Source organism: Apium graveolens, chromosome 3, assembly GCF_009905375.1.
Source record: "Apium graveolens cultivar Ventura chromosome 3, ASM990537v1, whole genome shotgun sequence".
NCBI classification, from domain to species: domain Eukaryota; kingdom Viridiplantae; phylum Streptophyta; class Magnoliopsida; order Apiales; family Apiaceae; genus Apium; species Apium graveolens.
In genome coordinates, this window is record NC_133649.1 from 214,912,664 (window position 1) to 214,984,752 (window position 72,089).

The 72,089-nt window shown below is 37.2% G+C and overlaps 2 protein-coding genes and 1 pseudogene across 5 annotated transcripts; 2 read left to right on the forward strand and 1 right to left on the reverse strand.

Annotated features, from left to right (window-relative positions):
- Positions 1-12,902: 12,902 nt before the first annotated feature.
- Positions 12,903-17,917, forward strand: LOC141713085 (small polypeptide DEVIL 1-like). Of its 3 annotated transcripts, none has more exons than XM_074516319.1 (3): positions 12,903-14,914; positions 15,054-15,089; positions 16,209-17,917. In XM_074516319.1, exon 3 carries the CDS (start codon positions 17,486-17,488, stop codon positions 17,780-17,782), a length of 297 nt encoding a protein of 98 aa, XP_074372420.1. In that variant the 5' UTR covers positions 12,903-14,914; positions 15,054-15,089; positions 16,209-17,485; the 3' UTR covers positions 17,783-17,917. The 3 variants fall into 3 exon arrangements, with proteins under 3 accessions (XP_074372420.1, XP_074372422.1, XP_074372421.1); XM_074516321.1 differs by lacking the exon at positions 15,054-15,089 and having other exon boundaries at positions 16,209-16,298; positions 17,443-17,917; XM_074516320.1 differs by lacking the exon at positions 15,054-15,089 and having other exon boundaries at positions 16,209-16,298; positions 17,485-17,917.
- Positions 13,667-16,791, forward strand: LOC141714806 (tubulin-folding cofactor C-like; annotated as a pseudogene).
- A 1,507-nt stretch (positions 17,918-19,424) lies between the features above and the next one.
- Positions 19,425-25,561, reverse strand: LOC141713086 (protein MID1-COMPLEMENTING ACTIVITY 1-like). Of its 2 annotated transcripts, none has more exons than XM_074516322.1 (8): positions 25,319-25,561; positions 24,074-24,753; positions 22,991-23,406; positions 22,052-22,161; positions 21,586-21,657; positions 20,877-20,983; positions 20,188-20,281; positions 19,425-19,738 (listed from the first exon to the last, which is right to left on the reverse strand). In XM_074516322.1, exons 2-8 carry the CDS (start codon positions 24,482-24,484, stop codon positions 19,686-19,688), a joined length of 1,263 nt encoding a protein of 420 aa, XP_074372423.1. In that variant the 5' UTR covers positions 24,485-24,753; positions 25,319-25,561; the 3' UTR covers positions 19,425-19,685. The 2 variants fall into 2 exon arrangements, with proteins under 2 accessions (XP_074372423.1, XP_074372424.1); XM_074516323.1 differs by having other exon boundaries at positions 25,092-25,561.
- Between the last annotated feature and the right edge of the window lie 46,528 nt (positions 25,562-72,089).

Below are 72,089 nucleotides of genomic sequence, written 5' to 3' on the forward strand. Positions count from 1 at the left end.
TCACAATGAATTTCAAGGCGAATCATCAAGATCAAATCTTCCAAGACAGACTGTCTGGAATAAAGCTCACCCTTTTGAGTTGATTATTGGTGATCCAGATGTTGGAGTCAGAACTAGACGTGCTACTCAAAATGAGTGTCTGTTCTCAGGATTTCTTTCTGAGATGGAACCTAAGAAAATTGAAGAAGCACTGACTGATCCAGATTGGGTGATTGCTATGCAAGATGAACTCAATCAGTTTGAAAGTCAACAAGTCTGGAAACTGGTACCTAGGCCTGTACACAAGAAAGTTGTTGGTACTAGGTGGGTATTCAGGAATAAACTAGATGAAGATGGTGTGGTTACAAGAAACAAGGCAAGACTGGTAGCTAAAGGGTATTCTCAAGCTGAAGGCATTGATTATGATGAAACCTATGCTCCAGTGGCTAGACTTGAGGCCATCAGGATATTTCTGGCATTCGCAGCATTTTCAAACTTTAAAGTTTATCAAATGGATGTCAAGAGCGCCTTTCTGAATGGAAAGCTGGATGAAGAGGTATATGTAGAGCAACCTCCTGGTTTTGAAGATCCAGATCATTTGGATTTTGTCTTCTTTCTTTTCAAGGCTATCTATGGGCTAAAACAGTCTCCAAGAAAATGGTATGACACTCTCTCTGAATTTCTTATTGAAAATAGCTTTATTAGAGGTGTCATAGACAAAACTCTCTTTTCTAAAACACATAAGAAGGATACTATATTAGTCCAAGTCTATGTGGATGATATAATATTTGGGTCTACTAATGATAATCTCTGTAAGAGATTTGCTAAGTTAATGCACAGCAAGTTTGAAATGAGCATGATGGGAGAGCTGAAGTTCTTTCTTGGATTACAAGTAAATCAAAGATTAGATGGAACATTTATTTGTCAATCCAAGTATCTCAAGGAACTCCTCAAAAAGTACAATCTAGAGGATTCTGCATCAGCAAGGACTCCATCAACTACAGCTGTCAAGCTTGGACCATGTGAAAACTCCATTAAGGTAGATGTCACAAGCTACAGAGGTATGATTGGCTCGTTACTCTATCTTACTGCAAGTAGACCAGATATTATGTATGCTACATGTTTATGTGCAAGGTTCCAAGCGGATCCTAGAGATATTCATCTCGTTGCTGTTAAACGAATCTTAAGATATCTTAAGGGAACCCCAAATCTAGGTATTTGGTACCCTAAAGAATCTGGTTTTAACCTTGTCGGATATACAGATTCAGATTATGCAGGAAGTGTTGTTGATAGGAAAAGCACCTCAGGAAGTTGTCAATTCCTAGGAAGCAGGCTAGTCTCTTGGTACAGCAAGAAACAGCAAACAGTTTCCAACTCAACGGCCGAGGCTGAATATATTGTTGCTGGAAGCTGCTGTGCTCAGATCTTGTGGATTAGGAACCAACTACGAGACTATGGCTCTGTATTGAACAAGATTCCTATTTTATGTGACAACACAAGTGCAATAGCCATCACCAACAACCCTGTGCAGCACTCGAGGACAAAGCACATTGACATCAGGTATCATTTTATTAGAGAGCACGTCATGAATGGTACTGTTGAACTATTTTTTGTTCCAACAGAAGAACAAATAGCAGATATTTTCACTAAACCACTTGACGAATCCACATTTACCAGATTAGTTGGTAAATTGGGCATGTTGAATAGTTTTAGTGATTAATTTAGTTAATATCTGAGATCTGTTCTTGAATGAATTTACAAATGAATTTTTCATAAATGAAAAATTCATTTGCAAATTTATGTTATCATTTTATCATATTTCTTGCTTATTTCTATGTAATATATATTATCTTATCTATTTTTATTTTCCCTTCTTGTTAATTTAAAATATCTCAGAATATTTTATTTTCTCTAAAAATATTTTTCTATGAATTTTATTTGCTAAAATTCAACAGAAATCTATTTTTGGAATAAAAATAATAAATTCTGATATATTGTCTTTGGTTCTGTAAATATTATAGGTCTGTATTTCAGTTTTGCTATTTTGTTATATAATTTCTGTACATATTTGAGTGTCTTTCTACTGAAATGACAATCAGCAAGACAATTGAAATTGTCTTGCTGAAAATCATTTCAGTACTTATATATATATATATATACTTATTTTCATATTAATTCTGTGTGAAATCCTTTTATTTCCAGAATGACAATCGGCAAGACAATTGAAATTGTCTTGCTGAAAGTCATTTGCGAATATAATTATCATTTCAGTGTTTTTCAGTATAGTTTTATACTGGCAAGACAATCGGTATGACTATTGATTGTCTTGCCAGTTATAAACATTATATATATATATATATATATATATATATATTTTATTTTATTTTATACTGGTATGACAATCGGTATGACTATCAGATTGTCATACCAGTTATATATTATCACTTGTTTTATTCTTATTCTTTTCGGTTATTTTCTTTCTTTTGCCTGGTATGACAATCGGTATGACAATCCATGATTGTCATACCAGCTGTTATATAAAGGCGTTTGTTGTTTTTTTTAACCATCACAACAGTTTTCTTTTCTTTCAAAAATTCGAACAGTTTCCTCATTCTCTCTCTTCTCTCTCTTCGATCAAAAACATCTTCAAATCTGTTTTGATTCTCCTTTGCTCGAGTTTTTACTCAGCTTACTAATTCATCACTTTGTGGTATATACATACAAGTATATACATACAAAGGTGCTGTTGAATTTTTGTTAAATCTATATTTTATTTCGATTTGTGTTTGTTGATTTTGAGCTTTTTTATTTCTTATTTTAATTTCTGATTTGTGTCGTTTGGTCTTTCAAAACTGTGTTTGTGAGTTAGGAATTTTAACGAGATACATTTCTGTCTAAATTTTTCGATTATAATTAATTTAATTCGAATTATTAAATAAATTTAATTAATTCGAATTTCCTTAATATTATTCTTAAAATTCTGAAAGCGTGTGTCTTATTATTATTTTAAATGGCTCTCAATTTCCAAATTGTCGCGCATAATCAGGTTGGTTATTTTAATCCGGAAAAATGTGATGTTGAAAAATTTAAGCCATGGATTAGATTTTTAAATGACCATTCGATTGTTAGCTCTGCTATTAAATCAAATGTGATTTTAAACGTCGATCTACTTAGACTGATTTGCACAACCTCTACTGTGGGCGATGATTCAAAATCTTTTTCATTCACCGTCGCAAACACACAGTATGTAGTTGATGAAACAGTCGTCAATCGTGCGTTAAATTTTCCACTAGACAATTTCTGTAATTTACCCTCTGAAAATGATATCACAAATTTTTTCAATGCTATTCACTATCAGGGGGTGATCAATTTAACCAAACTTTCTAAATCAAATTTGGTGTCTGGATGGGATATTTTCTTCGATACACTTTCCAAAGTGTTTGCCAACTGCACAAAATCCAATTTTCATAACATCACTTCCACTCTGCAGTATATTGGTCTTGCGGTTGTTTTCAGTCAAAGGATCAATTTTGGCAAACTACTTTTTCCCATTCTCTTGAGACGTCTAACTTCTGCTTTACGTGATCATTCTACAAATCGTAGGGTATCATGTTACTATGCTCGTTTTCTCATGCTTATAGCAGATCATCTTCTCACACCTGATCACAAAGCCCTTTTTGCTAACTCTGCAGTAACCGAACCCCCTCCAGTTAGCAAAAAGATTTACACTCGCCAAGACACAACCTTCAAATTCATGCAAGTTCCAGTACTTGTATCTGCTTTCATGGCCACTTATATTCCTTTACCTATTTTCAATCTTCCCGGCCATGAACAGCAACATCAACCTCCAGTGGTTCAAGCCAACCAGGCTCCTCCAACATCAGATGCTCTTCCATTACAGGTAGTAATTCCTCACTCTCACTCCCTTCCTACTTCTGTTGAAAGACCCCCAGTGGTTGATAGGGCTGACCATGAAGTTGTAGAACCACAGCTTCAATCCCAGGTCATAGAGCCAAACACAGAGTCACATTCTATCTCAACCTCTCCCCCACTGTCTAAAATGTTACCCAGAAGATTACTAGGAAGTAGTACATTGTTAAATATGAGTGAACCCTCAGCTCTGCCTCCTCCTAAGAAAAGAAGAACATATTCTGAGGCATCTGAAAGCCCATCCTTGTCCTCCCAACAGGATATGGACTTTGAAATGGCCAATGAACAGTTACTAGAGGCATTCTCTCAACAGGATGCATCTATTGAAATTTGCCATAGGGCCATGGCATCTTGTACTGAGTCAGGCACAATTCCATTACTCACAATGGAACCATACACTTCCCCATATCATACTCAGGACACACAGCGAGGAGTGCACGTAGAGTCGGTTACAGTGCCTGCCATAGTTACGGCAGAAGAGCAGTCACATGCTTCAGAGGGAAAATCTGACTCTCCGCCATCCTTAATAGAGTCATTTTCTCCCCTCCCAGATCAAACACCTCTGGCTCCCTTATGGGATTCTCCACTCGCAGAATTATCTGGAGAAAGTGGAGGGCAACTCGGTCAATCTATCCCTGAAGCAATTCAGACATCTATTCCAAAAGATTTGATAGTATTGACTGAGGATCGGGACTCGCGAATTCCCATTGCACCACCACTGACCTCTCTTGTAGAGGCTAGGGTGATTTTTAATGCAGGTACAGAAGAACAGCAACAGGAAGACTCCTCACGAGCAATTATATTGAGAGAAACACATGCACGTGAGGTGAGTGAACCAAACACGAGTGAAATTCAGGTGAGAGCACACACAGACACTGATACTGTAAACCTGTTAGCTCAGATTGCTGCCCTAAAAGAAGAACTTGCTAAAAGCCAAGCTGAAGCTCAAGCATTCAAAGCACAAGTGGTTGAACGGTCTTCTTCTTCCACCTCTGTCAACAATCAACTTGCAATCATAAGGAATGACATCTCAGATCTAAAGACCACTGTAATACCAAAGCTCAATTCTATTCAGGACACTCCAACTTTATCAGCTGATGACATATCCAACTTCTGCTCTCTACATACAAGAATGACTTCTCTTGAAGACCTCGTTGAGATAAATCATTCACTGGACTCCTCAAGATTTCTAAAGATAGAGACGGGCATGGAACATCTCAATGAAGGGATGAAGCACCTATATTACATGATCAAGAATTCTCATTGCCCTAATGAAGAACAAAGAACTTATTTTTAAGGACCGTCTGGTGGAGGATCAGGCTCTGGAGGTGATGGAGGTTCCAAAGGAAGATCAGAAGAGGATCCCTCAACTAAGGGGGAGAAGAAAGGAAGTAGTGCCAAAGGGAAAGAAAAAAGATACCTCTGCTGGAAACAAAGGAAAGGCTGATGATGTCTACCACAGTGGAGAACAGGATGACTTTGATATTTTTGACATTCCCACTGAAACAGTTCAGGAAGATAAAGATGGGTTATTTGAAGCTGAAGAGGAAAGTGATTTTGAAGATTGGGAAGAGGAAGATACAGTGGATCCTATGTTTGAGAAAGAATTTCAGAAGGAGCAGTCAGAGATGAAAAGAAAAGAAGCTGAACTCAAGAAGGTCTCTCAGATCATTGACAGGAGGAAAGACATACAAAGAACAGAAACTCTTCAAAAGCAACGTCTTCATGACATTAAGGCTCAAGAAAGGAGAAGAGATGTCAGACTAAAGATTGGTGAAAAATGGGATGAAGCTAGGAGAGTACTCGATATGCCTCAGCTGAGCACTAACAATGATAGGCAGTTCTTACATCTTCTTGACAAGCTGGAAATCTCAAATCCTAACAATGACATGTACATGAATGCTATCAAGACTGAAGTCTCAAGGATCACAGCTGCTTTTGATAGATCCCTAAATGAGATGAGCATTTTTGTATATTGTCAGAGTGAAGGATCATTCAAGGTGTCACTTCATCTATTTGAGAATCGTTCTTTGTCAGAGATTTGGGTTCTTTTAAACAAAGTCAAAAGAAGCTCAGAATTGAATGAAGTTCTTCGAGAAAGGCTTAAAGAGTTTGCCAGCAGGGCTAGTCCTCAAGTGGTCAACAATCCTCATCAGGTGAGATTCTTTAAGTCTGATTGTCTTCAAATCTGTCAGCTATATGTACAATCTCTTAAAGACTACTCAGCTAAGCATATGGTCTGGATGGAACATCATTTGAGAACTGCTGGATATTCATCCATGTTGAAGACTCAAGCTGCTGACTTGATTCAAGCTTATTGTGAAAAGAATGTTAAAAGGTACACTCAACTCAAGAATAAGCTGAAGTCAGTTGGAGTTCAACCAGTCAGACCAGCAAGCTTCACTTCAGAAAATGATCGTATCTTTGACAAGGAATTGCTTCAAGATTTAGAAGAAGGTGAAGTCAGAAGAGAAGACAACTGAAGTCAATTAGCTCAAAACTCAATGTAATATGGTTAGAGCTTTATGAATCAAGATAGTCTAATGTAGTTATATGTTCAGGCTAGAGGAACATCTATCTTGTATTCACTTGTAAATTTCATTTGGAATCTGGAAAATGTTAAATATAATCCAGAACTTTTCTGCTATTTACTTTACATTACTGTTTATATCTTTTTCTTATTTGTTAGTTGAGTTATCCTCTAGGTATTTGTTGTTATTGTCTAACAAGCAAATAGGGGGAGATTGAAAGGCATATGTCATAGCCTACTCGTTTATTCGAGTATTTAACTCAACTCAAATAAGAATGTAATAAGTAAATAGTGGATTAATCATCAGAGAGATCTCACAATGTAACATCTGTCAAAGAATAAAGAAACATTGTTCATCTGCAGACTTGAAGATTCACTGGAAGAAGTTCAAGAATTTGATCATGCCTCAGTGATATAAATCAAGATCGTGGATTTAATCAAGTGACAGAGATCTCGTCAAGGTATCATTTATTACAAGGATTCAATCAGAATATCAAAGTCAAGACATGAAGAAACGTCACCAAAGTTAGTCACTCATGAACCAGACAGTACATCGAGTGTCAGCATTGAAGTGGCGGAATTGATTCATAAGTCTCAGTGACTTTCAGAAGATTGTCAGAAGAATGGATGCTGCTAAGGGTTAGTATTAATTCTCTATTAATTAATTAAGTCATATAATTTAATTAAGAAAATAAATTATATCTGCAAAGATTAATTTATTGATTAATTGAATTAAATTGATTAATTAATTTAGAATTAATATTAAGGATTTACAAGATTTTAATTGGTTTAAAATCTGCTTAAATTCAGCAAGACAATTCATTTGAACTAGTATGACAATCGGTATGACAATTGATAGTCATACCGAAAGTCATGCCAATACATATAATTGTCTTATTAGAATTTCTGTTTAGATTAAAATCAGTTATTAATTCAGCAAGACAATTTATTTGAACTAATATGACAATCGGTATGACAATCTATAGTCATACCGAAAGTCTTGCTAGCTCATTTTTAATTGTCTTGCTAGTTGTAAACATTGTCCTACCGAAAGTCTCACAAGCTTAAAGGATTGTCATTCCAATTCAATCTACTCGGCTGTGTTGTTTAAAAGAAGCAGAAGACCAGTTCATAAAAAACAGGCAATCAAACAGAATACATACTCAAGAACAAAAAGAAAAAGGAGCAGAAAAATATTACATCTCATCTGCAACTTCAAGATCAATTTCTAGATTGTAAAGTTAAATCCAATCAACTAGAAATACTTATCTTGTTCTTGTGTATCAATCTAGCGGATTAAAATCCCTAGAACTTAATCTCAAATCGCATTTAGCATTTGATCTTTTAATTACAAAAATAGAAAAAGTTCATGTCGAATTTATTCTAGATTTGTAATAATTGATTTGAGATTAATCCCTTGTAACCGATACCGTAGTTGTAACACCTTTCAAGTTTAATAAAAGTTTTATTTAACTTGAATTTTGTTTCACAATTTTATTCCGCATTTTATTCGATTAAACGGTATTGTTTGCATTCAACCCCCCCCCCTTCTACAAACAAATTGGGACCTAACATAAATCTTATTTTGATGCGGTGTCCATGTAAATTTATCATCCCCTTTTTGACTAATAATATAGAAGAAAAATGAAAATTTGTAAAGACAGTCATTATTATAAATTTTTAATAGGTGTTGTTTTTTAAGGAATTTATATAATTTATTTTCAATGTAACAATATAAGAAATTATATTATATGATTTGATAATCAATTATGTAAATTTCTTTTTGAGAAGATGATTTAAGTAAACTTTTTGATATCTATATAAAAATTTTATATAATAGCTCATATAGATATTTTTATTATAATAAAAATAAAAAATATTATTATTATTATTACTATTATTACTACTAATACTACGAGTAAAGTGACTACGAGAAATTTTTCGCTAATAACTTTTTTCAAATTATTTTTCATTATATGCTCATTAAATCATCAATTACATGATTCAGGTTAATTTAAATGAGTTTATGTAATTATTTGCATAAGTTCATTAACTTTTAATTTCATAAGTTATATATAATATCTTTTTCTTCATATTCCGCATCTTCACCAATTATTTTTATTATTGAAATTTTTTATTTATAATTTGTATTAGCATCTATATAATTTAGTGAAAGATAGCCTTTTCATAGTAATTTACCATATGCGATGATCAAGTAAAATATTATATTTTTAAAATAACGTCAAATTAAAATTAAAATGACCAAAAATAAATTGTAAAAACATCCTCAATTGTTCATTGTAATAAATAAAAAAATAACAAGAATTTTGGCTAGAGAACGTGTAGCGTAACATTTAGAGAAATACTATTTCATTTTTTGGTACAACCGGAAACCATGACTTTTACCGTCAAATTAAAATTTAAATTATCAAAATGAATAGAAAATATTTTTCTTATATATTTATCGTAAAAATATGAAAATTACAAATTTTTGGCTAGAAGGTCCCTAGTAACTCAGAGAATTGGCCAACTATGAAATATAAATTTTTAAATTTTAAATAATAAACCCTGGACAAAAACGTAAATTTAAAGTTTTTTCTTTATATTTTACCAGATTTTTTAGTAAACGTGGAAACAGATTCTCTGTTTGCTTTCTTCAAATTGTCTCTGTTTAACCGTTTCCTTTTTTCGAGTACTCTAAATGTCCTGTATATAGAAGAATCCCAATCTCATTATATGCACAAATCTCATTGCTCAGCACATACTTTAACATTTTTGCATTGCCAAAATATGCTTGAAGATAACAGGAAACTAAGCTATCTAGATGAGAAGACGGCGTGGCCTAGAAGACGATGGCCGAATATTTCCACAGGCTCAGAGGCAGAGCCATAAATCTATTATCATAACTATTTTACAAGGCATGTAAAATTATGTTTGCTCGTTTCACATACACTCATTTCCTGTTATAATTTTTTAAGGTTTATATGGGATATGACTTTTAAGGATTCCTTAAAAAATTGATTACATGGACAGATTACAACACATAAATCTTGTGCCAAACTGTTCTGCAAATTGTTCTTTGAACCTCTTGGGAAATTGTAACATGACATAGGCATTGCATCGTGATTGCTTCGCGCATTGGCTCTCTTAACTCCACTCCTTCCACACATAGATCAGATATAGAAGCTCTTGCACCAGGGGATCAATTTTTCTTAGTTTCACCAATTTAGGATAGGTTTCAATGAGATCGCGAAGCCAGGAGCTATGGATTCTGATTTACGCTTCTTTTCTTGGTTTCCACTGATTTGTGATACATCTGCGTATGTGAAACTTGAGTTGTCCAGAAACTTTAACCTTTGGTTGTTACAGCAGAGAAGTGATAAATCAATGGAGTGGGAAGCCCAAGAATTTGATCCATGTGTTCGAGCCAACTCTTTCACAGGGAGCAATATATTACAGACTTAAAAAAACATTATAACTTTCAAGAAATCCCTGCACGCCTGCTCATCTCAAATTTGAAAGAAGTTCAACTAGCCTAAATAAATCTTAAGTTCTTCAAAGTTCACCACAGACCTGTTTCTGTCAACACTCAAGAATGTTAGTTTACTGTTCAGTTTTTCAACACATCATGGACATAACAAAATGAGCAAATAATATGTTACAACTATACCAGTATACAACTTTATCATAACAAAACACAAAGGAACTACCAAAAAAATATAACTCTCTTCTTTTATAATAGAGTTGAAATACATTCAAACTGCTCCAGTCATCCAAACAGCATCGCTTTATTCGGGCTTGGGTCCCTCCTCCTTTATCCGGGCTTGGGACCGGCAATGTCAGTCTAAGACATGACACAGGCGGAGTTCCCCCCCCCCCAACTCCCAACTTAATATGTATCTTGGCTTTTCCACACTGACTTCATTTATCCACAAACCTGCTGCATATTTAGTCCCACGTCTAACAATCAACATCTGCAGTCTCGTATAAATCATTATCATCACCCCACCCGACACCTTGTACAAATTTATCGTCTTCTTCTCCATTTTTATCTCCAAACAGAACTTGAGGTCAATCATTAGGAATTTTGTTCTTTCCTATCTCATTAACACCTTCTATGTTGATTGTTGACAATTCTGGACATTAATCCGTTGGTGCCCAATCAAAGCATTTTCACCATTCTTAGACCAATCTACTCCACAGTCTTCCAAACTGCATCTCTTTCTTTATGTAAAGCAATGTTTATCTATCTTCTGCATCCATTTAGTGATGGGAATTTTTCCAACAGCGATAATTACTATATTTGAAGATACCTTTGCCTCTTCCTGCTGGAACATTTCTGGTAGTCGTCTAAATCAGTCCTCATCCTCTTGCGGGGTTGCTCTTGAAATATGTTACAACAATTCTGCTGGTCGGTTTCAGCTCCCACTAAGTTGGTCATGTCATCATTAAAAGAAAAATCCAACATTTCATCTAATCCATCCAGAGTCGTGTTTGTCGGTTCAACTGCAAGGGCAGCCTCTACTTGCTCATAATTCGCAAAGTCATTTGTAATCTGCTGGTCGATTACATCATTAGTATCATAACCGTCCAAGCCCTTATATGATTCATTATTCTTTTCATTCTTACTCCATGCTACAACCAGTAACTCTTGCGGAACTGTAACATCTTTCTCCTCTACAAAAATATTAGGAACACTCTGTACTTGTAGAGGCTCATTCATTCCTGCAACTGCAAGTATAGGTAAATCCTGAACAACATCAGCAACTGTATCATCCAAAACCTGGTTCCAGTCATGATTCTCAGCACCATCAAACTGTTTAAATAATTCACTTGTCCATCCATTCGTATCCCAATCATCTCCAAAGGCATCCAAGCATTTGTCAGCACTTTTATCATCCAATATATCGAGACCAAGCTCCTTATCTAATTCAGCGCTCCAACCGTTTTGGTCCCAGTCTGCTCCCGACTCATCAACAGGTTGATCATCATGATCACCGCCTCCCAACTGACCTAACACCACATTCAAATTTTCCACTTGATGTGGAGGATAAGTATCTGCTGCGACAATGACATCTGCGACCGGAAGAACTACTTGTTTTCGGGATAGTAGATTTTGACCATGAGTATGGAAATCTTGCTTTGTTATAGCTGCTTCATTGGACATCTCCACTTCCTTAATAATCTCACACAGCACATAATCTTCAATCCCCAACAGTGAATATTCGTGCATAATCCAATGACCATGATCCACATCAATGATCTTCTTCTTCTTCTTAAGCTTATCGTCATTATCTCTATAAAAAGTGAATAATTTCTTGTAGCCAATCTTATCCCCTGCGACATTATTTACAACGCGAGTGTTTTGAGCCGTCCAAGAACCAGCGCCACTTCTCCTAGTCACGCGTGTTTTATTTCTGCATAACCGAGTGAACACATACATGGTCTTGGTGATCTTGGTACGTGAATCATTAGACGAAGAAGATGTGATCCAATGATGATCGTCATCTTTAAGAATATCCCATGGCATTAGACATTCATCGTAAATCTTGAACTCTGTTACATAATGATTGCAACGAAGTGGCCTGTCCTCAACTTTTTGGCGTAGATAATATCCAACAAGTATTTCATCAGAGGGTGCGAAACAGAACCCTGGTATTCTCAAACACTTGCATGCACAACTATTACGATTATCTTCTTGCTCCATCTCTATATCTGTATCTCGCTGTCTCTCTCTCTCTCTCTCACTCTCTCTTTCTATCTCTATCTCTATCTCTCAATCTCTCTCTCAGCTCTCGCTGTATGCTGGTTTATCTGGAAAAAATAATGTAGCTGCTGCTTATTTATATATTTCTATGGGCCGCCTAATTCGGTAAAACAGCCTCCCGTTACTTATGCACCAAGTATTTGCATATATATCTTAATTTCTTTTAATTTTTAATAAAAATCAATTATATCACAATTCGGAATGCTGCAGTTTGCAGCAGTATGAGATTAACAATTCACAATAAATAAGTTCATCTGTACATTGGCTAATTTCACATCAATATCAATATAGCATTGTTGTTGTGAGAATCTTTTAAAGCTTACATACAATTATTTTTACACATAATAGACTAAAACTATTAACCCTATACTAAGAACCATCTCAACAAAATGGCATCTGTGCATGTCTCCATGAACGTTGAGTTCTATCGTTCTCCAGTACTTGGTATAGTAAGAAGATGTTTTGATCTTGACATGCTCATGAGATACCTACCACCAATTTTATGCTCGTGAGGCCCAAATGCACACCTGGACAACCCCTACCTGAACCAAATGGTGTGAGCTGAAAATTATTTCCCCGAATATCTATGTTATTACCTATTAATCTCTCTGGAAGGACTTCTTTAACATTTTCAGACCAAATTCTAGGATCTCTTCCCATGCCCCAATTATTTATGATAATACGAGATTTCTTCGGTATGTAATATCCATCTATAGTACTGTCCTCCATCGATACATGGGGAACTGATAGTGGTCCAACTGGATGTAATCTCAAACTTTCCTTGACTGCCGTATCTAAGTAAGGTAATTCTGGCAAATGAGATTCTTCCACTAATTCACCATCTGCTAGAACATTTCTTATCTGCTGTTGAAGTAGCTTCATCATCCTTAGATGTCGTATCAGTTCTGACATAATCCATTCAATTGCGATGTGGGTGATGTCTGTTGCTCCGAAAATCATGTCCAACAAAATTGCTTTGATATTTGATCGATCAATGTTCTACGCTAATTGCTCATGAGTAGTGCTAGGACTGTCTTTCACAGATAGAATGAAGTCAAGAAAATCCCTATCAGGCTTGTTATAACAATTTGCAGCATCTTGTTCATGATCATCAATGACAGTTTCCAATATTTTGTCAAGTGCCTTGTGAATAACTTTAGCCCGCCTATTTAATCCCTGATGACAAAAATTATACTAGTTATCATCCTATGATGTCTTTTATCTCAAAATTATATACAATGAGTGTCCTCGAATGATCAAGTGCCCCGAAAAATGGGACATGATCAGCAATGTTAAAAGCTCCGATAATCTTTCCCATGTCGTGTATTATGTCCCTCAACTCAAACCTGTCATCTCTGCTTTTCCCAAACAACATTCTACAAGTCATGCCTTCAATCAGTGGACAAGAGTGAGGTGGTGGATGTTAGTGAGAAAGTGGCTCATCTGGAAGTAGACATGACATGGTCTTGGGAAGGCCATATGTGACAGGTTTGACTTGTGTGAAAACAATACATGAGAGATGGCAGGGAGCCTTCAACGTTGCGGATTTTATTCCATTATTAAGGGCACTTGGTATTACTTGATAAATAGCAATAAAGATAAGAGGCCTAAAATTATTTGTGATCTTTTTCATTACCAAGATTAGGATTAGCTGAAGAATTGTCCCGACCAATATCTAACATCTAATTATCACCATGGGAAATGTATAGGAAGAAAAATGTCTCCTCTGTGCAGATATAAACGCTATTTCGGTCTCTATATCTGACCTTGAAAGCCTAATTGCTCTAAACTCTTACTTTTTGCCTCCTTTTGACCTCCGTGCTTCTCTCAAATCTATCGCTGATCTTAGGCAAAACTAGGATGTGATTAGTTCTAGAGTAATACCCAGGAAGAGATTCTCGTTTAAGGCGAAAAAAGCGGGTGGGAATGTGGGTTTAGGGAGTGCACACAAGGTGTTTGATGAAATGCCACTTGTTAGGGGTGCTGAAAAAGATGTAGTTTTGGGTGTTCGTCAGTCGGCGGGGTTTATGGGGAAGGAAAATGAGGTTTTAGTGAAGCAATTTAAAAGTGGTGAAGAGGAACTCAGGGAGTTTAATAGTTTATGCTGTCGGATTTGGTGAATTGTGAGGCGAGGTTAGTAGGTTTTTTGCGGGCATTGTTTGTTCATAAGCTGGTTAATTGTAGAGTTTATGTGGGGCCGGTGTTCGGATCAGTTTTGATTAAGGAAGTGGAGGGGTGTGTTTTCCTGTTGGCGTCGCATCAGATTAGGATACATCATGCTAGAGGCACCTAGCATTGATTTCTATCTTCGAGTCAGGAGTAGGCTTATAATTGAGGATTGTAGTGAAGTGAGATTTGCACCGTATTGTTTGGGTTATAGTGAGATCAACAGTGATCTAAAGAAGTCAAATCTTGATGCGGAAACGGGGAATTGGGCAAATGTCGATGATATTAAGTGGTTAAAAGCTGTTAATCTCCGAATGGGTCTATTTTGCCGGAAAGTGATCGCATTGCCACTGTGAATATCTCTGCTTTGGAGCACTGAGATGATAACCAAGGTGTGGAGCAAAGCTTTGCAGTTGGCACTAAAATGGTCACACTTGCTTATTGTTTGCAGGTGTGGAGCAAAGCTTTGGAGTTGGCACTAAAATGGTCATACTTGCTACGAGACTCTCGCAGACTTTAAGGCTTCTCGCCCTGACTGCAACGTAATATTTTTTTTTTTTTGAAAAGTTTATCCTTTCAGATCTTTGTTTCCTTGGTCTTTCATAAGTGTGGGTATTTTATGAGGCTTAGTGGTGTATTATGTTTTGGGCTTTATTCACATAATTTTAGATTTCGTGGCAGGAGCTTTTCTGAAATCTCTCTTCGTATATGCTAAAGGTATTGATAGTCGCACCACCAGCCCTCCTAAAAACTCGGTGCAGTGGATTATATAAAATGTTTATTGGGAGTGTGTGTGTGATCTTTAAAAAAAAAAAAATTGTTCCTGAAAACACTTTAGATCTTCCAACTTATTTCTATGCTTCATGGACAAGGTTACATACAACAAATTTGATGTAGGGGTTAAATTTGTAAAAAGCCCGTCATGGACTTGAAAAAAGTGTGTACATAATCTCATGGATCTCTACCTAATATTTGATAATACATTACAGCTCTTTGGTTGGGACAATATCTTCAGATATCGATATTTGCGTTTCGCATTTTGATGAGATCATATTTGCCTATTGTGAGATTAAAAATGCCTACTGCACCTCGTAATGACTGCTTTGCCTCATAAACTAAATAACATTTCATTATATTCCTGTTGTATTGTGAAAGACATTGACAAGGGATAAATTTTAAAATGGAAACTGTTGTTTAGAAAAGTAAAACTTGAAAATGAAATAGGGCTGATAACTATAAATAACAGTTTACAGCGCAATTCTGGGTCAGCAGTTGTGGAAGAGTCGCTTAAAGATCTTTACTATACAAACTGAGGTATTAGTATCTTTCGGTGTCATATGTATTGCTATTTCATTTAGCAGTATTAGTTGATAGCCAAAATTTCTGCAGGTTGAAGTTCGTAGCTGTATAATTTTAATGAGACTTGGTGGCTTTCAGCAATTCTGATTGTGTTATGAACGAATATGAATCCTTCTGTTGTTAGATCCATTGTTTTCACTTGATATCTATTCTTTGTGTATCTGGCATGTATAAATAGAGTATTTGATGTTTATCACTTAAGCCTTTTGTTACAAGTACCCTCTTAACCGGTAAAACATGCATCCATACACAGTACACCACGGAATTAGTAGAGCAAATATAACAATTGTAACAATTGTATATGATGGTCTTGTACACCTTGTATAGTTTTCTTAAGCTGCTTAATTGATATAATGATATCTGTACTGTAGAGCAGAGTTATACGTATCAAATGCAGAGTTATAAATCGATATATTGATATCTGTAGAGCATCATATGGACATCAGGTTTAATGTGGCTTTGCATTTTGAGATGCAGATTGAGAATCTAGAGAATGACATATTGCTCCAGGATATGGACAATCTAAAAGGCTACTCTGCTGTTCTATTGGAAACATTTTTATCCCAGGTCTGTACTTTCTCGAGAATTTATTCCCTGGTGTAAAGTAATATTACAGAGTACATGGATGAACAAGATGAATGGACTAGGAAGATAATTGTTGTACTAATGCGAGCTAAACTACAAATCTACAACTAATATGATCTCATTTACCTCTATAAAAGAAGAAGTTATAGATGGAGATTTCATTCTTCTTGGTAAGAATCGGTAAGGAAAGAAGTGTTTTTATGTTTAGTTAGGGAAAGGGATATTTAGTTAGAGAAACCAGATGTAGAGAGGTTGCAATTTGCCAGAAAGGAGAGTAGAATCTAATGGCTTGAGAATCATACACTGACCCAGGTTGTCTTCTATGTCAGTAACAGTGACCATGTCTCTCCCGTGATGATCACATGCTTTCACAATTGGTTGTGTACCAACAGCTATATCTTTTCTACATAATGCATGTAAAAGCACACCCAGTATGGGACTATTGCTGCAGGATATATTTCATTATTTCTTTGTATACGCACAGTTCCAGGTACCCCACATACTCACACTTCATCTAACATATTGGCCTAATAACATCTTATTGTAATTACTGCTGGTTAAGCATCCACATTCCAGAGATTTGATCAGTAATTCTTAAAAATGTTAGATTCTGCTAGTACAAGATATAGTGGTTTCCCTAGGCCCTAGGGGCACAAACTGTTAGTCACGATCTCTCTCACTTTATGCAATTCAAACTCGATCTGTGTCACTTCATGAAACTGTTATGGTCAGTCTCTCTTGACAGTTTAAAGTAATAAGATCAGCTGACAGAATAGATAGACATCTTTTGAGACTAAGTGTTCGAAAGGGGCACCACTCTATGATCGCACTCTGTCTGATAAGTCACTTTAGGACGATCAAGAAAATAATAAAGCAGAGCAGACGAACACTCTTATCTGATAAATAAATGACAAAACATTTAGCCGAGGATTTCCAATTATGATTTCCCACTAATTATTTGTTCGTAATGTATAAATATTAAAAGACTGAGATTGAAATCTGTTCATTGCTCATGCTCCATCGGAAGATACTCGTATTTGTAAAGATAGTTGGGTAGGTTCAACTTGGTTATTACCAGGTCTAGATCAATACCAAGCTCTTATTTACATTAAGGAATCTAGCACAGGTAGAAAGATTGGTGGGATCTAAATTGCTATGTTTGTTCTAGAATGAGGACAACAGACCCTATCCACCCTACATACTTGAGGGGTACAATAATTGCGCGAAGCTTATATATTTGTACCAAATCCAAAGATCTGAGAACTGCATTGGAAGGAGAAAGCGTTCCGCAGGAAACAGACATATATTATTCATTCATGAAGATGGGAAATTATACTACAAGCACCGCCAGAGATAGTAAACAAAAATTTCAGTACAAAGGCTTTGGAAGGTATCTGAAAGAACAGAGAGGCAGGCTCTACATTGTAAGAAGATGTATTGTTATACTTGTTTGTTGGGAGGATTAAATGATTCATACAAATGTTTATTTGTTCTTTTCCATGTGTTTTCTCAAGAATGTATAGATAGTATCTTTGACAGAACAATGATTCTGTCATCTCTAATTTCTGGTTTATCAAAAGCTTGTAGCATTTTTATCTGGACACTATCAATTCAGAAACTGTGTTTTTTGTTTTGTTTGATTGCCTCGTGAGTTTTTTTTTTTTTTACTTTTCAAGGACTAGGAGGACATACATTTTGGCTAAAATGTTTTTTATGATTTGACAAATGAGATTAACTCATTGGACAAAATATTTTGGATGATTTGAGTTATGCTATGAAATTGCTCATGTGGAAATGGTGAAAGATAATCGGAAGAAGAGTGATATATGTCGTAAGTTAAAAACTGTATGTATGATTTATGATTGCGTACATTATTTTTGAATGCTATATTCTTTATTTCACCCTCCCCACACCTAGAGCTGGCCAAACGAGCGGTTTGACTCGCTCGTTCGTAATTCGGCTCGTCAAAATTCGTATAATTCGGCTCGTAAACGAACGAATAATTATTCGACTCAAACCGTATACTCTAACGAATCGAACACAAATAGCATTTGAGGAAACCGGAACCGGCTCGGCCCGGACCGGATAATTCGTAACCGAACAAAAAATCTGAAAGGAGGTGAACCTCGAATTATTCATTCGGCCCGCGAATTATTCGTTCGTCTGAATACAACAAGCACGCGAATTATTCGTTCGTTCGTTCGGCCCATGTATTTGTAGAATTTGTTAGATTTTGTATTTTATTTAAAATGTAAACACGGTTTGTTCCGTTTTTCTAAAGAGGAGTCCTCTCGAATCAATTGTAACATTTTTTATAGTTAATAAAATTTATAGCGGCACTGTCCTCTTTTCCTTCTGTAACATACTAATTTATTTTTCAAAAACTAACTTTTTAAAAATACGATTAAAAATAAAATTTTACTAATCTAATAATATAATGTTAATCGATGATAATCTTTTTCAATATAAGAAAATGTAAATAAAAAACAGAAAACCAAAAAAAATAAAATAAAAACAGCAATTCACCGAAACATAAATGCAAAAATGTAGTTGATTGTAAAAATAAAAAACAAAACATAAAAAAATGTAGTGCATTGTACAATTAAAAAACAAAACATAAAATAATTTACTACACTGTACAGCACCACTCAGTGCAGCACTCGGTAGTACAGTAGTACAGAAGCTCACAAAACACAAACACAACTCTATTCGTTATTCGCCTATTCATTCATTATTCGCCTGTTCACTCGTTTATTCGCCAGAAAGCCTAATTCGTTTTATTCACGAGCCGTTCACGATTACATTTCCTGTCTAACCGGTCCGGCACGGCACGCACAAATATACGTGCCGTCCACGAGTTACCTGAATAGTGAACCGGCCGGCCAGGAATTCAGCCCGGCCGTTTGGGCTCTACCCACACCCCAGACTCGTAAGAATGGATAAAGGAGAAGTATGTTTTTTTTTGTTTGGTTAGTTGCCTTGGAGCACCTCTTTTCACTTGACCTCCATGTTTGAGCTCTGATGTTATCTGCGCAGGCAGCTCGTGCGCAGGCTCTAAACTACTACTATTACTGATATGCTAAGCACTCATTTCATCCACACTCCCCGGCCGTAAAACTGCTTTTATTGGGTAATAAATAGAGTCCGTCCGTGGATACATTTACAAATAACACACAATCTGAAAAAAGTAAAAGCAAACAAGACAAGATACTTTAGTGGGGGTAATAACATTCTAATGTAGATTTCCTGGTATTACAGTAAGCAATTTTCACACAGATCATCTGTACTTCATAGAGTGTAATAACACGATCAACCTTCGGAAGGTATAGACTATAGAGCTTATAATCTATATGAACATATGTTTTGGACTTATGATTCCATGTATTGAGATACTGGGGGGCTTGTTTTTGCCTTCTCGGGACCTGCAAATTTCACACATTATTACAACTTGAATAATATATTGGTTTAGTTGTCAGAAGCAACTTATCATCCAAAACAGCGCAGTTAACTCAATGAAATGTAACAAAGACACATATCACACAACATTTTGCAAAACATTATGAGAACAGCAATATTTTCGAAGGTTCTCGTGTTCTGCAAAAGCAATCTATTTTGAATTCGATTTAACAGTCTGCAAGATTCTAGATTTCTATTCATGTAAAGTTTCAGTAATTTTGTCAAAAATTTAAAATAACTACTTCGCTAAAAAATTATAATAGGTTGTGATGTTGGCTCTTACGGGACTAAAAATTATTTAATTCACATTTTTTTGAAATCAAGATTTCTTTGAAGTACAAAAACAGCATTCATAAGAACTATTAATGCAACCTGAAGGTCTGTAAAATCTATTAGGACATTCAAAGACACATACCATGAATCCCACGACTCTCTACTTCTCGCCATTCTTGTACAAGAGCACAGCAGCAACACATTAAATGTGAGAGAAAATCGTCAAAGAACCCTCCCTGTGAAGAATAGATAAAACCTATCAACAAGATATCATCATATCGTGTTTCACTGCAACATCTTTGGGGAACTTTCGAATTTCAACAGACAGATTAAGAACGTTGTAATAATCATTAAATTTTGTAATTATCCCTCCTTCGTATTACTGTTGGCATCTTCCGGTCAATACTGTCTAAACACGTCAGTACATAAATATTACGTACGAGATGTGCAAATGATATGAACACACCACTGAAATATTAATTTACATATTAAAACGTAAGTCACTCTTACACCGTTTGAAACATATAGAATCTTAGCTAACCAGGAGATGAAAGATTAAAAATGAAGCATGATCGAGGGAGTAAAATGTAGTAGCTTTCTTAAAATAATATCGTCATATAAACTTTATAAACCTTTATCTACATTATTCAGTTTAGAGACGGACATTGATTCGCGCCAAATGAAGGGGTATAAATATTTGGTACTGTTGAAATGTAGTTTGTATGGTTGTAAGTTGTAACATATATTCTCTTGAAGAAGAGGAAGGGAGGTCACCAAGTACAGAACTGAAACAAGAACATGATTAATGCATGACGAATGTAGAAGCCATACCGAGATCTTAAGTGTCTTCCGAAGCTTTCTTCTGACGCAGCAAGTGTAACAGCAGCACGACAATATTAATGAATAAGCCATCATTTCATTACAGGCTTCTGCAGAAGCTAATCATCAGAGACATCAAATTAGTGTCTGTTTATTGTAGACCCCATATACACGCAAAATTGAGTTGCTGCAGTTCAAGCTAAAAGAAACAAGGACTATCTACTCTATTGATGTAAAGGTAAAACGAGGATAAGATTTACTAAGCTTCGAGAACCCTTTTCTCATATTAAATGAGTCTCACTAAATAGGTAATTGCCTACTAGTTCTCAAGAAGCATACACAATATGCTGTATTCTCGTATCAAAGAAGCTTGTAGTATACTTCTCCTAGTAGACAAAAGAAGCAGATGAAGTACTTGCAGTATGTGATACAAAATATGTAGATCCTAGTAATGAGGTAGATTACGCAGTTTAATTTATTCTATTTTCTTTTTAGCTAAATTCCACAGTTTAATTTGATTGTATATATACAACAATCCACGATTGTTCTTAATTGTAACTCAAGTGCAATATACAGTAGGAAAAATACATATCATTACAAGAGGTGCATTAACACACTTACACATAAATTTCATTGAATCAAACACGAAACTGATGGCCCAGCAGCCATTCACTTTAACAAAAAATATACATCAAGTATCTAGTTATCTGTAGCAGCTTACATATGTGTCTATCATTTGCCACACTCGCAATTCTTGCAAATGTTCCACAAGGAAAGAATAACGTTTTCATACCTGGAAGATACAGAAAACAAGCTTAGTGGACAGTCAAGTACATGAGTAATAAGTTTGGGGATGTGCATGTCTAGATTCTAGAACTGTTTGCAAAAGCGACTAGAGCAACTGATAATTGAAAATGAGATAAACAAATGAAGCCACGTATTCAAGGAAAGAACTATTTGTAGGGATTGATGACAGCTCCTGTAATATAACTCCCATACTATTATTGCCTAGGTCAACTGCATTCTCCCCCACCCAAATGCAGGAGGATTTAAATATATAGATCAGATATTCATGTAAAAATAATTTTATTAAAAATTAGATACAACAAAAATAAGGGAGTAAGGGCAGGTAGTAACTGAATAGAACATAATTTATGACTGAAATTAAAATTCAAGGTTGGACATACACAGAGTAGGTTCTGAACAGCAGCCAAGTAAATCCGAGTTCCAATCTTCATTTCGCTGTGATCCTCTGCTAGACAGCAAATCACGTCCCGATGAAACTGAAGAAGTGTTTCTGCACAAAACCACAAAGTACATGAATCCAATTGTTAGAGCAAGTCCAATGCAATGCTATAAGTGATGCCATTTCTATAATTTGAAATCAAATGTCAAAAATTTCAGCTCCAAAGGAGTTCTATACTTGGATGCAAATATGCATATATGCATCCTTGGTTCTAAATTTGAAACCAAGGATGCATTTATGCATCTAGCCACATCATCATACTACTACAAATAGAGATGCATGCTGTTGTACTTTAAATGAAACTTAGGGCAAAGTAACAAAATTTAGGCAAATAAGGAAATATTTGGTTTCAAAATGCATCTAGCATTGGAGTTGAAGTTTTGTTTTAGCACCAAAAGACACTTTTTGATGCCAAATTATAGCAATAACTATAGTTATTTTGCATCTTGCATTGGACTTGCTCTTAATAGTTTAAAGATGGAATGAACCTCAGTACTCCTAAATATCGGCATCATTAACCTTAAGCATCAATCATAGATAAAAGTTAGTCATAGATATGTGATGTAGCTGTCCTACTTGCTTCATGTAAAAATTTGAGTCGTCAGGTCAATCTTTCTTTAATCACCAGTATGTAGCTCTATAAAAGACCACTTAGCGTCTATAGTAAAAAAAACGTTTTTCACAAACAAGACAAGGTGAGAAAGAGTTGATTGTATCGTCAATTTAAATACCCTGTTAAATCTCCACATGAATATTTTCCAAAATGAGTTTGCACAAAATATATGCATGTAGAAATGCTACCATACAATGTAAAGGCAGGTAATTACATATAGGATTAAAGCACTATTCCTATCCAACATCTCAACACAAGAAATCCAACCTTGAAGTTGAGCGGGACTCGGTATTTTTGGTATATGTATCATTGTAATGATCCTTGACGCTACTGGCATTCGAATAACTAGGCTCCAGCGTCGTAGATTTTTTCACAGGCAAATTCTTCTCTGGCAGAGAACTTACTGCAACTGCTTCTGTAACATCAATCAGATGCTGAATCACCTCACACTGACTCACATCCAAATGAGCTTGAGAATTTTGTAGTTCAAGATGAAGCTTTTCATTTTCTTTTTTGATTGCTTCTTTAAAAGGCATGTTTGGGTAGGAGCACGAAAGTGTTTTCTTTAACACAACAGTGTCATGTTTAGAAGGTTCTGGTTTCATAATGACATCTTGAATCCTTTTGTCTTCATCATCCAACGTATACTCGCAGCGGTCCATGTTTATTACTTCCAGTCGCTCCTGCAATATTGAAATATGCAAATTTGTCTGAAAAGCAGATTCTCTGGAGGAAGAAAACTACAGTACAATGAAGTTGCATTTGCAGCTATGTATCAGAAACTAAATCTGGTATATATCTACATTAAACATAAAAAATAAAACAGGAACATCACAATGTACAATTGACAACAATGACCTAAGGTTAGGGTACTAAAGCCAGCTGGACGGACCAAGATAATAGTTCTATAAGATTATATATTTCCAGGAGGATCTGTATCCTGTCAACATTCCGTTTATGAGAACAATATGGCCAAGCACTTTTACATTATGAAAGAGGCATGGGGCGCTGGCGGAAAAAGACCATGACATACCTTTAAGAAAGCAACAGTAGCAAAAATAAATAAATGCGAACAATTCAGAAGTACAACTGCACAGGCACTAGAAATCTATCTAAAATGATCTAAGTACCCGTAAACACTCACAGTCTCACCCACCCACCCCTCCATCCCCAGGTACACATACACACAATATTGACCTTTGTCGGACTGGATGTTTCTATTCTCTCAGGTCAACTTTGAAACTGGATTTGCCTTGGTTATATTTATATACATATGTAATGGAAGACAACTTAGCATCATAACTTCATCCAACAAATCACAAACCAAAAAAAAAAGGGTCGGAAAAGTACCCTGACTCGAGCATTATCCACTAAAGTGATGAGTGGAATAATTTTCAAATATTGGTCAATTTCATTCTGAGCCCTTCTAAACTGATACACGATGTTCCAGCCCATGGCAAGCAAGTACAAATAGCTCCGGTCTTGACAACTATTAACCAAAATGTATGACCTCCTCAATGCATCCTCAAGATACTCCAGTGGCTCACGCGTCTCCGGATATCTTTTCAGTTCTGAAATTTTAAGTTGCTCTAACAAGTTACCTACCAATTTCAGATGCATAGCAAACTGCCTGCAATTCTTCTTGTGCATCCGAGCTGTAGCAGCTGCTTTAACAATCAGCCCGATCAACCGGACAGCATCAAGACCAGTCAGCTGAGCCACATTAGCAATCTCCCCAAAATGTTCCCAAGAAGCTGCCATCTTTCAGTCCTAGAGCTATACACTTTCTACTGTATCAACTTCAAATAATACTCATGCCCCTAAACAAGTTAACCGACAAAAAAAACTACAATCTTCAAATGACCCTTCAAAATCTCAAGTCCTAAATCAAATTCTCAAAATCTTGACCAAGATGCTGACAATACAACAATGAATTTAAATGACTACAACAGATCTTGCAAGAAATCAAGATGAATTTGAGATCCCCCAAGTCAAAATTTTCAAGAGACTTGTGAAAAATAAAAATTAACCTGCAAACAAAATAAAAGAAGTTATCAGTCAAAAACCATAATCCCAAAAGATTATTTACAAGATTCTCACTTTCTTTAGCAAAGCCAGACAATATTAAAGAAAAGCAAGATTGTATCAGACCCTATCTTTTAACATCAAACAAAAGCAATAAAAAACAACAAAAGCTTACTCCTAATAGCTTCAAATTCAGATCCAGCAATGACCCAGATATACATATACATGCATTAACATGTAGAATTGTACAGAAAAGGCCGCAGATATGTAATGTAACATAACTAAAAAGGTAGATACACACACAAACTATATAGAGAGACAAGAGTGGAAATGATGATTTTACCTGTGAGTTGCAGCAAATGAATCAAAAAGACAGAAAATGTGGTGGGGGTAGCAGAGAAAATGTTAAAAATGAAGGTAATAAAGACATGAAATGAGATTTCTGTAATGAACAAAGAGATACATTGCTTCTTTCGAGGCAGATTTCTCTGTAGATATACACAATTTTGGCCCTATGTATATGTACAAACACACACTTTCTTTTCTCTATACGTATGTAGTAGAACTCACCTTTATTTATGCAGAGAGTCACTCTCTCTCTCTCTGAATCTCTATGTGTGTAATATGAATGTCTATCTGGAACTGTGGTTGCAGCAAGTGCAGTACCATTTTGTGAGGATGGATTTGAATTTACAAGAATGGACCTGAGAGGTTGTGTTTATTCCTAAAATGCCATCGATGTTCACGGATGGGAATTCTGAATAGTTTATTACAAGTAGAAGTTAAGGATTCGTGTTAGACTAGAGTGTCTTCATCCAAATCATACGACTCCCAACCGCAAACCCCTCACTCAAATTCTAATGTTCTACCAACTTGGAATTGGACGTAAGCATGGCTTAGCTCTGTAATTACTGGCATGACCTCATGGCTGTACAAAATAACGTATCAAATTCTAATTAAAAATCCTTTTCAATAATTATGAGAAAAAATAACATAAATAGCTGATTTTTTATTAAATAATATCAAAATAGCCAAGATCATAAAATTGGCCAATAATGGCCGATCCAACCTGCCATTGCAAGATGCGTATATGCTAATATCTAATACATTACTACTACTTGCGTATCTAACAACAAATTCTATTTTATGTATGACGATTCTGTAGATTCTGTGGTGTGTTTGTGTGTGTCAGCTGCTGCTACAAAGAGGTAAGAGTACAGGTGCTAAAAGAAATGATGTTGGACCCACAATTCACATGGGTTGTTCCTTAGGTTTGTTATAATTAATAGTAATACGCATTAAGTAAATGCATATTTAAGTTTACATACTATGGTGCCAAATGCGTATTTTTTGTTATATATTTTGTAATACCTCACTTGTGATTGCGTAATGCAGGTTACTACACTCCCAAATGCGTATAGCGCAATACTCCGTTTTGATATGCGTAATCTGTTGGCTAAAATTGGCCAAGTATTCAGGATCGGTTATTTTGGTAATTTTTGTTTAAAAATCGGCTATATTTGTCTATTACCCTAATTATGATCCATGTACAAATAAATTACCATTTAAAATCACCTATTCTTAAATAAAATATTATTAGCCTAAAACTCTTATTTTTTAACTATAGGAATTTAGGATGTCAGCTGTTATTTTTTTTAATTTAATAAATTCTCGGTATTCTAATGTTATCTAGAATAAAAAGGGAGTTTAGAATTACTTACATAATATATAATGTCACATTGGGTGCCCAATGTGATTTGCCAATTTATCTGAGAGTCAATCCGTTTTAATATTTTAATAATAATAAATAATGAAGTAAAGTTGGTTATGTAATTTCAGCAAGTATTTTTTAGAAAAAGAATTGTTTTAGTCGGAGAAAATAAAAAAGATAACTTATTTACTTAAAAGGTAATTATTTATACATTAATTAAGTAAGGGTAATTAATTAAAATATTAAAAAAAATTAAGTAAGGATAATTATGTAATCGAACAAAAAACCGTAACAAAGAAAATTTTAATATTTCGTCTATTATATAATAGTATGGATTGGATGTAACGCTCACAAATCCGGGGTCAGGGGATTTGGTCGTCACTGTAAAACCTCAATCCAAATGAACCTGTTTAATCAATAAACAAATGCCAGCGAAAGATTTTTATCATCTATGACTCCAACTAATCCAAGATCTTTTAAGGTTACAGTTCTAGAAACAAGAATTCCAAATTCCATAAATAATCTTCACTTCATTTTTAAAACTCTTTTCAACAAATTCCAATTCAATACTAACCCGCTAGTATAACTTCGAAAAGAAGTATATCAGGCCCAACTATAAAATAATACAATTATAATATAATATAATATAAACAACTTTATACAATAAAACTTACAATAATCCGCAAACCCTCGACCAACCATCTTTCAAAAGCTTCTTCTTTGCTTTCTCGAATTACGCAGCTAAACAGCGCAAGCTAATCCTCACTGGAGGTTAAATTTGAAAACAGGTAAGTATGAGCGGAAGAAATGCTCAGCAAGATCATTGTAATATATATATATATGGTCGTTTTGATATAAAACCGACGTCTGCAATAGCGCAGAACATTTTAAAATCATAATTGCTGAAACATAAAATTTATTGAAGAATCGGATAATTGTTTCTCATTGTATTCAAAACTCTTTTTGATATTTTCGAGCGAAATGCTTCAGTAATACTTGTTGTTAGATATATTTGATAATGTCATGGCTAATATGTTTTATGTTTAGATTTCAGATCTTATTTGAACAGAACAAATCAGTACTTAACTGATCAGTACTTATACTGGAAGTCAGAACTTAAGGTACTGGAAGTCAGAACTTAAGGGATATCAGTACTTATGTTATCAGGAGATAGATATCAGAACTTAAGTGCTGAAGGACGATCAGATAAGGACAGTAGCTGATTAAAGTTAAGAAGATCAAGATAAACATAAGAAGAGATATGCATGAAGAAGGAATTCCGTGAAGAATGGAATACTTGGAATAGAAGATATCTGATTGATATATTTTAGGAAGCAGAATTATATTCCATATCAATTAGCGAATATCTTGTAACTGTGTAGTATATAAACACAGAAATAGAGTTTACACTAGAGGTGTTATCATTATCGAGAATATTATTTATTATAACTCTAGAAGCTCTCGTGATATTTTGTTCATCACTGAGAGATAACAGTTCCAGATTGTAACAGAGTTTATTGGTTAAATAAAGTTTGTTTTCTGTTACATAAGTTCTTAAAGTTTGATTTGATTGTAATAAACACTGTATTCACCCCCTCTACAGTGAAAGTGTGACCTAACAAGTGGTATCAGAGCTATCTGTTAACACACATACAGTTAAAGATCCAAACACAATCATGTCTGACACAGAAACTCCAACTAAGCCTACCAAAACTGAGGAATCATCAAAGATATCAACTCAGAGTCGATATGAGACTATCAGAGTTCCCATATTGAGACCATCTGAATATCCCATATGGAAGGTAAGGATGACCATGTTTCTGGAAGCAACAGATCCAGAATACCTTGATAGAATCAGGGAAGGGCCTCACAAACCTACCAAGCTCGCTGTTGTAGTTGCAGGTGAAGCAGCAATGACCGTACCAAAGGAAAAGACTGATTACACTGCTGAAGATATAGCAGCTATTGCTAAGGATGCCAAGGTACGTCACTTATTGCATAGTGCCATTGATAATGTAATGTCAAACAGGGTAATCAACTGCAAGACTGCTAAGGAGATATGGGATGCACTGGAGACAAGGTGTCAAGGAACTGAAACAGTTAAGAAGAACAGGAAGACAATACTCACTCAAGAGTATGAACACTTTGACTCTAGGACTAATGAGTCATTGACTGATGTATATGATAGATTTGTCAAACTCTTGAATGACTTGTCATTAGTAAATAAGGAGTATGATCTTGAAGATACAAACCTCAAATTCCTGTTAGCTCTTCCTGAATGTTGGGATTTGAAGGCAACAACAATAAGAGACAACTACAATCTTGATGAAACAACTCTTGATGAAATCTATGGAATGCTCAAGACCCATGAACTTGAGATGGAACAAAGAAGCAAGAGAAAAGGAGGAAAGTCAAGGACAGTTGCTCTCAAGGTTGAAGAGGAATCCCCCAAACCACCTTCCTCAAAGAAAGATAAGGGTAAAGCTCTTATCATAAAATCTGATACTGAGTCATCAAGTTCTGAGAGTGATGATGACTCAGATTCTGAAAGCTTGCCTGAAACTGATGCTGATGAGGAGATGATGAAGCTGTGTGCTCTTATGGTGAAAGGAATCACAAAGATTGCATACAGGAAGTTCAGGAAGGGAAAGATGTTTTCCAGGAAAGGCATAAGTTCTGATAAGAAGAATTTCAGAAGATCTGAAGGAAAAGGAGGAAAGTCTGACAGAGGAGATTACGCTAATGTTAAATGTTATAATTGTGGTGAGAAAGGCCACATATCTCCTGATTGCAAGAAGACCAAGAATGACAAAGGCAAAGCTCTTGTCACAAAGCAGAAAAGCTGGACAGACACCTCAGACTCTGAAAGTGAGGAGAACTATGCATTGATGGCAAATGCTGATAAATCAAGTTCTGAGAGCAGTTCTGAAGCTGCTGAAACAAAGGTACCTCAGACTACTTATGCTTTTCATACTGATGATATTGATGAGTTGAGAAGATATCTTAAAACCATGTTTGTTAGTTATAGAGATCAAACTTTAACATGTGAAAGATTAACTTCTGAAAATCTTGCTTTTAAGAAAAGAAATGATTTCTTAGAAAAAGAGTTAGTCATGTTTCATCAAACTCAGCAGGATAGAGATAATGCTTTTTATATTAGGGAGGAAGTGCTAAAAATGAATGAATCTCTAAAAACTGAGTTAGAAAAGGAGAGAGAGATTATCAGAACTTGGACTAACTCTGGCAAAACAACTCAAAATTTGCTAAGCAGTGGAAACTGGAAAGAGGGTTTAGGCTATGGAGAAAATGAAAAAGGAACTGTAGAAATTAAGTATGTTGATAAGCAAAAGCCGAAGTTAAAACCTGTTAAGTTTGTAACTGAAAAATCCGAAAATGAGAAATCAGAAGTTAAAAAGGAATTAGCTTCTGACAAACTAAAACAGGAAAAGACAGCTGAAGTTAACATAGGCTTAATGACGAAGAAGCAGCTTAAGCATAAGCTGAAAGATGTTAAGGATGCAAACAAGGTAAAATCACCTAGGAAAAACAGGAATGGAAAGGAAGGTGTGAATAAAAGCAATAACTATAAATCTGTTCCTGATGCTCCTAGGAAAGCATGTCATAACTGTGGAAGTTCTAACCATCTGGCTTCTTTTTGCAGGAAGAATAAGAATATTAACTCCTTATCTACAAAGTCAAGAGTTAAGAGTCAGTCTGTTAGATACAAACCACAAAATCCTTGTTTTCATTGTGGTAGTTTATGGCATTCCATTTATACTTGTAAGGAATATCATAGTTTGTACTATGATTATTATCAAATAAAACCTTCTTTAAAGAAAGTTTCTGTTGTTCCTTCTAGTATAAGGTCTGATAAGAAAACTGTTAACATAAAATCTGATGTTAAATCCGCTGCAAATGTTAACAAACCTAAAAAGGCCAAAGGATCCAAGCAAGTCTGGGTCCTTAAAACTAATAATTAGTGGTTTTTTTGATTGCAGGGCAACAGGAAAAATATTCTAGTTCTGGACAGTGGATGTTCAGGACATATGACTGGAAATAAGGCCCTGCTATCAGACTTTGTGGAGAAAGCTGGCCCAAGTGTTTCTTATGGAGATGGCAACATTGGAAAAACTTTGGGATATGGCAATATCAATCTTGGGAATGTCATTATTAAAGATGTAGCTCTGGTCTCAGGACTTAAACACAACTTACTGAGTATAAGTCAAATCTGTGACAGAGGTTATCATGTTGATTTCTTTGCAGAACATTGTGAAATAGTTAGTAAATCAACAGGAAAAATTGTTCTGAAGGGATTCAGGCGTGGTAACATTTATGAAGCTAAGCTTTCAACAAGTTCTGATGGTTCTGCAATCTGTTTAGTGAGTAGAGCCTCAACTGAAGAAAGCTGGAATTGGCACAAGAAACTCTCTCATTTAAACTTCAACAAGATAAATGAACTGATCAAGAAAGATCTTGTGAGAGGACTGCCAAAATCAGTGTTTGTTCCTGATGGTCTTTGTGACTCATGTCAGAAGGCTAAACAAAGAAAATCTTCGTTCAAGAGCAAGACTGAATCATCAATTCTTGAGCCTTACTATCTACTTCATGTTGATCTATTTGGTCCAGTGAATGTCATGTCTATTGCAAAGAAGAAATATGCGTTGGTCATAGTAGATGAGTTCACCAGATACACATGGGTGTATTTCTTGCACACAAAAAGTGAAACTGCATCTATCCTGATTGATCATGTCAAACATCTGGATAAATTGATCAAAGATTCTGTGAAAATTTTGAGGAGTGATAATGGCACTGAATTCAAGAATTTGATAATGGAAGAGTTCTGCAAAAATCATGGAATAAAGCAGGAATTTTCTGCTCCTGGAACTCCACAGCAAAATGGAGTTGTTGAAAGGAAGAATAGAACTCTAATTGAAGCTGCACGAACAATGCTTGAAGAAGCAAAGCTTCCAACCTATTTCTGGGCTGAAGCTGTGCAGACTGCTTGTTTTACTCAAAATGCAACACTCATTAACAAGCATGGAAAAACACCATATGAGATGGTGAAGAGCAAGAAGCCAAATCTCAAATACTTTCATGTATTTGGATGTAAGTGTTTTGTTCTCAAGACTCATCCTGAACAGCTATCCAAGTTTGATCTAAAAGCTGATGAGGGAATCTTTGTAGGATATCCACTTTCTACAAAAGCCTTCAGAGTCTATAATTTGAGAACAAAAGTGGTCATGGAATCTATCAATGTCTCTTTTGATGACAAGAAGATCACTGGACTTGAAGATTGCATTGATCATGATAAGCTGAGATTTGAAAATGAAGATTCATATTCTGATACCTCAAGTCCTGACAGTCTAAGTCCTGATACTGTAAATTCTGATGGATTAAACTCTGATGTTATTGAAACTGTGGTGACTACGTCAAATGAAGATGCACCATTGCAGGGGGAGCATACTCAAGATTTTATCACATCTCAAGAAGCATCAGAACATACATCTGGCTCGTCAAATTCTGATTCGTCAAGTTCTGATAAGCCAAGTACTGACAGTGCTGAAAATCTAAATACTGAAGGATCCAACTCAGAGAGCATAGTTTCAGGGGGAGCATCAGAAAATGAAATCGAAGACAGCATGAATTATGGGGGAGCATCCAGTTCTAGAGAAAATCTTCCATCTGCAAGGAAGTGGACAAAATCACATACACCTGATTTAATAATTGGAAATCCTGAGGCAGGTGTCAGAACTAGAACAGGTACTTCGAATGAATGTCTTTACAATTCTTTTCTCTCTCAGTCTGAGCCAAAGAAAGTGGAAGAAGCTCTTCAAGATGCTGATTGGGTGCAAGCAATGCAGGAAGAGTTGAATGAATTTGAAAGAAACAAAGTCTGGACCTTAGTGCCAAGACCCAAGAATAGATCGGTTGTTGGTACAAAGTGGGTATTCAGAAACAAAACTGACAGTGATGGCATAATTGTAAGGAACAAGGCAAGGCTGGTTGCAAAAGGATATTCTCAACAGGAGGGAATTGACTATGATGAAACATTTGCTCCAGTTGCTAGGTTAGAAGCCATAAGGATATTCATGGCTTATGCTGCTCACAAAAAGTTTACTGTCTTTCAAATGGATGTGAAAAGTGCTTTTCTCAATGGAGAATTGGAAGAGGAAGTATATGTTGAACAACCTCCAGGCTTTGTAGATTCCAAACATCCAGATTATGTCTACAGGCTTGATAAAGCACTTTATGGACTTAAGCAAGCTCCTAGAGCATGGTATGAGACTTTAGCTCAGTTTCTTCTGGAAAGTGGATTCAACAGAGGAACTATTGACAAAACATTGTTCTATCTCAACCATGGCAAGGACTTACTTTTGATCCAGATTTATGTTGATGATATCATTTTTGGGTCTCCAAATGACAAACTTTGCAAAAAGTTTGCCAATCTAATGCAGTCAAGATATCAGATGAGTATGATGGGAGAACTTAGTTATTTTCTGGGCCTTCAAGTCAAGCAGAGTGAAGAAGGAACTTTTATTTGTCAATCTAAGTACACCAGAAACTTGCTGAAAAAATTTGGAATGCAAGACTGTTCAAGTGCATCCACTCCCATGGCCACTGCAACAAAACTGGATAAGGATACTGGTAATTCAGTAGATATTACTGATTACAGAGGTATGATTGGCTCACTTCTCTATCTAACTGCTAGTAGACCAGATATCATGTTTGCTACCTGTCTTTGTGCAAGATTTCAAGCAGATCCAAGAGAACCTCACTTAACAGCTGTAAAAAGAATCTTTAAGTATCTTAAAGGAACAGCTGATCTAGGATTATGGTATCCTAGAGAATCAGATTTTAAATTAATAGGTTACTCAGATGCAGATTTTGCAGGTTGCAAAATTGACAGGAAAAGCACAAGTGGAAGCTGCCAATTTCTTGGAGGCAGATTGGTTTCTTGGTATAGCAAGAAACAAAAGTCAATTTCCACATCAACTGCAGAAGCAGAGTATATTGCTGCAGGAAGCTGCTGTGCACAGATTCTCTGGATGAAGAATCAGTTACTGGATTATGGGTTAACATATTTCAAAATCCCTATTTACTGTGATAATCAAAGTGCTATTGCTATGACAGGTAATCCAGTTCAACACTCTATGACAAAGCACATCAGCATCAGGTACCATTTCATCAGGGAACATGTGGATGAAGGTACAGTGGAATTGCATTTTGTTCCCACAGATCAACAAGTAGCAGATATCTTCACAAAACCACTGTGTGAAGCTACCTTTTCAAAATTGGTAAATGAACTTGGAATGATTTCAGGTTCTTTCTCTAAATCTGCTTAAACTTGTTCTATGTTATCAGACTTTATGATCAGTATTTACAGAATTAATCTCTTTGTATATTCTGTGCATTAATTGATAAATGTCTTCAAGTACTGACTGTTGTCTGATATATGTGTCTAAACTCTGATAAGTGATATGTCTGTTTCAGTAACTATTCTATCCTATGAGGATAACTGTGCTAGATACTGACCTACTAGTCTTCAATAAACAAATGATCCCATGAAAGAAGTAGTTATTTCTGTGGAAATCTTATGACACAAGCAAATTCTGATAACTGAGCTTAGTTAAGTTTACTTTGTATATCTTATTACTAAGTCACAAATTAGAATAATGCTACTCATCTGTTTAAGTTCTGATTCTAGTAAAACTGCTGAATGTACTAAGTGCTGATAAACCTCACTTATCAAAAGAAGAAGAACAATAATCAAAGAATAATATCAGGTACTCCTTTGAGATCTAGAGTAAAAATGTGAAAGGGACGACCCAAGTGCATTGCTGGTATTAAGTAAATATGCATTAGAAAAGCAAAATATTTTCTTGGTGACTTTTCACACTCTATGATTACTGGAGAAATACTCTGATAATAGCATAAATTCTGATAAACAGTCGTGACTCACTTACACTGAGAAGCCTCTGTAAAATAGAATTTCAAAAGATGCATAAAATTAGCACAAAAACAGTAGAGGTGAACTCATGCATGAACTCATTTATCAGTAGGTTTCAGGATAATGACAGATCTTTAGCAAAATTTTAATTATGACTTATTTCTAAGATGTACTGAAGTAGATCAGACTTTACTCTTTGTCTGTTATTTAGCTTAATGCACACACACATCACTCCATATGAATGATGAAATTTCTGTGGTGGTCTATGTTATTTTAGATAAACAGTCATTGTGTCACTTCTGCACAAATTCTGAGGACAAGTTCTAGTTACACGTTCTGATGATTAATTTCTGACGTTCATAACTAAGAACTTGTATGAGTATTTACTAAGATAGATATTCCTTGTTCGAGTTAAGACATTATGTTCTGATGACTGTTAAGTTCTGATATAGGTCTAAGTTCTGATTTTTCAGTCTAACCCTTTACTTGACTTATCTGTAAATAAAATTTGGTAACAGTCTCAGATTAATTTCGAAATGTTGAAGTGGAAGATTAATAGTCTATGGTTAAAACATAATGGCACTCGTCCTTGAACAGTTCACTCTTGTTACATGTGCACATTCTCTTTCCAATGACTGTTATTCTTTTTCAAAGTCTAGGGAGACGAGGTAGATTTAATTCTACCTGTCTGCATTCAATATCTTCGCGTCTCCTGGCATTCTCTTACCTATATAATCAGCCACTTCACTTTAGTCCTTTCATCAATTTTTCTCACAATCTTAACTTCATATTCTTTTTCAAAAGCATCATGGTTCGATACAACATGTTTTTGAATTACCAAAATTTTCATATGGAGCTAAGCTGCGCCGACTGGCAGCAGGAGTGGCATGTAACTGCCATTCCTGAAGAGATATGGGGCTCTGTCCCACAGGCGGTGCTGAACCAACTTCTGTTCTTCGAGATGGACTACCAGCTTCATCTTGATCGATTGGAGGCGGAACGGCGGGAAGCTATCCGTCAGCAAGAGCGAATCATTCGACTCGCTATCTTGTTTGTCGAAGATAGGAAGAGGAGGATGACTTAATCTCATCTTCTTCCTGTTCTTCTTCATCCTCAGCTTTGTCAGGCTTCTTAGCTAGGACTAAAGCTGTTGACGTTAGGATTAGAAGCTTAGGGAAAATCTTGTATTGATGTAATTTCTATTTCATCTATGTATTGACTTGATATATTAATGAAAACTGTTTTTACTTCAAGATTTTGTCTCTGAGTTATTTTATCTTGTGTTGTTAAATCCTGCTTGATATTCTGATGACCATTTAAATTTTGTCTTAAGTTCTGATTTAAGTTCTGATTCTTTGTCAGCACTTATTCATCGAAATTATCTCGGTCATTTTTAACATGATTCATTTTCAGAATATTAATGTTGCAGTGCAAAATAATCCAATCAGTGATAACGGGTTAAAATTTGAATTGTTTCCCTTGATAAATGGAACAGTTTTTCCTTGAAACTCGGCAAATGGGTAAGTCATGATTACTGTTTTCTCGAGCCCAGTAACTATCCGTTATTACTGCATGTCTGACAGGTGTCCAACGGTAATATTTCTTTTGTATAAGTACAGCAGAGAGAAGATTTCTTTAATCTTTTTAATTTCTTCATCTTCTATCTCTCTTCTTACTTTTACTCTCCTTCACTTTACTATTTCCGTTGTTTTCATACAGATATTATCTCAAACACCTAACAGGCATACTTGAATTTCAATATTTTTTCACATGGCACCAAAGGATTTAATCATTGATGGAGCAAAGTTTGTTCCAAACAACTATGCTGCAATTCTTGATCATGCTGACGCTCCATCTGAATTGCATTTTGTGCAAGATCTTCTTGCACATAGTAAGGTTGGGTACGCCTTAACTCAGCCTGAATTATTTTCAAGTCAACAAGTTCTGCGGTTCTGGAGGACTGGAATTTTTGATGATGGTGGTAAACGAGGAACTCCCAGTATTATCTTCCAAGTGGGTGATTCTTCCTATGTAGTTACTCCTGGTACAGTACGAAGAGCATTACATCTTCCAGAAGATTGTACCTTCTCTATACCAGAGGAATCAGAACTTCGGGGGTTAATGACTGATTTGGGATATGAACAGAGTCTGACGAAACTTGGACAGTTGAAACGGGCTCATATCAGAAGAGAATGGAGTTTCTTCTTCGATTGCATCACCAAGGCTTTTGGGAACAAATGTTCTAATTATGATGCTATCCCAATTCTGAGTCAGCACATCGGGTATGCTATTATCCATCAAACTCATTTTGATTTTGCAACTGGAATAATTGGTTTTATTGGAGATAGGATGACAGAGGATCGAGATGTTGTTTATTTTGCTAGATTCTGTCAACTTATTTATACGTATTGTACTGCTGAACCCCAGTTAGTCAGCACTCAAACCCCACCTTTTAAGGTTGCAAAAAGGTACTTTAACGACCTGATAAATGCTGACACAAAGAAATCCATGGTGAGACAATTACAGATTCCTCAGTTTGTGAAACAGATTCTGGTAAATGCTGATCCAGCTACTTACAAATCTGTTTACTCAAATGTTCAACCAACTCACCATAACCAAAATCCATCAACCTCAGTCCCTACCTCTCATTCTACTCAACCTACCCTCAGAACTTATCTCAAATCATATCTCTCCACTTCACAGACTGCTCAACCTTCTTCTTCAGCACCTACTGTGAAGCCTACATCCTCTAAGCCAAAGAGAACAAAGACTGTTCCTCAAACATCTCAGAAGAAGAGGAGGATTACTTTGAGAGATGAAACAGATTCTGAAGATCAGGTTCCTTCTTCAGAACCTATGATAAATGAAGCTGAGAAGGCAACTTCTCAGAAGGATTCTGCAATTGGGGGTTCTAGGCTTCTCAAGAGGCTTAGACGTATGACTGTTCCTGCAACTCCCAAGGAATCCAAATCAACAAGGAAGTACAAGAAACAGAGGGCACAGAGGCCAGTTTCAGATGATGAGGAGGAAGCAGCTAAGGATGGGGATCAGGAATCTCTGATCTCACAAGACAAGGAATTTGCTCCAGTCACTTCTTCTCCATCAACTCCATTTCAGGAACCTGTATCTGACAAGGCTAATTTACCTTCTTTATCTCTTGTTGATCCAGGCACAAGTGCTGAAATTGATATTCAGAACTTGGTTGTGCCTGAAATACTTTTCTTAGAAGCTCCAACAGCAAATAATCCTTCCACAACACCTGTTACTGATGCTGTTCAAACTCCTGAGTTATCACTAACACCTTCTCTGCATCAAGATGATGATCAGATTTTAGGTGAACATCAGGATATGGCTGTTGATCAGAACTTAGTATCAGATCAGCAATTAGAGGATGTTGAAGCCTCCATTGCTACTCATACAGTTGTCTTATCAGAAGATACTGATTCTTTAAGTTCTGATGCTGCAAATGTTGGAGATACTGGTGAAGCTGCTACAACTGTAGATGCTGATGCAGCAGGTCCTTCAGGACATACTCCTCCACTGACTCTTCCTAAGTCTGAACTGCTAAAGGAGTTTGTTATCAGGGATGCACCAGTACCTTGGAGTGAAACTCCTGCAGGACAGGAGTGGACTAAGGAATGGAACTCAGTTTCATGTGTTCCAAATGCTTTACATCTTGCTGAGCACTTGACTAAAGCTGATGAAATGTTAAATTCTGATGATTTTAAAACCCAGCTTAGAGTCACTGCATTGAGTACTAAACATCTACAAGGTCTTCATTCCAACACTCATGCAGAGCTACACAAGATTCAGGAGAACTTTATTAAACAGGAACAAGTTTGGAAACTTGATAAGAAAAAGTTCTTCCAACCTACCATTGACAGGGTTGCTTATATTGAGAAAACTCAAGAGAAGCAACAAGCTCAGATTGATCAAATTCTGACAAATCAAGCTTCTCAGCAATCGCAACTTACTGAAATCCAGACCTCAGTGGAACTACTTATCTCTCTTTTATTACCTGCTGATGCCAAAAAGGGGGAGAAGGTAATTAAGTCCAAATGCAAAACCAACAAGTCACTGCAAGGAAAGGATGATGGAAAAGATGACCAAGGAAACTCTGGAATGGGTAGTGGTCATAGTCAAGGTAGAAGATTTATATCAAGACAAGCTAGTCACAGAACAAGTTCTGATACTGGGAAAAGAATAAGTTCTGCTGCTGGTAAAAGGATAAGTTCTGATGAACTTCTAGATCTTGATGAGGAAATGTCAAGACAGTTATTTCTTCAAGAAAATCCAGGGATGGACTTGGAAAGTTTAAAGGAAGAAGAAGCCAGACTTAAATCAGAGAAAGTCACATCTAAATCTGAAGCTTCTGGTAAAAAGTTACTTCCAAAACCTAAAGGCATTGTGATCAAAGAGAGGATACATACTGAAGAAACTTTGTCTAGATCACAACCACAGTTAGATCCAAGATCCAAGGGTAAAGAAAAGGTTGGTGAACCTATCAAGTCTTATGTACCTCCTGAGGAAGAAGAAATTACTGATGGAAAACATAATCTTGCTCTGACTTCAAGAAAAATTCTTAAAACAACCTCTGACATGGCTCAAGTTGTTCAGAGTCAAGAAATTGTAAGTTCTGATATTCAGAAGAAGCAAGTAACCTCTGACAGTGCTCAATTTAACTTGATATCAGAAGATAAATCTAAAACACTCCTACCAGGATTCACTAAAGCAAAACAGACTCAATCTTTGAAGACTACTTTAAGTGGTTTTGAAGCAAGAGTAGTTACTGGAAAGGAAGCTAGAGATAAAACTGGATTGGGAAGTGCTGATGAAAGAAGAGTACACAACACTACTGATGATCCAACTTCCTTGAGTGAACCAGGTATTGGAGCAACTCCTGAGAGATTGAATCAACTAGAATCTGTACAGATGGTTTACCATACCTACTTGAAAGAATACATCATGTTGTATTTCATGACAGATGGTAGGGTTTATCATATAAGACAAAATGCCATTCCATTGAAGTATTTTGAAGAATTGGAGCATGTATTATTCTTACTTCAAGTGGATGACAGAATAACAGAGACTGCTGCAAACTACTTAAAGGAACAGATTCAGAGACAGAAAAGACTTTATTCTGTTAAGTCTGACAGCAGATATGTTCCAAAGTACAGAAATCACAATGGTGATATTGTTGATATGAAGCCTAATACTGCACAGATCAGAACATATCTTGGTATTAAGGGGCTTGAATTCAATCTAGAGTCTAACAAAGCTTATGTCATAAGACTAGATCGGGAGTTGAGAAAAGCAAAGATTAATGATCTCAGAGCTGCAATATTTCAAACTGGTGAAGATACTGCAGAGCTTAAAGATGTCAAACGGAGAATGATTGATGAACTCAGATATGCTGAGAAATGTTTGTTGAAGAATTATCTCAGAACAACTCCTGACATCAGAGAGATCAGAAAATGATGAAGCCAAGTCGAAGATCTACAACTGCTTAAATTCTGATATTTATACAGGTTGAAGTTGTTATCAGAAGTTGAATTGGTAAAAACTTTAAGGACTGTAAGTTGTAGTTATCTTGTCTATTTCTCATGCATTTGTACTTAATGTTTTTGACATCATCAAATATCTGTTAAACTTGTATATTTTGTTAATTTACAAGTTGGGGGAGATTGTTAGATATATTTGATAATGTCATGGCTAATATGTTTTATGTTTAGATTTCAGATCTTATTTGAACAGAACAAATCAGTACTTAATTGATCAGTACTTATACTGGAAGTCAGAACTTAAGGTACTGGAAGTCAGAACTTAAGGGATATCAGTACTTATGTTATCAGGAGATAGATATCAGAACTTAAGTGCTGAAGGACGATCAGATAAGGACAGTAGCTGATTAAAGTTAAGAAGATCAAGATAAACATAAGAAGAGATATGCATGAAGAAGGAATTCCGTGAAGAATGGAATACTTGGAATAGAAGATATCTGATTGATATATTTTAGGAAGCAGAATTATATTCCATATCAATTAGCGAATATCTTGTAACTGTGTAGTATATAAACACAGAAATAGAGTTTACACTAGAGGTGTTATCATTATCGAGAATATTATTTATTATAACTCTAGAAGCTCTCGTGATATTTTGTTCATCACTGAGAGATAACAGTTCCAGATTGTAACAGAGTTTATTGGTTAAATAAAGTTTGTTTTCTGTTACATAAGTTCTTAAAGTTTGATTTGATTGTAATAAACACTGTATTCACCCCCTCTACAGTGAAAGTGTGACCTAACACTTGTAATCTTGACGAGAATAAAACTCGTAAAACAGTGTTTACAAAAATATCGTAAACAACAATAACAAGAAGCAATGACTATAGATTGAATCATAAACTTTATTCAAAATCGAACTCTTGATATTAATACTTATTTTGTTATCATATCAAATTAGATATCAATATGAACTTTGATGCTCACAACATCTCATACTGAAGTCAACATCAATCATATGTACTAATACCACCTTTGATATTTAACAACAACGTAAGTATCATCATAAATCGGAAACTGGATCAAAATCACATTCCGCCTTTTTATACAAAACCAAAACACTTGATAAACCATTCCTTATAAGATTATCAAAAGCATTATAATAATTTACATTGGAATCCTCGAACGACGATATGTTGCCGCCGGTGAGCAGCCGCGGAGCAACATCTGTATGCCGAAGCATATCCAACTAAACAAATGAGGCACCCAAGGCACATATCAACCTAATGGTATTATATCTTGTATAATACCTAAATCTCCGTTGGACGGCCGCCACGGCCTCTTACACAACCATCCAATCTTAAAACATTTTATTGAAAGGGGTCATAATACTCGACACCCTTATAAACTTTTATTCCCCCATTTACTTGGGTAGAAATATTCGCAACCAAATCATCTTTCTCAAAATCCAAAACATTTATAAATCCGATAGATGGATAAGTAAAACACTTGATTATTCTGAACATAGAATAGCAGATAAGTACTTGCATAAACAGAATCATTTATTTCAGTGATATGTAAAACATTTATCTATTCAGAACTGAGAATAGGGAAAACAATACTTGCATAAGAAGATTTAAAATAAATATCACTTGAACAATAAGTGATGATAGGGATACTTGCCTTTGGGATTTAATAGTTAGTCACACTCGCAATGACGCATCTATTCTGACATTTTGTCTCAAAACATCACCGTCCTTCTTTTCAACACTTCACTGATATGTTGCTCCTGCGATTGCTAGAAACCAGATTTCCAATACCATTCCACCTCATTCTTTATCCAACACCTTGTCCTGATCAACTCGAACGATCCACATCTATAATTAAAAGATATAGTTTTAATCGTCTAAACGATAATAACTCGACGAACTGCGCGTCAAAACCCTATTTTCTACCCATACGATAACCCGCACATAAAGAAGACAGTCAAATACAAGACTTTTGACTCATGTACGCACGTAATTCACATAGCACGTAAACATATAATTCACGTATCACATAATTCATATCACATATGACTCGTCTCGTCAAAACATTCGACTCGGTACGTTTAAAACTGAAATTGGGTCGAAAATATAATTTATCGATCAAAATCGACTCAGAACGATTCGTAAAACAAGCGACCTTTCGAAATAAAAAAAATTGGGTCTCGAAAGTATTTTTATTGAAAGAGGAATAATTTTCTGAGTCTGTACGTGTTCGTTTCGTATTAAACGGACGAACGATTTATTTATTATGAATAAAATAAGAATAATTAGGAATAAATCAATTAATAATAATATTAATTGATTTTTAAATACCACAATACAATTTTTAAAAGCTTAAAAACAATTTTTAGGAATTATTTGAATTAATTATAAATAATTTTATTTTATTTAACTATTTATAAATAAAATTAATTGATTAAATGAATTAATCAACTAATTAAATCTATAAATAATCAATTAAAATAAATTATAAATAATTAAAACAAATATGGATTTTTGAAAAGAATAAAAGAAAATAATTTTTGGAATTTAAAATAATTAAGAAAATAATTTTCACGATTTAAAATAATAAGTAAATGATTTTTAAAATTAAAATAATTGATTTTTGGAAATAAGGAAAAGGAATTCTGAATGATTTTTAAATCAAAATTACAGAAACAGAATTCAAAAATGCCAGTTGGGGGTTTTTGGGATCAAACCCGGGTCAAATGACCGGTTAAAACCGGGTTAGGAAAACCAACCGGGTCGGGAAGAACCCCGACCGGTTTCTGGGAAATCCCCAGATTCCGGCGGGTCTTCGTCGGACTCCGGCGAATCCCAAACCCCCCCCCCCCAAAACAGCTCCCCTTCCTCTATTTTCGATTCAAAAACATCCTAAACCAGCTTAACAATTCAGTCATAGCCACAAACTCAATAGCAACTCCCCGGACCTCCGACTCCGTCCAATACTCAACCAAAATTCCAGTTTCAATTACCAAAACGTAGATCGGAACATCTATAATCTGCTCAGATCATCAAAATCAACCACAACTTCTCATATAATCCAAAAATCGAAAATTAAAATAACCAAAAACCAATAACTCGACTATATATTTCTGGGACTAAAACAAATCAACGGAACACATAAATTGATTCTCTTAAACATTTTGAAGCTATCTATAACTTCAAAATCATTCAAATATTAACAGAAAATCAAAAACGAATTCAAGCCAAGAACACCAAAAATCGATTTTGCAATATACTTTACATCATATTCTGAAATTAGTAGCAATAGAAAGCTGTTAGGTATGAATACTACATAGAGGGGGGGTGAATGTGTTTTAGCTTAAATGTTTGATTTTTGATCGACTTAGGCTTTAGCAGTTGGTTGTTGTTAATGATTTAGTAGAAAGGATGTTAAACATAAATAGCTGAGCAAATATGTAAAACAAAGATCTTCAAAACTCACTTAATTTTATATTAAAAATCAAGCAGTGTTTTTCTACAAAATCTCTAAGTTCTTGTTTTAGAACTTAGCTTCTTTCTTGAGAGAGAACACACAACTTTTTCTAATCTGATTGTTCTCCTTTTCTTAACTAGAGGACCAGTGTTAACTTTATAACTCAGTTAACTGCTGGTTTACACGGAGGATAATAAACATGCTATTATCTTTTCTAAACTGTCACTTGTCATTTCTATTTATAGAAAAGCAAATCTTCCATTTCTGGCTTAGCATATCTTTAGCTTCCCGTGATTACTTTAATCTCCTCTATCAGTTAATCTTTGTTGTTGATCTTGCACATCTCTCAAGCTGCTTTTTGTAGACTTGTCAATCCTGCTGTGTGAATTGTTTGTTGATTTGCAACCTTGGATATTGAACTGTTCTGCAATTTCGTACTTAGAGAAATTTCTTCACTTCGAGATCTCCAATTAAGTCGTAGAGAACTCGACATCTCAATAGGTATGTTGGCTTGTCAATATCTCTGAAACTTCATTGTTGCCTAGACTTATCGACAATTCTGAGTTCTCTAGTGAATTTTGGTTTATCGATAACTCAGAGTTCTCTAATGAATGTATACTTGTCGATATCTCTGAGTTCTCGACACACAATTCCTGAGTTCTCTATACCCGGTGGATGTTGTTTATCCGTCGAGTAGTGATGGTTTATCCGTCGAGTAGACATTCTTCATCCGTCGAGTAGATATTGCTCATCCATCGGGTAGATGTTACTCATCCGTCGGTACTCTCTGGAGTTTAAATGACTTCTCGATAAGTCATTCTGGAGTTCTCGAATGATTTCTCTATAACACTAATTCTGTGACTTGTAGAGATCTTGACTTAGAATGTTTTACACCAAACAGATTTATTCAACTCCAAGCTTCTTCATAATTCTTCTGAGGCATGATCTTCTTGATCTTCTTCCAGATAGAATTCTTAGGCTTGACACTGTTCAGAGAAAAATGCTCCAGTCTGCTCCATTTATATTTTACAGACATTAAGTGTTACAAGTATGAATTACAGATTAAGGTTACAATACAACTAATCTTAGGGTTGTCAGTATGACTTAGTCTTGTTATGATACAGGCATGTCTTGCACAACAATCTCCCCCAATTTGTGAGAAGATTGCTTATCACAAATTCATGCATGTTAACAAGACTAACCCCAAGTTAATGAATGAAAATAAAATGATACAAAAGCTGATACAACACTTGTACATTGGACAGTTTACAATAATTAAGTAAAGACTGAGTTGTCTGATTCTTTCTCAATATTGTTCTTAATTTGCACAAGTATTTCAAATTCTTCTAGGATGGGGGTGTCAGCTAGAGCCTCTATTACTTTCAGCAAATCTGGCTTAGGATATCTAGCTAACATCTCTATCCTGTAACTTGACAAAGAGCCAGCTTTTATATTCAGAAATCTTCCATCCTTTGATATTCTGCTCTTGCCTGCTGCCTTCAACTCTTCTGATCTTCTGATATACTCATCAATATCATGCTCATTCTTTCTCCTCCTTTCAGCTAGAAATTCTTTATGCTTATCTCTCATCTCCTCTCTGTTAACCACAAATACTGCCAATACTGTTCTCCATGCCTTAGTGGCTGAATCTTTACCATTTATCAAGCTTATCACCCTTTTCAGTTCAACAATTGAGAGAGAATCATTTAGTCTATCTCCAAGCTTTTCAAAGGACCCATCACTGTAGTAGATTCTGACTTCTCTAATGTTAACAACCCAAATTCTGACAATTCTTTCAGCTAGTTGTTGGAAGTAGTCTTCATCTGAATCAACAATATTTAGAGGTTTGAAATCATCTTGATTATATCTATTCCAGATGGCCTTTTCACCAAATCCATGATCATTGAGAAATTCAGCTGTCAGTTGTCTTCTTTGTCTTCTGATTCTTCTCTTGACCTTGGCTTCTTTTGGACCTATTCCAACTGTTTTGAAGTGTGTTTTATGGGGTGGCTTGAATGAAGGTATAGTTTTGAGTCTTTTCAGAGAAGTATGGCTGTGAGTGATTTGTGTTTTGAGGAGAGAGTTTGTTGTGAGCTTATAGAAATATTTAGGCTTAGAGGTTTGAGGTTGAGCAGTTTTTGATGAGATTGAGTGTGAAGGTTTAGCAGTTGGTATTTGGATATTTAGGGTTTTGAGAGATTGTGAGGTACCATTCTTTTGTCTTTGCCTCCTTCCATCCCTCCTTTGATTCTCTGATCCACTTTTCTTCTCATTCTCTTTCTCACTATCACTTTTTCCACCAATTGCCTTACTAGATTGACTTGAGTTTGAACCAGAAGGATTTTGACCATCTTTCTTCTGCTCATCATCACCCAAGTCATCTGTGTTGATTTTAGTTTTAGGCAAATTGGCTTCGGAGTTATCAATGTATCTCCTCAGAATCTTGATCATAGCTTCATCTTCACTAGTCTTCAATTTCTTACTTTTCAGCTCAGACTCAAGCACCATTATCAGTCTTCTGTTGGCCGTGATACAGTTTTTAGGTACTTGGATATGTTTTAGTTGCTTGGTTGTAGAGCAGATATAGTGCACCCCTTTGCGTGGATGTAGATAAGCTTCTGGGAATGCAGCTTCTTGAGCCTTCTTCAACTCTGCTAGTAGCATTCTCTTCATTGTTGATTATTCTGACTTTGTTAATCAGAATGTCAATTTCAGATGCTCTTCTAGAAATCGGATAATTGAAGTTGACTTGCGTACATCTGTCTACACCAGAATCATTAAAATTGATCACTATCCTTTTCTCCAAAAACTGGTCCTTGACTGGGATTTGCAACACCCTGATATAATTGATAGTCTTTTCCAAGGTCTTTCTGTAAGTGAAGAAATTGTTGTTGAGAGAGTTCCTTAACCCAATGAGCAAGTTGTCAAACTCTTGTGTCATTCCTGGACCTTGAGCAGCCATAAGGAGCCTCTTTTGTTCTAGACCTTGTTCTTGACTTTTGAGTGTTGATTGTGCTAGCCTTGCATCTATCTCCCCCTTAGTCTTGGTGACAGGCATGAGTAGGGGAGTAGGAATCTCAGGTCTTACAGCTTCAGGCAATGCTGGCAGTGGTATGTTGAGTTTTCCCATAATGGCTCCCAAAGCAACTGTATTCTGCATTTGTAAATGCCTATGGGACTCCACTAGGGCCTGAATATCATGTTGTTGATTCTCAACCAGTACAGTTAGAGCTCTGACTTGTGAAGATAAATCTGAGTTGGAAGCTTGAAGTGAGGAAACTTGATCTTGAAGTTCTTTTATCTGAGGCGTAGAGGTTTTGGCTGAGAAGGACCCAAGGTGTTCATCAACAGCTTTTCGGACACCCTCCATGAGAAGAAATGAAGGCTCATACCTAGCAGTATGCATTTGATTTAGTTATGCATTTGATTTAGCTTGACCCTGGTATCATTTGAATTTGTCATATGAGCTTGAACTTGATCAAACAGGGCCTTGAAAGAGCTCCTCATTTTTGACACTTCCTTCTCTATGGAGGCCAGATCCATCCTTGACATTTGCTTAGTGAAAGACTGGAGTTGATTTTTGATGTCTTTTTGAGAAGGCACAATGTCATCCATCTGTTCCTTGATCAACCTTCTGACTTTATCTTCATGACCAGTCAATTTTACTTCAAGGGCCTTTCCAAAGAGATGGAAAGCCTTGAGTTGAGCTTTATGCACATCCATAATGGCATCATAGACTTCAGGAGGAGTGAGAGTTTTAGCATTGCTGCCCAAGATAGTTATGTATTCTCTCTTGAATCTAGCCAAAACTTCATCCATTTTTGCCACATGGTCACCAGAAAACCAGGCATCTACATTTCCATCCTCTTCATCCTCATCTACTATCTTCTCCTTCTGTTGTTCAACCTCTTCATTGAAGCATAGCAGTATAGCTTGATAGTCCTGGTTCCCCATGTCTAAAGTGAGCAGTTGCTGAGAAAGATTGGCCAAGCCTGAGATTTGATCTACCAACATGTCATCAACTGTAGAAGGCTGAGCTTCCATATCGTGTAGCCATTGTGCCATGACATGTGGTTGGTTGGGTTGAGATGTGGATGGCTGTTGAGAAATGTTCATGGTACCACCTGTAACTGAAGTCACAGTTTGACTCACAGATAGATCTGTGGTTTTGACAGTTTGTTGTTCACCACATGTAGTAGGAACCTCCATTAGAATTAGAGAGGATTTGACTCGGTTACTGTCATGGAGGATTTGACTGGGTTACTGTCATGTACACCAGCCTCAAACCTTTGTGCACCTTACAGAGCACTGTCACAGAAATGTGATGAACTTGCCTCTCCCATAACAGGGTCATTGGCAATTATACTCCTAGCTTCAACTGTGAAGGCAATTTCAGCTAGGGTTGTGAGGGGAGTTGTTCCTTCTAGAGGAACCTCCAATTGAATTGGAGAGGATTTAGATAGCTCCCCCTCAGGAGTACTACCCTCAAACCTATTCATCTGTAAAGATGATTGTGCACATGAAGGTGCAAAAGTGACCATGGGGTCTTCAGTAAAAACTGATGAAACCCTCATGTTTGTGATGATGTCATCAAGATCTACCCCAGCTAGTACTCTCTTACCATCTAGATGTTGATTCTAGGTGGTGAGCACAGTTTCATGAACCATGTCACTTGAGTGTTAGTGCACTTGGGAATCAGATTCAAGTGCTCTATATGATGAAGAAATTTGGGAGATTAGAGAAGTTTGCTCAGTTGTGAGTGTTGGCAGCTCCCCCAGAATGGATGGGGAGCTTCAAGTGATGTGTCCTCACTGTGTGTGCCATCCTTATTTCTTCTACCATACACTCTAGGTGTAAGTTGTGCTAACTCAGTACATGATGCATTGGGGTGAATGCTTTTTTCAATAGATACACCCTGTTGAGAGGATGCATCTAGTAACTGTTTACTCCCCATTTGTTCAACTGTGCCCTTTTGGGAGGACATAGAGGTATTTTGAGTGGTCAGCTCAGGTAATTTACTCTTTTTTGGTCTCTTGACCAAGGGTGACTCTAGTTCAGTAAGTATTGTTTCACGCTCATTTACAACAGCAAGGGTAGTTTCCTTTCTCTTCTTTTTACCGACTTCAGTCTTTTGAGAGACTAAAGTGGTTGGTTTGCTAACATCTATTGGTTTAAAAGAAGGGGCCGCAGCCTTGGAAGGTCCCTGTTGGTGTGCCTATGTTTGTGCTTCCACAGGCTCAGGAACCATAGTTGAACTAGCAAATTTAGGAGCACTCATGTCTGGCATAGGTTAAGGATAAGTCCTGAACCTCTCCAACATAAATGGAGTGATTCTGAGACTTACACTCACCTTATTCTTTGAAGTAAGTGAGCCAAATATAATTTTGGACACTTGCTTGCAATTGCCAATTCTACTACTATCAATACCAGCTAACAAATGTATGTCATTGACTTTATGAGCTAAAGTAGACATAATAAACCTTGGCAAAAAGATTTCTTTACCTCTACTCTTCAAAGGCATAGTAAGCCTGGTAGCCAGCTCCTCCAGAATTAGACCTCCAACATTCAGATGCCTGTTGTGAGCTATTGAGAACACCAGCTTCTGCACCACACTTGAGATGTTGTCAAAGCCAGTTTTTCTGCAAGTGAAAGCCCTCACTACAGAGTCAAACACAAAGGACCATTCCTTCCTAAGGTTTGTTCTGTTCAGGCTTGCCAAGTTGATTGAGCCACTGTAGTTGATGAAGTCCATGAATTCACTCAACTCATCTGCAGTTGGCATCTCTCCATAATTCGCAGTTGGCAATCCCAGGGTTGTATTCACATCAGCAGCTGAAAACTCAATTTCCTGGCCTCCAATTATGCATGTGACCACCATAGAGGTGACATTCTCTAGAACAATTGTCCTAGTTATAGCTGATGTCCAAAATTCATGAAGAACGTCTAAATACAGCACAGGACTTGCAGTTAAAGCACCTGCAATGTAGGATTCAGAAAGAAACTTCGTAAACCCCTTGAAACTATCAGGGGCTTGGTTAGCATCAAGAAAAGCAATAAAGTTAGTTCCCTTCTCTGGAATGATAGCTCTAACAATCGTTTGTGCCATTGAAGTGTTTAGAAGTAGTGGGTAAGAGAAAGTTTTGAGAAAGGAGCAAAAACGAGAGAGAAATCGCCTTTTGTCTGAAAGCTAGGTCACTTGAGATCTCGAGAAGGTGTAAGTGCAGTGTGTGTATCGAGAAGTCTGGGTATTAATAGAAAAAGTAACTTATCGAGAAGTCAAAGATGACTTATCAAGAACTCTGATAAATACCCAGTTTGTCCGAAAATGGACTGAAATAATTCTAATTTATTTGAATTGAATCAAATTGAAATCAGAATAAATTTTCCAAAAGTATTTGTCTAAAATAATTCATTGAATTAAATTATTTTAGTTCTGAGTTATTGATAAATCTCAAAATATCATTATCGAGAACTCTGTGAATTAACATTATTAGAGAACTCTACATGGTCTTATTGATAAGTCATAATAGAGCTTATCGAGAAGTCATTCGAGAAGTCTGTAAATAGACTTATCGAGGACACACTCTAGAACTCTAAAATGACTTGTCGATAAGTCATTTTGACTTATCGAGAACTCAGTTTTATATACTCTTGAGTGTTGTTTTTCTGCCTTGTGTTAATTTTACACATTAAAGATGTAAATTAACAACTAAGCAGTTTACTTAGAATTTGAAATATTCTAAGTTAAATTTTTTTTTGAGTTTTTAAAGAAAAATAAATATATAGAGATTCTGAAATATTTATTATTCATATTTCAGTTAATTTCCAATTAAATCAAACTAGGTTGATTTATTAGAAATTAATCTGCTGCAAAACATTAGTTGCGTTCTTGCCTTAGGATGAAGAATTGAGCATTCCAATTTCACTCACAAGTCTAGTGAAGGTTGCTTCATCCAAAGGTTTAGTAAAAATGTCAGCTAATTGTTCTTCTGTTGGAACAAAAATGAGCTCAATGGTACCATTTGCAGCATGTTCCCTGATAAAATGGTACCTAACATCAATGTGTTTTGTTCTAGAATGATTAACTGGATTAGCTACTATAGATATGGCACTAGTATTATCACACATAATAGGAATTTTGTGTAACACTAGACCATAGTCCATTAGCTGATTTCTAATCCAAAGCACTTGAGCACAACAACTTCCAGTAGCTATATATTCAGCCTCAGCTGTGGAAGTTGATACAGATTGTTGTTTCTTACTATACCAGGATACAAGTCTTTGACCAAGAAATTGACAGCTTCCACTAGTACTTTTCCTATCAACCCTGCATCCAGAAAAAATCTGCATCTCTGTATCCAACAGCTTCAAAACCAGTTCCCTTAGGATACCATAATCCCAAGTTTGGAGTTCCCTTTAAGTATCTGAAAATCCTTTTTACAACCATCAAATGTGATTCCTTTGGATTGGCCTGAAATCTGGCACATAGACAAGTAGCAAAAATGATATCTGGTCTACTAGCAGTCAGATAGAGCAATGAACCAATCATTCCTCTGTAGCTTGTAATATCCACATTTTTGCCTTTCTTGTTTTCATCCAACTTGGTTACAGTAGACATTGGTGTAGATGCAGGTGAGCTATCCACCATACCAAATTTCTTCAATAAGTCATTCACATATTTAGTTTGGCTGATGAAAATACCATCACTTCTTTGACTAACTTGAAGGCCAAGGAAGTAACTCAATTCTCCCATCATGCTCATTTCATACTCACTCTGCACTAGCCTAGAGAATCTTTGACAAAGCTTTTCATTTGTAGATCCAAAGATAATATCATCCACATAGATTTGAACTAGGATCATATCTTCATCATGCTTCTTGTAGAAGAGAGTCTTATCAATAGTACCTCTGGTAAAACCATGTTTGAGTAGAAATTCTGGCAGTGTGTCATACCAGGCTCTAGGTGCCTGTTTCAGTCCATATAGAGCCTTGAGTAATTTGTAAACAAAGTTAGGGAATTCTGGATCTTCAAAGCCAGGTGGTTGTTGCACATAAACTTCTTCTTCTAGTTCACCATTAAGAAAAGCACTCTTGACATCCATTTGATACACCTTAAAATTTGAGTGTGCAGCAAATGCCAGAAAAATTCTTATTGCTTCGAGTCTTGCAACAGGAGCAAAAGTCTCATCATAGTCAATTCCCTATTCTTGTGAATAGCCTTTAACAACCAGCCTTGTTTTGTTTCTAGTAACAATTCCATTTTCATCCATTTTGTTCCTGTACACCCACTTAGTTCCAATTATGCTTCTGTTCTTTGGTGCAGGGACTAATTTCCAAACTTTGTTTCTCTCAAACTGATTCAGCTCCTCCTGCATGGCACATATCCAGTCAGGATCCAATAGGGCTTCTTCAGTTTTCTTGGGCTCTACTTGAGACAGAAAACATGCATGTAGGCATTCAGTAGCAGATTCACTTCTAGTTCTCACACCAGCTGAGGGATCACCAATAATAGCTTCTACTATATGACTCATATCCCACTTTCTGGTGTGTGTCTGTTGACTAGTGCCTTCATCATTTTCTTCAGTATTACCATGACTGTCATTTCCATTCTCTCTTTCTCCCCCTGAGTTCGTGCCATCAAATTCAGGTGTCTGAAGAGAGCTTTCATTTTCATGATTTTGTTCAGAGATCTCTTCATTTGTCACTTGTTGTGTCACAACTTCATTTTCCTTATCAGAATCACTGTCAATGGTTAGATTTCCAAATACAAGGGCTTCATCATCATTTACATCAAGGCATTCCAAGCCTGGACACTTGTTATCATTAAAAGTCACATATGTGCTTTCCATAATTTTCTTTTGATCAATCACATAAACTTTATAGGCTGTTCTTTCCAATGAATATCCCAGAAAAATTGCTTCAAAAACTTTAGAGTCAAATTTTCCCACATATTCAGAGTTATCTTTTAGAATATAACATTTGCTTCCAAACACATGTAGATGCTTCACTGTAGGCTTCTTGTTAGACATGATTGAGTAGGGTAATTTGCCATGAGCTTTGTTGATGAGATATTTGTTTTGAGTGTAGCATGCAGTATTAACAGCCTCTTCCCAAAAACTAGTTGGCAACTGAGCATTTTGTAGCAAAGTTCTAGCAGCTTCAACCAATGTTCTATTTTTCCTCTCAACTACTCCATTCTGTTGAGGTGTTCTAGCTGCTGAAAATTCTTGAACAATGCATTTGCTTTTGCAGAATTCACTTAATGTTGAGTTTCTGAATTATGTTCCATTATCACTTCTCAATCTTTTCACACTAACCTTTCCTTCAGCTTGCTTCTCAATTTTCTTGATGTGCTCAATTATAATGTTTGGAGTTTCATCTTTAGAGTACATGAACTCAACCCAAGTGTATCTTGAAAAATCATCAACCATGACAAGGGAATATTCGTTCCATGAAATAGGGATCATTTGCCTTAGCTTCATTGTACTTGCAGACTCCTTCAGGTGGATTGCTAATAGTCTTTTTACAAAGATGAGTTAGGTGATTCATTGATCCACAATTCTCACACTTCTTTCTAGAAGCATCTGCTACATAAGCAAAATTATTGCTTTTGTTTATCCCAATCTTTCCATTTCTATTCTTCTTTTTCTTTTTGACTTGTTTAGCTTTAATCTCCTTCATAGGCTCCTTAGTTTCTTGATTGGCTTTTGGTGTTTCAACAGAGATGGAAGACTGAGTTGTCTCATCATTTTTCTTTTGCTTGTCCTCATCAGCTGTCTCTTGTTTGATGATCAACTCTTCTTCACTGAAGTTCACCTCACATGCCTTGAACAAAGGTGATTCAACTTTCTTCAAAATAATTGGAACATCTTCAGTTTGAGTTGATTTCCCTTTGTCACTGATAGACTTCCTCTTGTTGTTCAAATCCTCATAATCAAGACCAATGGCAATATTTGCACATGGCTTGTTCTTTTCATGATATTGTCCAATCAACTCAGAATCATTTTTGAAGGATTTCAGCTTCACTTCATTCTTCTCCATCCTTTTCTCTCAACACTGCTTCAATTTCAATTGCACACTTTAATTTATTCTTTAAGTATGCAATTTCTTGTTTAGAAGCATCAAGCTCAACCAACAACAATTCAGTCTCTTGTTTTTCACTCTCAAGTTTTTCATTGATCTTTTTCAATCTGCTAACTTCCTCATTTGCAGCAACCATGCTTGTATGAATGTGGAACATTTCTGTGCTCATCTTTTCAACGGTTTCCTTATATTGACTCACATTTAAATCAATTGTGGTGAGAGTTGGTACCTGTGATTTAGATGATGAAGAGTCTCCTTGCTCCAAGGCCATGAGTGCATAGTTTCTAACTTATTCATCTTCATCATTATCTGAATCATCCCAGCACTTGCCCTCAGCAATATAAGCTTTCCCTTGTTGCTTCTTTAGAAGAGCATCATACTTTGCTTCCAATTCAAGATAGGCCTTGTCTTTCTTTGCTTTCTTAGATTTCCTACATTCTGTAGCAAAATGGCCCAACTCATCACAGTTAAAGCATCTTATTTTTGATCTATCAACAGATCCAGTTTTGTAGCCAGTTTTGCTATCAGGAGCGTACTTTCCTTTTCCTTTCCAGCTGCTGTCTTTGTTGAAGAACTGTCCTTTACTTTTGAAAAATCTTGGTTTCTTTACTCTAATATTAGAGAATTTTCTCCAAGTAAGCCATTGCTTTGTCTAGCTCATCAAGCTCATCAAGAGTGTAGAACTCATCTTCTTCATCCAATTCCAGTATGACTTGCTCTTCAGTGTCATTGAATCTTTTCTCACTTGTAGGAATGACTGGAGTTGGGGATCTTTGCTCATCATTAAAAGTCTGGCCTTCATTCACAATCAGTGCACTTGAGCCATCCATTACATATCCTTGACCAACCCTTAATGACCTCTTTTGAATCATTTCAAGTTCATAAGTTTTCAGAACCCCCTAGAGCACTTCCAATGTGATTCTACTCAAATCCCTTCCTTCTCTGATTATAGAGATCTTTTGTTCCAAATGGTCAGGGAGAGTGACCAAAAATTTCAAATTTATCATGAAGCTGCAAGTCATTTATCAGCTTATTAAACCTTTCAAACACATCAGTAATACCCTCCTTTGGTTTAGCCATAAAACCCTCATACTGAGAAATCAATATCCTTCTTTGATTTGACCTAGCCTCCTCAGTTCCTTCACAAAGTATTTCAATCTTTTCCCAGATCAGTTTAGCAGTGTCACAGATGACAATGTTATTATACATTATATTGTCAAGTGACTCAATTAGTATCAGTTGCAAAGCACTGTCTAGGGAAACTTTCTCTCTTTCAGGTTCAGTATACTCAGAAGGATACTTGGGAGCATAATGAGCTGGAATAACCATATCTCCATCTGTGGTTTCCTCAACTCTAACTACAGGAGTGAAGGGCCCATTCTTGAGGATACCAATGTAAAGGTGATTGGTCATTCTTATAAACAACAACATTTTCTTTTTCCATAAAGTGTAATTGGCCTCATCAAAGGGAGGAATCTTGATACTACTGATTTTCTGTGTATTCATTTTTCCAAGATCTAATCTGTTTACTTTCAGATTTTGCTCTGATACCACTTGTTAGGTATGAATACAACACAGAGGGGGGGCGAATGTGTTTTAGCTTAAATGTTTGATTTTAGATCGACTTAGGTTTTAGCAGTTGGTTGTTGTTAATGATTTAGTAGAAAGGATATTAAACATAAATAGCTGAACAAATATGTAAAACAAAGATCTTCAAAACTCATTTAATTTTATATTAAAAATTAGGCAGTGTTTTTCTACAAAATCTCTAAGTTCTTGTTTTAGAACTTAGCTTCTTTCTTGAGAGAGAACACACAACTTTTTATAATCTGATTATTCTCCTTTTCTTAACTAGAGGACCAGTGTTAACTTTATAACTCAGTTAACTGCTGGTTTACACGGTGGATAATAAACATGTTATTATCTTTTCTAAACTGTCACTTGTCATTTCTATTTATAGAAAAACAAATCTTTCATTTCTGGCTTAGCATATCTTTAGCTTCCCGTGATTACTTTAATCTCCTCTGTCAGTTAATCTTTGTCGTTGATCCTGCACATCTCTCAAACTGCTTTTTGTAGACTTGTCAATCCAGCTGTGTGAATTGTTTGTTGATTTGCAACCTTGGATATTGAACTGTTCTGTAATTCTGTACTTAGAGAAATTTCTTCACTTCGAGATCTCCAATTAAGTCGTAGAGAACTCGACATCTCGATAGGCATGTTGGCTTCTCGATATCTCTAAAACTTCATTGTTGCCTAAACTTATCGACAATTCTAAGTTCTCTAGTGAATTTTGGTATATCGATAACTCAGAGTTCTCTAATGAATGTATACTTGTCGATATCTCTGAGTTCTCGACAGACAATTCCTGAGTTCTCTATACCCGGTGGATGTTGTTTATCCGTCGAGTAGTGATGGTTTATCCGTCGAGTATGTTAGGCCACACACACACTGTAGAGGGGGTGAATATAGTGTATAATACAATCAAATCGAACTTTTATAATTCAAGTAACAGAAAACAAATTTTATTGAAATAATAAACTCTGTTACAGTATGGAACTGTTACCTCTCAGTGATGAACAAATATCACGAGAGCTGCTAGGGTTACAATGAATAATCTTCTCGAATATGATAACACTTATAGTGTAAACCCTATGTCTGTGTTTATATACTACACAGTTACAAGATAATCGCTAATTGATATGGAATATAATTCTACTTCCTAAAATATATCAATCAGATATCTTTTCTTCCAAGTATTCTATTCTTCATAGAATTCTTTCTTCATGCATATCTCTTCTTATGTTTGTCTCGATCTTCTTTCCTTTAATCAGCTGCTGTCCTTATCTGAACGTCCTTCAGTACTTAAGTTCTGATATCCATCTTCTGATGATTATCTCCTGATAATGTAAGTACTGATATCCTTAAGTCCTGACTTTCAGTAAGTACTGATTTATCCTGTTTAAGTAAGATCTGAAAACTAAACATAAATCATATTAGCCATGAAATTTATCAAATATATCTAACAATCTCCCCCAACTTGTAAATTAGCATAATATACAAGTTTAACAGATATTTGATGATGTCAAAAACATTAAGTACAAATGCATGAGAATTAGACTAGATAACTACAACTTACAGTCCTTAAAGCTTTACCAATCTTTAACTTCTGATAACAACTTCAGTCTGTATTCATATCAGAATTTAAGTAGTTGTAGATCTTGACTTGGCTTCATCTTCTGATCTCTCTGATGTCAGGAGTTGTTCTGAGATAGTTCTTTAACAAACATCTCTCAGCATATCTGAGTTCATCAATCATCCTCTTTTTAGCATCTTTAAGTTCTGCAGAATCTTCACCAATTTGAAAGATTGCATCCCCGAGATCATTAATTCTAGATTTTCTTATATCCTGATCCAGTCTGATCAAATATGTCTTATCAGACTCAAGATTGAATTCCACAGCCCTGTAACCTAGAAAGGTAGTTATAATTTTAGCAGTGTTGGGCTTTATTTCAACTATATCACCTTTGTGATCTCTGTACTTTGGAAGATATGTGCTGTCAGACTTAACAGAATAAAGCCTTTTCTGTCTCTGAATCTGATTCTTCAAATAGTTTGCAGCACTTTCAGTTATTCTGTCATTCACTTGAAGTAAGAATAATACATGCTCCAGTTTTTCAAAATACTTCAGTGGAATGACATTTTCCCTTATATGATAAACCCTACCATCTGTCATGAAGTACAAGAGGATGTGTTCTTTCAAGTAGGTATGGTAAACCATTTGCACAGATTCTAGTTGATTCAATCTCTCAGGAGTTGCTCCAATACCTGGTTCACTTAAGGAAGTTGGATCATTGGTAGTGTTTTATATTCTTCTTTCATCAGCACTTCCCAATCCAGTTTTGTCTCTTGCTTCCTTTCCAGTAACCACTCTTGCTTCAAAACCACTTGCAGCAGTCTTCAAAGGTTGAGTTTGTTTTGCTTTAGTGAATCCTGGTAGGAGTGTCTTTGATTTATCTTCTGATATCAAGTTAACTTGAGCTATGTCAGAGGTTACTTGTTTCTTTGAAATATCAGAACTTACTATCTCTTGACTCTGAACAACTTGAGCCATGTCAGAGGTTGTCTTAAACACTTTTCTTGAAGTCAGAGCAAGATCATCATCTTCATCAATAATTTCTTCATTCACAGGAGGCACATAAACCTTGATAGGTTCACCAACTTTTTCTTTGCCCTTGGACCTTGGATCTATCTGCGGTTGTGATTTAGCCATGGTTGCTTCAGTATTTGTCCTTTCTTTTATCACAATGCCCTTGAGTTTTAGAAGTGTCTTTTTACCAGAAGCTTCAGATTTAGATGTGACTTTTTCTGATTTAAGTCTGGCTTCTTCTTCCATTAGACTCTCCAAGTCCATTCCTGGATTTTCCTGAAGAAATAACTGTCTTGACATTTCTTCATCAAGATCTAAAAGTTCATCAGAACTCATCCTTTTACCAGTAGCAGAACTAATTCTTTTTCCAGCATCAGAACTTGTTCTGTGACTTGTGATTTCAGCTTTTCTTGATGAGAAACCTCTATCTTGACTATGACCTCTACCCATTCCAGGGTTTCCTTGATCATCCTTTTCATCATCCTTCCCCTTCAGTGTCTTATCAGTTCTGCATTTGGACTTAATTACTTTCTCCCCCTTTTGGCATCAACAGGTAAGAGAAGAGAGACAAGCAATTCCACTGAGGCTTGGATTTCATTAAGTTGAGATTGCTGAGAAGCTTGATTTTTATCATCAATCTGAGCTTGTTGTTTCTCTTGAGTCTTCTCAAAATAAGCAACTCTGTCAAAGGTAGGTTGGAAAATTTTTTTCTTATCAATCTTCTGAACTTGTTCTTGCTTCATTAATTCTTCCTGAATTTTATGTATCTCTGCATGAGTAGTTGAATGAAGACCTTGTAGATGTTTAGTACTCAATGCAGTGACTCTAAGCTGTGTTTTGAAATCATCAGTAATTAACATCTCATCATCTTTAGTCAAGTGCTCAGCAAGATGCTGTGCAGATGGAGCAAAGGTAGCTGAGTTCCATTCCTTAGTCCACTCCTGTCCTGCAGGAGTTTCACTCCAAGGCACTGGTGCTTCTCTGGTAACAAACTTCTTAACGAGTTCAATTTTAAGAATAGTTTGTTGAGGTGCATGTCCTGAAGGACCTGCTTCATCAGCATCTGCATTTGGAGCAGCATCACCAGTATCTCCAGCATTTGCAGCATCAGAACTTTCAGAATCAGAATCTTCTGATAAAACAACAGTATGAGAAGCAATTGAGGCTTCAGCATCATCCTCTAATTGCTGATCTGGTTCCAAGTTCTGATCAACAGCCATATCCTGATGCTCACCTATATTCTGATCATCATCATCTAGATGCAGAGAAGGTGTAGTAGATAATTCTAGAGTTTGAGCAGCATCAGTAACAGGTGTTGTTGATGGATTAGTTGATGTTGGAGCTTCTAAGTAAAGCACTTCAGGTACAACCAAGTTCTGGATATCAATTTCAGCACTTGTGCCTGGATCAACAGGAGATACAGACTTTTGAACAGGAGACACAGATGGTGTGTTGGCCTTTTCAGTAGCAGCTTCCTGAGTTGGAGTTGATAGAGAAGCAGTGGCGTTGGCAGATTCCTTTTCTTGTGAGATCAGAGATTCCTGATCTCCTTGCTTAGGTGTTGCTTCCTCATCATCTGAAACTGGCCTTTTAGCTCTCTGTTTCTTGTATCTCTTTGAAGGTGGGGATTCCTTGGGAGTTTCAGTAGAAGTCATTTTTCTAAGCCTTTTGAGAAGCTTAGATCCCCCAATTCCAGAATCCTTATGAGAATGAACTTTCTCAGCTTCTTTGACAACAGGTTCTGATGTAGAAACCTGTTCCTCACTGTCAGATTCATCTCTCAAAACAATCCTCCTTCTCTTCTGAGGTGTTTGAGGAACAGTCTTTGTCCTCTTAGGCTTAGAAGATGAAGGCTTCACAGTAGGTGTTGAGGATGAGGGTTGAGCTGTCTGTGAAGTGGAGAGATATGATTTGAGATATGTTCTGAGGGATGGTTGAGTAGTATGAGTGGTATGTTCTATTGGTTGCTGTGGTGTTTGAGATGTGGTGATAGGTTGGATTTCAGGATAAACAGATCTATAGGTGTCAGGATCAGCATTTACCAAGATCTGTTTTACAGACTGAGGAATCTGTAAAGATCTAACCACCCTTTTCTTAAGATCAGCATTCACCAGGTCATTAAAGGCTCGTTTTGCAATTTTGAATGGTGAAATTAAGGTACTGGCTAGTTGAGGGGGATTAGTACAACAAAAGTTATATATAAGCTGACAGAATCTAGCAAAATAAACTACATTTCTATCTTCTATCATCCTATCCCCTATGAAACCTATCACAGCATTTGCAAAATCGAAATGAGTTTGGTTAATGATTGCATACCCGATGTGCTGACTCATTATAGGGATTGCATCAAAGTTGGAACACTTATTCCCAAAAGCTTTAGTGATGCAGTAGAAGAAGAAACTCCATTCCTTTCTGATATGAGCCCGTTTCAACTGCCCAAGCTTAGCTAAACTCTGCTCATACCCCAAACTGGCCATTAACTCCTGAAGAGCTGATTCCTCCGGGGTTGAAAAAGTACATCCTTCTGGTAAATGGAGGGCCTTGCGAATTGTACCAGGAGTTACCACATGTGTAGAATCATCCACTTCGAAAACAATACTGGGAGTACCATGTGTACCACCATTATCAAAGTGCCCAGTCCGCCAAAATGTCAGAACTTGTTGGCTCGAAAAGACTGAAGGTTGGGTCAATGCATACCCAATTTCACTATATGCAAGATAATCTTGCACAAAATGCAACTCAGATGGAGCTTCAGCATGATCGAGAATTGCAGCATAGTTGTTTGGAACAAATTTAGCTCCATCAATGATCAAATCCTTAGGTTCCATGAGAAAAATCGAGATTTAAAAGTGCCTGTTAGGTGTTTGATAAAATGTCTGTATGAAAAACCAACGTCAGGAGATGAAAGAGAGTAAAAGCAAAGAAAGAGAGATAAGGTGAAAAAGTAAATAAAAGATTCTATAATCTTCTTTCTCTCTTACTTATAATTGTAAAAATAAATATAACCGTTGGACACCTGTCAGACATGCAGTAATAATGAATAGTTAATGGGCACGGGAAAACAGTAATCATTACTTACCCACTTGCAGTTTTTCAAGGAAAAACCGTTCCACTTACCCAGTTATTCCATTAAACGAGGTAAATCAGTTTTAATTCAAAATTGAAACTGTTCCCACTTATTCAATTATTTTTCACTGCAACTCCAATATTCTGAGAAAAATTCAAGAATGAGAATGACCAAAATAAATCAAGTAAATAAGTACTGAAATTGTAAGATCAGAACTTAATTTAAATCAAAATAGAAATGATCATCAGAACATGGATATATCAGGATTTATCGGTGCACTTAAGTTACAAACATCTCAGAGACAAAAACTTGCAAAGAAAAAGGAAATTCCATTAATATATCAAGAGAATACATGCATGAAATTTAAATTACATCAGAGCTTTACAAGATTGTCCTAAGCTTCTAAACCTAACATCAACAGCCTTAGTCCTAGCTCAAGAAGCAGGGCAAGGCTGACGATGAAGAAAAACAGGAAGAAGAAAATAAGTTATTTCTTCTTCCTACTCTCGACAAACAAAATAACGAGTCTGATGATTCGCTCTTGCTGGCGGAGAGCTTCCCACCTTTCCTCCTTCAATCGCTCCAGATGGCGATGGTAGTCCATGTAGAAGAATAGGAGGTGGGTGAGTACCTCCTGGGGAACTGAGTCCCATATCTCATCAGGAATGGCAGTGACGTGCCATTCCTGCTGCCAGGCTTCACAGCTCAGCTCCATGTTGAATGTTTCATAGTTCAAAAACATGTTGTAATTGGCCATGGTGTTTTTGATATAAAGAAAATGAAGGTGAGTTTGTGATAAAAGAATTGATGTATAGGCTGATATGAAGTGGGTGTTTATATAGGCAAAAGAATGCCAGAAGACGCAAGGAATTTAATATTGACAGGTAGAATTAATTCTACCTCATCTCCCTAGACTTGGAAAAAAAAACAGCCATTGGAAAGGTAAAACATGGTTTAATGCGCACAAGAAGCAAGTAAAAATGATTGTGCATGTACGGGTACCACTATTCCTAAATATAGTGACTGTTAATCTTCCACTTCAACATATTCTGGTTTAAACTGAGACTGTTTTTAAATTTTATCCACAAATAAGTCAAGTAAAGAATCAGAATTTAATTTCATAACTTAGACTTATATCAGAACTTAACAGTCATCAGAACTTGATTTCTTAACTCGAAAAGTGAATGGCTATTTCTATAATTCTTCACACAAATTCTGATATACATTCTTCAGAACTTAATCATTAGAACGTGCAATAGAACTTGTCCTCAGAATTTATGCAATCTGACACATAAACTGTTCATCTAAAATAGCATAGATCACCACATAAATTTTCATTATTCATATGGAGTGTTGAGTGTGTGCATTAAGATAAATATTAGACAAAAAGTAAATTCTGATTCACTTCAGTACATCTTAGAAATAAGGCAGAACTAAAACTTTACTAAAGACCTGTCATTATTCTGAAGCCTACTATTGAATGAGGTCATACTTGAGTCCGCCTCAACTGTTTTGTGCTAATTTTGTGCATCTTTTTAAATTCCATTGTACAGTGGCTTCTCAGTGTAAGTGAGTCACGACTGCTTATCAGAATTTATACTATTATCAGAGTATTTCTCCAGTAATCATAGAGTGTGAAAGGTCACCCAGAAAATATTTTACTTTTCTGATGCATATTTACTTAATACCAGCAATGCACGTGGGTCGTCCCTTCCACATTTTTTACTCTAGATCTCAAAGGAGTACCTGATTTTAATCCTTGATTCTTTTTCTTATTCTTTTGATAAGTGAGGTTTATCGGCACTTAATACATTCAAAAGATTTACTAGCATCAGAACTTAACAGATGAGAAGCATTATTCTAGTTTGTGACTTAGTAATAAGATAGACAAAGTAAACTCAACTAAGCTCAATATCAGAATTTGCTTGTGTCAATAGATTTCAACAGAAATAATGATAGGGATGAATAAATCCTGATTGCATAGTTATTACAGTTTGGGCTCCAAGGCCCAATAAGAAGATGTATGACATTCAGACCAGAAAGGTTAACATGTTGATCAGGCCTGATGGACCGGATCAGGCCTGATGAGACAAAGAAGGCCCAAAAACCCTGATTATTTATTAAATTCATAATTAATAAATAAGGGAGAAAAATAGTTATTAAGATAAGTCCTAGTGGGATATAAATCCTTGTAGATTGGCCTCAAGGGGACCTAAAAGGATAAGGAATCAGTTTCCTACTATCTAGGACTCCAAAGTCCATTCTAATTATGAGACTTGCCCACCAAGTCTCCTATACCAAGTCCAATTCAAGGACTTCCAACATCTATATAAGGGGTCTCACCCCACAAATCAGAACTACGTTTTTTGGCTTGATTCTCTAATTCACAGAGATATGTAGGCATCTCGTAAAGGCAGAGTTAAGCTACGAAACACGAGAGCAGCCATTAAAGGCCTTGAGCTCACGTACCTTAGTAATAAATACAACAATTATATATATTAGTTTTTTATCCATAACATTTGGCGCCGTCTATGGGAAAGCACAACAACAACCATGGCGAGAACACGGAGAACAATTAGAGCTCTGGAGGAAGGAACGCCATCAGGGACAACTCAGGTGATTTCGTCAACCGTGGAGATTCCTCCCCATTCAATTTATGCATCTACTCAAGGGGAATCCCAGATAGGGGCAACTCAACCTCAGCCACAAGGGACAACTCCCCCGACTATTCAAGGTACGAATCCTCAAGTTCAACAAGTACATGTACCTGTGAATTCTCGACCCGTCGGGTATGAATATTCAACTGTTGTTACTACTAACCCCCCTTATGGGATGCCCCTTTATCCCGAGGTTGGAGGAAGTGGATATGCTGGGCGGAGTGAAGCACGAGGGCAATCACCCCCTATATACGAGGTTTGGCTCCTATCCCCGAGGATCGAGAATTTTCTGGTCCTTACACTGAGAGAGACTCTGAATCTTCGGATGATGAAGTGGCCCCAAGAAAGAGACGTCCTGGAAAAGAGCCGATGGCCGATGGAAGGCAACGCCCTCGAAGCACCCAAGGGGCGAATCCCCAGGAAGTGCAGGAAAAGATCAGGGCTCATGAGGCTGAGATCCAAAGGCTGAGGCGTGACTTGGAAGCTCATCAGGCCAACAGACCCCAGATACCTCCTAGGGGGAGGAATCCTCCTCCTGTCATAGACCTAGATGGTCCGGTACGAAGAAGGGCTGTCGCCCCAAGAACTGATCCAAGCAATCTCCTTCCCCTTGGAGATCCTGATGATCCAACTCCACCTTTCACAGAAGAGATAATGAATGCCCATATCTCAAGGAAATTCAAGATGCCCACTATCAAAGCCTATGATGGCACGGGAGACCCCGCTAATCATGTTAGGACATTCTCTAATGCACTGTTGCTGCAACCCGTGAATGATGCTATAAAGTGTCGGGCCTTCCCTCAAACCCTGTCGGGTATGGATCAAAGATGGTACAGTCGCTTGCCCCCAAACTCTATTGGATCATTCAGAGAGTTAAGTCAGGCTTTTATTAAGCAGTTCATCAGTGGGAGAGTCCATGAGAAAAGTTCAGCATCTCTTATGAGTATTGTGCAGGGAGCTAAAGGATTCCTTGAGAGATTACCTGAATCGTTTCACAAAGGAGACTTTAAAAGTCCCGGACCATGATGATAAGGTGGCCATGATAGCACTGCAACAAAGAACTAGGGATGAGTTTTTCAAGATGTCCTTGGCCAAACGTCCCCCTGAAAGCATGTTGCAGCTCCAAGAGAGGGCAGGGAAGTATATCAAGGTTGAAGAAAGTATGAGGAAGACCGTAGTAAGTAATGAGCCCACTGGAAACAAGAAGAGGAAAACTAATTTAGAATATATTAAAAAGGACAAGTATCCTAGAACCGAACAAAATTCTGATTCAACCCCCAAGAAGGGAGGACCTGGGCAAAAGTTCACTGAATATGCTAAGCTGAATGCTCCTAGAAGCCAGATTTTGATGGAGATTGAAAAAGATAGAGATATTCGCTGGCCTAATCCCTTGAAGGCTGATCCCGCCAAACTAGATAAGAGCAAGTATTGCAGATTTCACAAAGATGTTGGCCATGACACCGATGAGTGTAGGTAATTGAAAGACAAAATTGAGTTTTTGATTCGAAAAGGAAGATTGAACAAATATACTGGAGAAGGAGGGGACAGGAATAATAATGGAAGGAAGAACTTTGAAGATCGTAGGAGGGACCAGGACGATCAGGGGCAGAATCCCCAACCTAGAGGGCCGGTTATAAATGTAATTTTTGGAGGGCCGCGACCTCGAGGGCCTGTGATAAACACGATCTTTGGAGGTCCAACTGCTGCTGGATTGTCCAAAAATTCCAGAAAGGCATATACTAGAGAGGTTATACATATTGTAGGAGAAGCCCCGAAGAGGGCCAGGACAGAAGTAACATTGGCTTTAGATGATTCTGACCTAGAGGGTGTAAAGTTTCCTCATGACGACCCCCTGGTCATAACACCGATAATAGGAAATAGCCCAGTTAAGAGGGTCCTTGTGGATAATAGTGCTTCTGTGGATATCTTGCTCCACGATACCTTTCTAAGGATGGGGTATAACGACTCCCAGTTGACGCCAACCGATATGCCGATATATGGATTTGCTGGAGTAGAATGTCCTGTAGAAGGGATAATCAAGTTGCCAACCACCATAGGTACGGAACCAAGGCAAGCAACACAGATGTTGGACTTTGTGGTAGTAAAGGCTAGTTCGACCTACAATGTTATCATGGGAAGAACAGGGATACATGCCTTTAAGGCAGTCCCTTCTTCTTATCATTCAGTTATGAAATTTCCAACTCGAGATGGGATTGGAGAAGAAAGAGGAGATCAAAAAAATGGCAAGAAGCTGTTATGTGGCCTCTTTGAGGGCAGATGGAGTCGGGGGGCAGGTTCTTCCTATTGAAGATATGGATGTTTGAGAAAATGACGAGAAGAGAGGAAAGCCAGCAGAAGACTTGGTTTCGGTTCCTTTAGACCCCGAGAATCCTGAGAGGATGACTTTCATTGGAGCCACACTAGAGGAGCCCCTTAGAGGGAAGTTGGTGAAATTTTTGCAAGAAAATAGTGATGTATTTGCATGGTCAACAGTTGATATGCCAGGCATAGAGCCGGAGTTGATTACTCACAAGCTAAACGTGGATCCAAGCCGGAAGACAGTGAAACAAAAGAAAAGAATTTTTGCCCCAGAAAGATAAGAGGCTATAAAACAGGAAGTAGAGAAGCTCTTAGAGGCTGGTTTCATTGAGGAGATTCATTTTCCAGAGTGGTTAGCAAACCCTGTAATGGTGAAGAAGGCTAATGGAAAGTGGAGGATGTGTATAGACTTCACTGATCTGAATGATGCATGCCCTAAAGACTATTTTCCATTGCCAAGGATTGATACTTTGATTGATGCCACTGCTGGGCATGAGATGCTGAGCTTCATGGATGGATTTAGTGGATATAATCAGATTAAGATGCACAAGGATGACATTCCAAAGGTATCATTTATCACAGACTTTGGTGTTTATTGTTATCTTGTTATGGCGTTTGGTCTTAAGAATGCGGGAGCCACCTATCAAAGTTTGGTAAATAAATTTTTTAAGGATCTTATTGGTAAGACTATGGAAGTCTATGTTGATGATATGTTAGTCAAGAGTCTAGTAAAGACTGATCATATAACCCATTTGAGGGAAGCTTTTGAGATCCTGAGGTACCACAAGATGATGTTGAATCCTACGAAGTACGCTTTCGGAGTAGGATCTGGAAAATTCTTGGGATTGATGGTCTCAAAGAGAGGAATTGAGGCTAACCCCGATAAAATAAAGGCAATCCTGGACATGGAACCACCAAAAACTGTCAAGGATGTTCAGAAGCTCACAGGAAGGGTCGCTGCGCTAGGACAATTCATCTCCAAGTCAGGAGACAAGTGCTTGTCATTCTTCAAGTCACTAAAGAATATCAAAGACTTTATATGGAATGAGGAAAGCCAGAAAGCATTCGAAGAGTTAAAGAAATATATGGCTCAGGCCCCGTTGTTGGCCAAACCATCTTTGAATGAAGTTTTATTCTTGTACTTGGCTGTTTCAGAGAGCGCCTTGAGCGCGGTGTTGGTTAAGGAGGAGCTAAAAGTCCAGAAACCCGTATATTATGTCAGCAAAATTTTGCATGGTGCTGAATTGAATTATTCAACTATTGAGAAATTTGCTCTAGCCTTGGTAATGGCTTCGAAAAAACTGCGTCCTTACTTTCAGGCTCATCAGATTGAGGTGCTAACGAATCAGCCACTGAGAAATATCATTCACAGTCCCAAGGCAAGTGGGAGATTGATTAAGTGGACAATAGAGTTGGGAGAGTTCGATCTCAAGTATAAGCCACGTACGGCCATAAAAGCCCAGGCACTAGCTGATTTCATGGTGGAATGTACCATACCCAACCAAGAAGTCGGGGGGCAGGAAGATACCATACCTCAAGACAAGGGAGTCGATAATGGGGACAGAGAGAAGGATGATAAGGAGAAAGAATATTGGGTTCTCTATTTTGATGGAGCATCAAAAACAAATTCCAGTGGAGCAGGGTTGGTTTTGCAAAGCCCTGATGGGTTTTTAATTGAGTATGCTATGAAGCTAGACTTCCCAACCACAAACAATGAGGCAGAGTATGAAGCCCTGATAGCTGGCCTTGGTCTAGCTGGGACACTTAGAGTCAAAAACTTAAAGGTCCGTGGAGACTCGAAGCTGGTCATATCTCAGGTAAAGAGAGAATTTGAGGCAAGGGATGATACGATGGCTAAGTATGTCCGCCTAGTAAGGGCCGTGATGACCCAATTTAATGAATGCCATGTTGAACACATTCCAAGGGAAGAAAATGCTAAGGCAGATGCGCTATCAAAGTTTGCTTCATCTGAGATAGAAGAAAGTTCAGGAAGTGTGTACTTCCGTGTTTTGAAGACACGAAGCATAGATGTTAAGCTTGTGGCTCCCATAGGCCTGGGGATGTCACGGATTGATCCTATCAAGGCTCACATTCAAACCGGTTGGTTGCCAAGTGATGCAACTGAAGCACGGAAGTTAACTGTTCGAGCACTAAGGTACTCTTTGATAGATGGGATTCTTTACAAAAGATCTTTCATGGTTCCCTACTTGAGGTATCTCAGGCCCGATGAGGCACGCTTGGCTCTTGAAGAAGTGTATGAAGGTATTTGTGGACAACACTTGGGGGGCAGGACCTTGGCTCATAAGATAACTCGTTTAGGCTTTTATTGGCCAGAAATGATGGCTGATGCCAAAGAATATGTGAAGAAATGTGACCGCTGTCAGAAGCATGCACCTGTTGTTAGACAACCCCCCGAGATGCTGACCTCTATCAACTCGCCCATTCCTTTTGCTATGTGGGGAATGGATATTTTGGGGCCTTTTCTCATGGCCACAGCACAAAGGAAGTTTCTGATTGTAGCCATTGATTATTTCACCAAGTGGATCGAAGCCAAACCCTTGGCCAAGATCACAACTAAGCAGGTTGCACAATTCCTGTGGGAAAACATTATGTGCCGATATGGAATTCCCCGTATCCTCGTCACTGACAATGGAACACAATTCAACAATGAGGAATTCAAGAAGTATTGTGAAGAAAATGAAATTGAGTTACGGTTCACCTCTGTGGCTCACCCACAAGCCAATGGGCTAGCGGAAGTAGCAAATCGAATAATCCTGGATGGACTAAAAAAGAGGATCGAGAAGTCAAGAAATAATTGGGTGGATGAGATACTTCCCATATTATGGGCCTATAGGACTACCTGTAGAGTCACGACAGGAGCGACGCCCTTCATGTTGGCATATGGGGAAGAAGCAGTAGTTCCAGTGGAGATATCATATTCCTCTCCAAGGATTCGGGCTTTCAATGCAGAAGAAAATGAGGAAGGGTAGAGGTTAGCCCCGAATCTAATTGATGAAGTGCGAGATGAGGCACATGCAAAGATAGTGGAATACCAGAAAAAGGCTTTGTTTTATTACAACCTAAGGGTTAAAGAGAGATTCTTCAAGCAAGGAGATTTGGTATTAAGGAAAGTGGAAGCTTCTGGTGTAGGACAGAAATGAAAACTTGCCCCAAATTGGGAAGGGCCGTATAGAGTCAAGAGCGTTCAGGGTAGAGGAACCTACAAGCTGGAGACTATGGATGGTTTTGAAGTCCCGAGAACCTGGCACGCACAAAACCTGAAGGTTTACTACGTGTAAGATAGTCGAAGTACGATTCTCACTTATCATTGTGACAAGTAGGTTTAAAAGCACCTTGAAGCTTTGCTTGCGTAGGATTTTATATTCCAGTAGAATTTACATTCTCTAGTTATTATTGATTAGGGTCGAACCCATGCTATATAAGGTTTTGGAAAACCAGACTTCATATTAAAGAGTTTGAAATTATTTCAATCTAAGGATGTTTAAAGTTCAAATGCATATTAAGATTGTAAAGATAAAATAGAAAGAGGCAAGTAAGGAAAGCAGCATATGTAATAACCCCGAAGGGTAACAAGTTCTGACATAAACAAAGTTCACATATTATCTAGGAAGAAGATATACATAAAAAAACTTAGGCCTTGGAAGGCTCGGATTCTTCGGAACCACTATCCGAAGTCTCCTCGGACGTCTCAGTCGTCCTCTCAGAAGTCCCCGTAGAGGTTCCATCAGAACCGCCTTCGGATGCTTTGGATGATGCGGGAGACACTGGATTCTGAGGCGCAGCCCTTGGAGGCTCCTCCTCCCAAGAGCTGGACTCGAGTTCTTTCCTCTTGTGGCTTGGGCTCCCTGAAGGGCCGTCTTTGATCAGATCAGCAAGCTTTTCAGTAACACCCCCAAGCTCCGGAACTCGCACATGGCAAGGAAAGGAGGACTGCTCAAGGACTTCTGGAAATTCATCTTGGACGGCCTCCACAGCAGCATCCCAGCCTTCTTTATAGCTAACTGGGTGTAGGAGGGCATCGTGCTCCACCATCAAGTCCTTGAACTCCTGGGTGTCCATCCAACCGTCAAAGGCTTTATCCTTCTGAGCCTTCAGAATAACATTTTCAGCCCAGGCCGTTTCCAGGTCAGAAGTGGAAGAGGCCAGTTGAGCTTCAAGGGCCTCTATTCTCTGGTTGGCCTCCTCCAACTTCTTATTAGCATCCTCCAGGCCAACCTTCCAAGCCTTAGCTTGGTGAATCACCCCTTGGAAATGGGCGTTAGCCTGCAAGAGAAGCAGCAAAAGTATGAGAAAAGAAACATAAAAAGGCAACTATGAAGGGCATAGGAAAAGGACGTACCGTCGCTAAAGCCTGGGCTCCGAAAAGCTCATTCCCCTCTAAGTCCTGTTGAAGGACAAAGTCTTGATAGTCCACCGGGGAGATGGAATGCTTAGACCATTCCTTGGACAGCGCCGTGCTGCTAACGATTAAATCCTTGCCCCAGATCCCCCAAGCAGGTTGAAAATAGGCCCCTGGCCTCTGCTTGGTGCGCAAAACTTGGCTGGGGCCTTCCTCGCCTGGTTCCATTGCTTGAAGGAGGAACTCAGGGAAGCGGTCACCAAGGCGTGGGTCTTTAAAGACCTTTCCAGCCCGCTTCATCCTGGTTGTCTCCAGGTCTTTAGGCTTGGAAGCCTCCTCAATCTTCTCAGCCACTGCGACAAGCGAGATAAGTTGAAGAATCAGCAGAATGAAAAATAAAGGAGATAAAAAAGAGGTAAGGAAGGAAACTTACTTTTCTTAGGGACGGGCGAGAGGCCGCGTTCTACCAGGACGGTCTCCCGGATAAGGTCCCAAGAATGGGAAGTCCCATTATCTTGCGTAAGGAGGTTGAAAGATCTAGCCTCCTCCTCAGACAGAGTTATATCATTTGGGCTCCCATCGACGGCAAGCCCAAAGGACGATCGAAATAGGGTGCCCCAATCTCCACCCTCCCAAACGACGAACAAAAAATCTTTCTTCCACCCCAAGTTGTTGTCCGGGATGGACTTCCCGTTCACAATATGGGGAATAGTGGGGCGCTGGTTTAGAGAAACCCAACCCGGACTTTTATCAGGGCTGTTTTTGAACTGGAAAATTTTCCTGAAAACGGCAACGGAAGTAGGGACATTGCGTTTGGCACATTGTGACAGATAGCACAAAATGAGCCTCCAAGAATTAGGGGGAGTTGGCAAGGGCTGATGCCCACATCAGCCAGTAATAGAGGAATGAACGGATGAAAAGGGAGTCTGATACCTGCCCTTAGAGTATCCCTATATACGCATAAGGCGTACTTCTTCCACTGACAGGCCCTATCGGCCGGACCTGCAAGAACCAGCTTAAAAGGTTCCTTGATTTTGAAGCAGCTGCTCAACTTTTCCAGCTCCTTGGGATCCCGCAAAGCACTAATATGGTCGTGCGCGTCCAGATGCGCATCAGACGGGTACTCATCCCCTCGAGTGTTGATCATGTCGATTAAAGAAGTATACCTTGATCGAATAGGGAATTCGTTGGACTATCTAGCCACGTTCATTTTGGCCAAGCGAGTCATTTTCTTGTCAGCCATCTGAAAAGGGGGGGCACATAGACATGTTATCCTAAAAAAAAAGAAGCACATAATGGAAAAGAAAACACAAGAAGTAAAGGGAGGGATTTTACCTGAAGAAGCACTCCTAAAAAAGGCTTTGAGCTCCGACTTGCTGTTATTACTCTGAGAAACTTAGCAGGAGGAGAAAGAAGAAAAACTTAGAAATGAGAAAGTGAGCAGAAGTAGCCTCTCCTTATTCCTTTATATAAGAGGAAAAGGGAAGTTGAAGGGACGAAAGCCCATTAAGAAAAGAGGCCCAAAGAAAAAAGCCCAGAAAAGGAATATTCCAGAATAATTCCAAGGAATTCTAGAGAATTCCAAATCAATAAAGAGGCCCAATAAGATTAAAGGCCTAATAAAGAGGCCCGCTAAAATAAGGCCCAATAAAGAAGGCTAGGCCCAAATCCAATTAGGATTTGGAAAATATAATAACCTAAATTGTAGCCCTAAAAGTTGTAAGGCCCAATGAATTTTGCTAGTGGAAGACCAGAATTCAGGTCGAATTCCAGGTCGTGAATCCTGCCCGAAATCTTTCGAGCAGGCACCCGAAAATAACGGGAAGAAAGACCAGGATTCAGGTCAAATTCCAGGTCGTGAATCCTGCCCGAAATCTTTTGAGCAGGCACCCGAAAATAACAGGTAAAAAAAGACCAGGATTCAGGTCGAATTCCAGGTCGTGAATCCTGCCCGAAATTTTTCGACTAGACACACGAAAACAACAGAAATAACAGGACTGGATTGAGGTCGAAGCTTCGACCAGGAATGAGGTCGAAATGAACCAAGTATTTTTCAAGAA

What these genes read in the sequence shown, in the direction of transcription:
- LOC141713085 (XM_074516319.1), top strand. Translation starts at nt 17,486, where the DNA reads ATGAGGACAACAGACCCTATCCACCCTACATACTTGAGGGGTACAATA.
- LOC141713086 (XM_074516322.1), bottom strand. Translation starts at nt 24,484, where the DNA reads ATGGCAGCTTCTTGGGAACATTTTGGGGAGATTGCTAATGTGGCTCAG. An exon ending in CTGTTCAGAACCTACTCTGT is followed by an intron (nt 21,658 to 22,051) that starts GTATGTCCAACC and finishes TGTATCTTCCAG; the next exon opens with GTATGAAAACGTTATTCTTT. An exon ending in GGCAAATGATAGACACATAT is followed by an intron (nt 20,984 to 21,585) that starts GTAAGCTGCTAC and finishes TCTGATGATTAG; the next exon opens with CTTCTGCAGAAGCCTGTAAT.